Consider the following 72089-nt stretch of genomic DNA (forward strand, 5'->3'; position numbering starts at 1 on the left):
AAAGAAAGTTTTAACTCTTTTGTAGTTTGTAGTCTCATTATAAAGAGTAACAAATAGTGGTTAAAGAGTGACAGGAACTGCTATATTTGATGAGGAAGTCCTCCGGGGGATGTGGTGCTCCAGTGAGCTATGTGGATATGGGAGATAGTCATCATTTTGGGTAGAGTGACAGCAAGTGTGAATGCCCTGAGGAAGGAGCATGTGCCACAGAACAGCCAAGAGGCTGGCATGTGGGAGGAAGGAGTAAGAGCCAAAGCTGGAGTCTAGATGGGGGTAGGGGAGTGGTACAAATGTCTTAACCCATTTAATGCATTCTCTTTCAGAAAACCACTAAGTGGGTGGAATGGTTGGTGTTTTCAGTAAGATAGGGGTGGAGGAACTGCTGGGACAGCAGAGTCTCTGAAAGCAGTCATAACTCACAATCAACGCTACAGTTAGCTCTCTTTCCAGCTGCAAATCCTATGAAAGCAGGAACTATAATCTTTGGTTCTCTGCTGTAGCAGCTAAGGTGTCATGTGTCTGACTCATGCTAGGTACATCATAATTGTGTTGAATTTAATTGGGCTTTAGCAGGTACAGCAGGTACCTGACATTCACTGAGTTAACAACACCTATTTCAGCTGTCTATGAGTAACCCAAAATCAGTGATGTGCAAGTCAATTGCTTGGAATTTTGCTGAGGGTCATATTTGAATATGGAGAGAACTATGACACAAGTGTGAGGGGAGGAGACACTTAGTTTCTGTGGAGCCTACAGTAGGAATTCCCTGGGAAAGCAGCCACCAGGAGAGAATTCAGGAATGAGAGCCAGGCAGTAGATCTGGGGTGGGAGGGTATACACAAGGGAACCCTGACTCCAGGTAAGTATGATACGTGAAAAAAGCCTCCAGGAGGAGTAGAAATTTGCAAAGATCTCAGGATCCATTCTTTTTGAACACCAAGGGTGTATTGAATAAGCTTCTCCTACATGGGAAACTCCTTAGCCACTAAATGAACTAACCCTTACTCTCCTGTGATGACTGTTCTTATACGTAATCATCTAGGATTCTAAGTACTTTATTTAACCTACAGTTTATCTAATTGATTGAATCAGATTGATATGATTTATTTTTTTCTGTATGGTGAGGATGCAGAAAATATTGTTGAGCAAATGAAAACTTGAGCAGAGCCATCAACAGAAATGAAAACAAGCTAACATCATTAAAAATAACTGAAACAAGTAGGGTCAGCAACATTGCAGGCAGAACTGTAAATTTCTTGTTAGAGATGCCCCCTGCCTTTACCTGGCCAGCTCTCCTCCCAGGCCAGCCAAGTAATGAAAGTCAACAGAGTGCCTTCCCCTAGGAGGTTCACACCTCCCTTAGGATATACCCCATGTGAAGAGATAGATAGGCCTGGGCCTCTGAATTTACAAGGCCTAAAGCCCACCAGATTATTATCAAGCCCCTTCTATCAGGTTCTATTTGCCTCTCAATCAGAAAACTTAATTGTAGCTTAGACAGCACCTTTCTTAGCTCCTCTAATAATGACTCTGTCCTTTGTTCTAGGCCCTGTCTAGCACACTTGGGCCTCATTCCTTTGTAATCATAACCTCTACTCTACCACCAATGGCTCTACTCCCAACCTGTGTGTACTGATGGTCCTCTTCCCCACTTAATGCTGTATAATTGTTCAGACTTGGTTAAGGCCACTCTTAGGATCATTGGTTACTATCCTCAACCTGTCTTTTATAACCTTGTCTAAATATGATCAGAGTCGGGGAACTTGGAAGGCTTCCATAGCCTTGGCAACTCATGACGACAGCCTAGGGTGGTTACTGGCGCCATAAACTAGAGTGTCAATTTGTTGGGTCAACAACAGGAGCCACTGTGCGCTTGCTCCTGATGTGGGATCTCTGTCCTTAATGTACTGTACATTTTGATTTAATGCTATAACTAGTACTCAAACAGTATGTTTCACTTTGTGTTTCTATGTGGGTGCAAACTGTTGAAGTATTTATACTAAATTGATCTTCTGTATATAAATAGAATTGAAAATGAATCTTGATATGAATGGAAAGGGAGAGGGAGCGGGAGAGGGGAGGGATGCGGGTGGGAGGGAAATTATGGGAAGGGGAAGCCATTGTAATCCATAAGCTGTATACTGGAAATTTATATTCATTAAATAAAAGTTAAAAAAAAATAACTGAAACAAATAAATTATCCCTACTATGGCATTATTTTTCACATTAATTAATTTTGTTTAAAGATTTATTTATTTATCTGAAAGGCAGAGTTACAGAGAGAGAGGGAGGCAGAGAGAGAGAGATAGAGAGAGAGATCTTCCATTCCCTGGTTCATTTTCCAAATGGCTGCAATAGCCAGGCAGGACTGAGCCAGGCCAAAGCCAGGAGCCAGGAGCTCCCTTTGGGTCTCCTATGTGGATGCAGGGGCCCAAATACTTGGGCCATCTTCCACTGCATTCCCAGGTCCATTAGCAGGGACTTGGATTGGAAGAGGAGCAGCCAGACTTGAGTCAGTGCCCATATGGGATGCCGGTGTCATAAGCAGCAGCTTAACCTGCTATGCCACCACATCTGCCCCACATTAATTAATTTTTAGAATAAGATATCCAATTATAAGCTGGAGGTAACTTGAAAAGATAATTTCAAGAGATAACCTGAAGAATCAGAGGATAAATTCTGTCTCTCATTCCATCAAAAGACTTCCATTCACTCATTCAACAATTATTGCTAAGCACTCTCTCCACACTAGGCACTGTGATAGATGCTAAGAATGGAACGTAATCCAGAGCTTGTAGTCTCCTGGGATGGAAACAAAGACAAGTGATTAGGCAACTTCCCTATGGTACCATATTTTACTAGGAAACCATAGAAATGTACCATCTTGAGGGTGCAGCCAGCTTGGAGTACAAGGCCAGAGTCACAAGAGCTCTCAGAGCCATTTTAGTCCAGCCTTGGGCTCTTTCTTAATCACTTCTTCCCAATTTGGCAATTATTTATGCTTCCCTCCACCCCTGTTTTTCCAAAAGATGTTATTTTTGGTGCTGACTCTGCGGTATAATAGGCTAAGCCTCTCCCTGTGGTGCTGACATCCCATATGGGTGCCGGTTCATGTCCCAGCTACTCCTCTTCCAATCCAGCTCTCTCGTTATGGCCTGGGAAAGCAGTGGAAGATGGCCCAAGTGCTTGGGCCCCTGTACATGGGAGACCAGAAAGAAGCCCCTGGCTCCTGGTGTCAGCCTGGCCCAGCCCTGGCTGTGCGGCCATTTGGGTAGTAAACCAGAGGATGAAAGACCTTTCTCTCTGTTTCTCCCTCTCTTTGTCTGTACCTCCCAAATAAATAAATAAATAAATCTTTAAAAATATATTTTATAGCCGGCGCCGTGGCTCAGTAGGCTAATCCTCCGCCTTGCGGCGCCGGCACACCGGGTTCTAGTCCCGGTTGGGGCACCGATCCTATCCCGGTTGCCCCTCTTCCAGGCCAGCTCTCTGCTGTGGCCAGGGAGTGCAGTGGAGGATGGCCCAAATTCTTGGGCCCTGCACCCCATGGGAGACCAGAAGAAGCACCTGGCTCCTGCCATCGGAACAGCGCGGTACGCTGGCCGCAGTGCGCCTACCGTGGCGGCCATTGGAGGGTGAACCAACGGCAAAGGAAGACCTTTCTCTCTGTCTCCCTCTACTGTCCACTCTGCCTGTCAAAAATTAATATATATATATATATATTTTTTATTTGTATTTGTTTGAAGGGAAGAGAGAAGGACAGAAGAAGGAGAGAGAGAGAGAAAGAGAGAGAGAGGTCTTCCATCCACTGGTTCACTCCCCAAATGCCTGAGCCAAACTGAAGTCAAGAGCCTGGAACTACATCCAGGTTTCTCAGGTGGGTGGCAAGAAGTCAAGCACTGAGGTCATCACCTACTGCCTCTACAAGGCAATAAACGAGAAGCTGGATCAGAAACTGAGCACCCACATCAGAGACTCCATTGAGGTTCCTGCCTCCTGGATTCAGCCTGGCCCAGTGCCATTTGTTGTAGGAATTTGGGGAGTGCATTAGTGGATGGAGGAATCTCTCTTTCTGTCTCTCTCTCACTCTGCCTTTCAAACAAATAAACGGTTTAGAAAGCATAACTTTAGCACACTGTTGGTCAGGGAGAAACATACAACCGAGTGTAACTATTATTGATGTTTTTATTATCATTTTCATAGTAATATTATCATTGCTTTTATTATTTCATGGTACTTTCAGACTTAGAGGTGACAGACCTGCTGTCTTCCCTACTGTGGCCCTTGGAAAGAGACAGAGCATAGAGCTCTAGCGCCTTGTCTCTCAAAGTGTGTCTCAGGCATCCTACAAGCTTGTTAGAAATGCAGGAACTCCAACTCCTGCCCAGATTCATGACTCAGAGTCTAGATCCCAGGTGAGTCATGGGCAAGTTCAAGTCTGAGAAGCACTGCTCTAAGGAGAGCTAGAACTACTTCTAGCACTGTTTCTTAATCCATTGGAATCATATTTGAAACCTCGATGCCTAGTTCCCTACCCTCCATCCCCAGAAATTCCATTGTAATGGGCTAGAGTACAAAGTGTAGAGGCTCCCTAGGTGGCAGTAACATGCACTCAGGGCTTACAAGCCCACTGCCAGCAATTTGTCCTTGGGGAGTTGGGCTGCAGGGCATGATGGGAGTTTAGTTTCTTCAGCCACAGCCAGTGAAAGTTCTGGTTTGTTTTACAAAAGCAAGTATAAGGGGACATTCTTCTCTCCCCACCCCCACCATTCCCCAGTCGTCATTCCAGCCAGCCAGTCACGTGCCAAGGCCCAGTGCCAGCTTCTTGGCCAACGCTTCTGTTTCTCTATGCTGCAGTTTGCACCATCAGGCTGTATTGCCTGGCCCTGTCTCTCTCACTTGATCACTGTGCTGATTGTACTGAGCTTTTCTGCAGTGGGGGTTTGTATTTCTTTGAAATGAGATTCATCTCACTTCCCCCAGAGGCTACTGGGTTGGAGAATACCAGGAAAGATTTCCACCCCCTCTCATGTCAGACCTTAACCTCGGTGGAAAATCCAAATTCCCAGGAAGTTACCTAAGTGAAGGCTGCTGTGAGGATGATGGTGCATGTCTCACCGTAAGGGCTAAATGTTCCCAGAGGGGGCAGCTGACTGTTATGTGGAGATGAGGGTCATGTGGCTGTCATTTACTGACTTTTCATGAGAAGCAGCAAACCTGGAATTTTATGAAAAATCATCCGATTTTTCAATGTTGACAGATAATTCAAGAACTTTAAAAAGTCCTGCAGCCAAAGAAAACATCTCCAGAGGCCAGAGCTGGCTCACGGATCTCGGAGGCATTCCCTATGTTCTAAATAGCTCGTTTGAGCTGCCAACTTTCCCCCCAAGCAACCTAAATGATCTGTCTACTTTGGGCACTGCTGGAAAAGGTAAGAGACACTTGGAATCTTCTGAGTCATGTAGCCAAAGGTTTTTGGTTGAGGTGAGTCGTTCTGGGCATATTAGTTGAATAGACCTGTGCCATAGGCACACCTTCCATATGGCCAGGCCCAAGCAGGACTTGTTCTATCCTCTATGCATCCTTCAGGGTCTCAGTGGACTCCTGCATGATCTGGAATCAAACAGTGTAAGAGTTGTGTAGAACATGCCGTGTCTCCCTGGGACCATAGAACAGAGGGAAAGCCTGCTGTCTTCCCTCTCCTCCCTACCGTATCCTCTCCCCTCCCATGCATAACAGACAACCCCATCTTTGACAGAACTCCTTGTTTGATGCTGCCACATCTCTGCTAGTAACCAAACGCTTCTCCCTCAATATTCTCTTTATACAAGATGATGTGACTTGTGTTTGTTACTAATATTAGATTTGCAACAGATGCCCTCATTGTTGGGCCCTGGGCACACACAGGGCAGATTAATAATCCAAAGACAAAGGCCTCAAATGTCCAGAAGTTGCTGCAAGGCATGGGGGCTCACATTCTGTCGGGCAGGGGGAGGGTCAGACCTGTGAGAGACCCAGGGACTGAGCCCAGAGATCCATGTTCATGAAAATGTAGAGTTCCTGGGGTGAGGGAAGAGTGGGTATAAAGCACCAAGAGGAGGCATCTTCATGTGAACACAAGCAGTGACATCCAAAAACGTGCTGAAAACGGCAGTCACCTATCACATCAGAGGCCAAAATTAGGACCCGGGGTAACCAGATAGCAAGATTAAGGGGTCAGTAGATATTTCTTTCTTTCTCTTTAAAAGTATTTCACAGGAAGTGGTGGGGCAAGGGTAAGAGAGAGAGGGAGAGGCAAAATGAATTTCCATCTTCCAGTTCACTCCCACATGCCCACACTGGCCAAGACTGGACTCAGACAAGGCTGGGAGCTGAGAACTCAAAATCAGGTGCCCAGTTACTTGAACTATCACTTCTGTCCCCCCAGGGTCTACATTAACAGAAAGCTGGATTCAGGAGCCAGAGCCAGAAATTGAACCCAGGTCATCCATGTGGGATGTGGGTGTTTAAACACCTGTCCCAGTCAGTAGATATTTCAGTGGCTGAGGCCAGTGTCATGGTTCTTTCTGCTCCTTTCCACTTTTCTCAATAATGCATTTGAGACAGATCCGAGGAGGGTAGTTACAAACTATGAACATTCTGGCTCTAATAAAAAACCCTAGGATTTTCTTTCCCTCTCCCTTGTCTTTACCATGCCCTCTTTCACTTCTGCAAGATAATCTAAGTGTTTCTCAACAGTCAATGTGTTTTGTTGAGCCCTTGTGAAAGTCAATGTCATACACCGACGGATAGAAGGTGTCTCCTTGTCTCTGTGACCTCCAACACACTGCTACAGGTGAACAGACATTGTTCTTTTTTTTTTTAAGATTTATTTATTTTATTTGAAAGTCAGAGTTACACACAGAGAGAAGGAGAGGCAGAGAGAGAGATAGAGAGAGAGAGGTCTTCCATCCTCTGGTTTACTCCCCAGTTGGCCGCAACGGCCAGAGCTGCACCGATCCACAACCACGAGCCAGGAGCTTCTTCCAGGTCTTCCACACAGGTGCAGGGGCCCAAGGACTTGGGCCATCTTGCACTGCTTTCCCAGGCCATAGCAGAGAGCAGGATCGGAAGAGCAGCCAGGACTAGAACCGGCACCCATATGAGATGCCAGCACTGCAGGCAGTGGCTTTACCCACTACTCCACAGTGCCGACCCCAGACGTTATTTTTAATGAGCATTTTTTCCCCCCGCAGTAGTCCTAGTGCTAGTGCATTGAAAAATTGCCTGGCTGGCGCTTTGGCATCGGGGGTAAAGTTGCAGCCTACAGTGCCGGCATTCCATATGAGCAACAGTTCGAGTCCCAGATTCTGAACCTTTGATCCAGCTCCCTGCTATGGCCTGGGAAAACAGTGGAAGATGCCCCAAGTCCTTGGGCCCCTGCACCCATGTGGGAGATCTGGAAGAAGCTCCTGGTTCCTGATGTCAGTCTGGCCTAGCCCTGGCTGTGCAGCCATTTGGGGAATAAAACAGAGGATGGAAGATCTCCCTCTTCCTCTCCCTCTGTCTCTCTGACTCTGCCTCTCAGTAACTTTCATATAAATAAATAATCTTTTTTTTAAAAAAAAAAAAAAAAAGAAAGAAAAACTGGTCTTGGTCAAAGTCAGTGAATCAAGGTCATTTGGTCTCAGGATTTTGTCAGGAAAGTTCAATGCTTTAAAGCCCTATCTTGGTTTGGAGTTGAATCATCAAGTGAACTCTGCATCTTGCCCATTTATAAATTATTTAATCTTTCTGAAGATGACAAAAAAAAACTAACATACTTCCCTTGAAAGTCCAGAATTTCAAAATAGCATTTTCATAATCCCCAAATCAAAGTCTGGTCATCTACTTGTAGAGATGGAAGAAAGGACTTACGTGTACTAAACTTTGCAATAGGCTGGGTGCTTCACAGGATTATCTCATTTAATGTCATGCAATGACATGAGACAGCTATTACTGCTGCGTTACAGACGGCGGACTTCAGAGTGAGAGAGCTCAGTGGGTAAGTGGCAGAGTTCAGATTTAATCCAAAGATTCCTGCCTCCCAAACCTGTGTTTTCCCATGTGTCTGCACTTGGAGAGTTCTTCTGCAATTCCCCCATGCTGTGGACAGGCACATATAGGCTTAGAAATAGGACTGAATGTTTTTCTTTGTCTTCTAGTGATAAAAATAAACAGCGTTTTTAAACTCATCTGTAATTACAATGAAATGGATACTGAGGCAGATGGCTTTCTGAAGCAAATGTTTACACGTCTGTGTTGAAAATAGACATGACCTGGTAGAAAGCTTAGATTGTAGGTTCTAGAAGGGCTGAGACCATATTTAATTCATTTTGTGTCCCCAGCAATTATCACTGGGCCTGGCCTCCAGGAGTCTACCCCGTATTTACTGAAAGAATGAATGAATGTTTCTGCACCAGAATTTGGAAAGAAGAGACCATCTTCCGAACTTGATCAAGGAGAGCCTCAGGACATGGATGGACTTACTGAGCAGACTGCTGTCTTCAGTGGTACTGGGTAATATTAGCAGGCCCAGTCAAGCAGCTTGTCCACATCTGGAAGACATGGATTTTTGTTGTCTCATTGCCTGGGGCATTACAAGCAGAATGAATAAATGTCTTGGTGATCTATGAAGCACAATGAAAAGGAAGTCCTACTGAGAGTTTTTCTATAGTTGATACCTAACTAAATTTATAGTGGCTTCCAAACTTTAATTTGACATTTGCTTTTTAAAATACAGTATTTTCTTCTTTTCATAAAATTTCTTTATTTAGTTTTAGAAAGGCAGAGAGACAGAGGGATACAAAGATGGACAGAGATCTTCCATTTGCTGATTCATTCCACAATTGCCTGTAATAGCTGAAGCTGAGCCAAGCTGAAACCTGCAGTCCAGGACTCAGTCCAGGTCTCCTTCATGGGAGGCAGTGACCCAACTAGTTAAGCCATCATCTGCAGCTTTGAGCACCGGTCTGAGTCCCAGCTGTCCAACTTCCAGTCTAATTCCCTGTTAATATGCCCAGCAAAGTAGTGCAAGGTGACGCAAGTACTTGGGCCCTTGCCACCCGTGAGGGAGACCCAGATTGAGTTCCAGGATCTTGGCTTTGGCCTGGCCCAGACCCAGCTGTTGCAGCCATTTAGAGAGTGAAACAGCAGACAGAAGATCCCTCTCTTTCTGTCTCTCCCTCTGTTACTCTGCCTTTCAAATAAATGAATAAATCTTTTTAAAAGTTTACCATCTCAATCATTTATTAAAAATTTATTATCTATTTGAAAGGTGGAGTGACAGATAGAGAGGTAGAAAGACAGAGAAAGGAATCTTCTAACCTCTGGTTTAGTCCTCAAATGGCCACAATAGTGGAGGCTAGACCAAGCTGAAGCCAGAAGCCAAGAACTCCCTTCAGGCTTTTCATAACATCCTCTGCTCATTTCCTGGCCACACTAATAGAGTGCCATTTTTTAAACCATTTTTTTTTTTGACAGATAGAGTTAGACAGTGAGAGAGAGAGACAGAGAGAAAGGTCTTCCTTTCCGTTGGTTCACCCCCACAAATGGCCGCTACGGCCGGAGCTGCACCGATCCGAAGTCAGGAGCCAAGTGTTTCCTCTTGGTCTCCCATGTAGGTGCAGGGGCCCAAGGACTTGGGCCATTCTCCACTGCCCTCAAGGGCCACAGCAGAGAGCTGGACTGGAAGAGGAGCTATCGGGACTAGGACCCGGCGCCCATATGGGATGCCAGTACACGGGATTCTGTCCCAGTCACTCCTCTTCCTGTCCAGCTCTCTGCTGTGGCCCGGGAGAGCAGTGGAGGATGGCCCAAGTGCTTGGGCCCTGCACCTGCATGGGAGACCAGGAGAAGCACTTGGCTCATGGTTTCGGATCAGCACGGTGCGCCAGCTGCAGCGGCCATTGGGGGGTGAACCAACAGAAAAGGAAGACCTTTTCTCTCTCTCTCTCTTTCTCACTGTCTACTCTGCCTGTCAAAAAAATAAATAAATAAAATAAATAAAAATTAAAAAAACAGCAACCAATACCACTTTTAAGAATTATCAGAAGTTTAGCTTTGCTAGAAAGAAGACAGCTCTGCAGGATTTCAGGTAAACATGACTCAACCTCCTATGGCTAATGCCTCTACAACCCTCGTGACTCAGTAGACTGTTTTCTGCCACCCACCTGTAGGCTGAGCCAGGCAGTCTCTCTTACATTTAATCATTAATAGGAAAATAAATCAGGCATTCTAACTCACATGGGAGCTACCTCTCAGCTTCCTCACTTCTCCTAATAGGTCATATTACATCAGCTTCCTCATTATTTGATTTCTTGTAAGTACTAGAGCACCTTTGGAGAGGAGAGCCAAAGACATAGCTTCAGGGGTCTAGAATTTCATGATTGCTGTAGTACACAAGCCATGTTTCAACACCTCTCATTATAAAGTCTGATTTTCCATATCCCCTTTTTCTTTGCAGAGCTGCTCCATCCCAGAATAGCCCAGGGATCCATAACACATAGCACTTTCTGTAACAGAGCATTTCTCTTGCTGAATTGTAATTGCATGTCTGTCTGTCTTCCATACTAGATTTCAAGTGCTGTGGTGCAAAGACTGTGTCAGTCTTGTGCTAGACTAGAGTTGGATACAGCTTGGGTTAATGGTACAGAACTCGGCTGCACGAAGGTTCCCCTGTATTGCCTCTCTTTGTCTGAGGCAGAGTAGCCTACAGAAGATCAGTTAACTTCTCTCTGCTCTTCCAGTTACTCACATGGCACAGAGATGCTGGCATGAGTGCCAGTATGGCAGGAACCAGGTTAAATGTCTCTTCCCCTGAATACCCAGCATCTAGCACAATTTCTGGCTTATGGTAGATATTCTAAAAACATCCCGAGAATAAGTGAATGAATTAGAGCAATGAGAACTAAAATAAAGCTTCAAAAACGAGAGGCTTCTTCATTCATTTATTCAGTCACTCACTATATTGAATATTTACTGTATAGGAGCACCATGTGTTTGTCGAACGGGGAAGGTAACAATTATTAAACAAGGGAAAAACTGGCTTTAATAGGCACAAGTGAAAGAAGGCTCTGAACCTCGGGAGGGGGTGATGGATGAAGGCACGCGTGCAGGAAAGTGGGTGACTCGACAGTAGTAGGATCGCAGGAAAAAAAAGATTACATGAAAGGTGAAGGATGCAAAGGGTGGTGAGAATTCCAGGTCAAGGGAAAACACTTATGCTAAAAAGGCTCAATGACAGGAGAGAGCATTGCACTTTCACAGTCTTGGAACAGCAATAAGTTGAATTCTGTGTAGAGCACAGAGACATGGTGAGAATGGCAAGAGGAGAGGCTTGAGAGCATGGATTCAGTCAGAAGGGAGCATGAGAAGAGGTTGTAGGAGTAGGATAATATCATCAGATTTATATCAGGAAGGCAGCTCACCTGGGGAGTGGAGTCAGAGATGACAGGGTAACAGGTGAGTATGAAAGATGAGCATGACTTGATGTGACCATGGGGATGCAACTGTCACCAGAGCACGAGGGCAAGGGGAAGAAATATCTATGGGGCTCATGTGTAAACAGCTTGGGAGAGAACCACCAAACTACAAAGAGCCAGTCAACTATCATTTCACTCCCCATCAACCACGATTGCTCCTCTTCAGGCCACCACCGAAGGCTACTGACAGATGTTAGAATTGACTGTAGAAACCTATGAGAATCTAGTTTGAAATTTGCTCCTCTGTGAAAAAAAAGTCTGTAAAGAAGTAAAGGGGACTAGATGTGGCCAAAAGGACACACACATAAAGACACTTCTCAAAACAGTCTTCCCCTGGAATGAGCAGTTAGCCAACATTTTAATTAAATAAAGGCAGTCCCACCCTGTTGCTTCAGAATCTTGGGGTGATTTGTACTATATATATATATATATATATATATATTTGTACAATATATATATTATTGCAAAAGCAAATATAATATATATTGTACAAATAATATAATTTTATATTTGGAAGACAAATACATGAAAAGAACCTCTGTTGCATTGTATTATAAAGGAAATAACGCAGGTAAAACTGTCCTCACTTCAGGATGTGCAAAGGTTCTGTGTATGTGTGTGTATCAGTCACCGTGGCAGGAAATCTGCCCAGAGGGTAGAAGAGTGGGTATAAAGGTTTTATTTTTATCAAAGGTGGGACAGAAGGCAAGAGTGAATTAAAGTCCTATGCCTTAGTCATAAAGCCCAGTGATTTACTGTGTTGTATTTTCTGCACTTGTTAAAATACAACATAATTATCATATCTGACATCAGTCACTCCTGATTTTGGAAGCCATTGGGATCCAGAGAGTAAGGAGCCACTACCCCGCCCCTGGTAGTACACATTCTAGCAGAAGGGCAGATGTAGGAGTCATTAATACCTGAATACGGGAAGCATCACAATCGATGCATGCGCAAACGGCACAGAAAAGACAGAGGTGACCCCTCGTTGTTCTACTGTGTTTATATGGATTTCTATGATTGGCATCATGAGTCCCACTGGGGGACACCTGTCATCAATCCTAGAGAACAGTATCAGTATTTAACAATATTATAAAACCTATAATCCTCCCAATATCCAAGAGGGGCCTCAAGATCTCATCCGAGAGGACTGAGTTACTGCCTCCAGATGACAAGAGTTATCACCCTAGATCAATCTAGCCTCTTTTTTTTTTTTTTTTTTTTTGACAGGCAGAGTGGACAGTGAGATAGAGACAGAGAGAAAGGTCTTCCTTTTGCCGTTGGCTCACCCTCCAATGGCCGCCACGGTTGGCGCGCTACAGCCGGCGCACCGCGCTGATCCAATGGCAGGAGCCAGGTGCTTCTCCTGGTCTCCCATGGGGTGCAGGGCCCAAGCACTTGGGTCATCCTCCACTGCACTCCCGGGCCACAGCAGAGAGCTGGCCTGGAAGAGGGGCAACCGGGACAGGATCGGTGCCCCGACCGGGACTAGAACCCGGTGTGCCGGCGCCGCAAGGCGGAGGATTAGCCTATTGAGCCATGGCGCCGGCTTAATCTAGCCTCTTCTGGGACATAACACTAACTCTGTGTGTGGTTTCCCTTTAAGATACAAAATTAGTCTTCATTTTAGAGCTCAAACCTTGTCAACCTTTTCAGGCATTGTTTAAGTCCCAAAGTCAGTTCTCCTGAAAATTAGCCTCCTACTCTATAGGCTCACCTCACAGCTTTGCTCTGACTTGGAGGAAAGGCCAGGCCTGGAATTAGAGCGATCTGCTTCAGGTCTGGCTCAGAACTTGCCTGCTGTGCCATGGCAGGCAAGCATCAACATGCTCTGGACCTCGGTGTCCCAAGCGGAACACTGGGAAACAGGATTATGTGAGAAGCCAGCAAGGGCCTCTGGCCCTGAGTGGGTGCCCTGTCTCTCTCTCTGCTGCCATGCTGTCCAAGTCCCCATCTCTCAGTAGGGGTTATTGCTTTCTCGTGTCTTTCCTTCTTGCATTCTGGACTGGTCCAATGCACCAGATTCTGCCCAGAAAGCAAATATGATTGTGTCACCACTGCTGTAAGGTCCAAACCCTCAACATTACCTACTATATTCTTGTAATATTCTTTCTAAAGTACAAGTCAAGAGCCACTGGTGGGACATAGACATGAGTTTATGGGTCTCCATCAGCAGTTTTTTAAAAAGATGGAATAAAGTAGAATAGAACAGAAATGAGAGATGGCGAGGCCAATTGTACACCTGGGTATTATTCCACAAAACTGGTTTTCTCACTGTGGGTCTTGTCAAGCAATATTTGAAGGCCTCTGGCCTATGATTCCCTGGAGGATAGGAGCCCTGCCTCCTTCTTTAGCCCCATTTCCCATAATCTTCCCCCAGTTACCTGCTGCGGATCCCCACCAGAAGTCTTCCTGAATTCCTCCAACACATCACCTTCCTTTCTGCCAGGGGAATCCCATAGCACAGTTCAGTTTCTCTCTGTTATGTAACACATCCTCCAGGTCTCAGCGCAAATGCTACTGCTTGAGGCAAACCTTCCCATACTGTATTCCAAGCCCCACAGGGGCTGAATTCTCACAGCAGCGTGGGCAGTTTGTAATTAGTCCTGTAATCGCGTGCTTCTTGGGTTCACGACAAGCCGTCGAGTAGGGTGCTGTCTTCCTGACCCGGAGGACCTGTTCTTGTTGGTCCCTGCCGTAAGCCAGCACGGAGCCCAGGGTGGCACGTGAGCATTCACGGAGAGCAGTGAGGACGGAATCCCCCAGCCTCTCAGTCCTTGGTGGTGGTCTCCCTTTCTGGGTGTCAGTTTGGCTCCTCATCCTTGCACCAAGCCAACCCCGGCAGGGCTGGGACGGTCGGCCTAGGTATGGAACTTCCGCTAACGGGATCCTAACTGGGATGTCAGGGCTTCTGAGTAGCTTCAAACAAAACAAGCAAGCAAACCAAACATCAGGGTTGTATACGGAGACGGCGGCCGAGCAGTTCAGTGAGGAGGAGAGACTGAGCTTCATCAGCTTTCAGGAGGGACCGCTGCTCTTTAGCTTCGAAGTCCCCACAGCTCCGCGACCCCTCTCGCGGCCCCTCCGCATCCCCGAGGGCCCCTGCGGCGCGCTAGACCAGGGGGTTTCTTGGCGCCCAGCCCCGAGGACCGTCCCCTCCCAGCCGCTCGGACTCGCCCGCTCAGGCTCCGAGCCGCCGCTCCTGCCGGGGACGCGCTAGATGCTGCAGCGCGCAGGGGCGCGGCGGCAGGTGCCCCGCGCTTCCAGGAGAAGCGGCCGCACCGCGGAGCGCGGATCCCTGGCCTCTGCTGCCATCTTCCGCGAGGGAGGCAGGGCGGCAGGGGCGCGGCCTCCGTGCGCGGACCGCCCCCGCCGCCAGGGCCGCCCCGCCCGGCTGGCCGAGCGCCGCGCCTGGGTTCCGACTTCCCCTCAGGCCGAGCCGGGCGGCAGCGCGCGCTCCCCGCCCAGCCCGCAGAGCCCGCGCCGCGGCCGTCCCGCCGCGCTCGCAGAGGCCGCCATGGGCCCCGCGCGCTGGCTGGCTCTGGGCAGCCTCCTCGCCCTGGCCCGGCTGCTGGACGGCCGGCTCGTGGGCGAGGACGAAGGTGGCTTTGGCGAATGCGACAAGTTCTTCTACGCCGCGACCCCGCCCGCGGGGCTGTCGGCCGAGTCCCACGTGAAGATCTGTCAGCGCGCGGAGGGCGCCGAGCGCTTCGCCACCCTGTACAGCACCCGCGACCGCATCCCCGTGTACTCGGCGTTCCGCGCCGCGCGCCCCGCGCAGGGCAGCGCCGAGCCGCGCTGGCTGGTGGAGCCGCAGGTAAGCGAGGTGGCCCCCGAGCCTGGCCGCGCCTCCAACCGGCGCTCCGGGAAAGGCAGCTCCCACGCCCTAGGGGGCCTGGGGAGGCACCCCGCCGCGCCCCGGGCGTTCCAGCCTGCCTCGCCCCCTGCCGAAGCTGCAGGAAGAGCTTGGCGACCTGCGAGCTTTTGGTGAAGCGACTGGGGCGGGAGGAGCCCCGTGGGAGGCGTTCTCCCTCCATTTGGGCGCGGACATCTGCAGTGTCTCACTCGTTTCCTGAGTAGTGAGGAGCTTGAGATAGACCCAGGAGAGCGTTCTGATCCGCAGGAAGCCCAGGCTGGGCACCCACAGGCCTGGGCAGGCGTCACTTGCCGCATTCGTCGGGGGAGGGGAGGTAGGCGGGTGGGCGTTCTTATCCCCACTGTGCAGAAGAGGGAGTGCTGGTGGGTGGGGCGAAGAGCCTCGCAGAAGCCCACCCGGCTGGTAGGTGGGGCAGGTCTTTTGGCTAGAAAGTCGCTGTCCTTTCTCCTGGGGAACGCTCCCCTTCTGCGGAGCCCAGCCTAGCAGGGCAATCCTTCCCTCTACAGCCGGTAAATTAGATGTGAAGCTGTGTTGAGCTAGAACAGCAAAATAAAGGCACAGGTTTGGGGGGAATGTAGTGGGAAAAGTGGTGGGGAAACATTGAGTACCTTCCACTGATGGGAAGACCAAACCAGTTTTTCCTGATGTTTCATATCGATATCTGTACTATCAGATCACTTGCCAAGCCTGTCACCTCTCCTGGTGTTCTGTCCCGTCTGGTGCTGGTGACCAAACACTCAGAGGCGGCCCTGCTGAACCTGCTGGCCTGCTCTTAACACCTTCTGGCTCACCTCTGCCCAGCTGGCCTCTCCTCTGCAACACCCCTGGCCAGGCCCCCTTCAGCCTCTGGCCAGTCTCTCCCCGCCCTCATTCCTCATGGCCACAGCTGCCCAAGACCACACCACACTGGCCTTCAAGGTGCTTCCTCCAGAGCTGCCGGCTATGAGCCCATTCAGATATTTCGAGCTCTGAGATCTTGGCCAGGTCTTCAACAATCCGCACCTGATTGCCTTGCCCTCTCCGCACCCTTCACGTGCCCTGCCTGTCGACATCAGAGGCAGTGAGATCTGGCATGCAAAGCGTACTGTAACTTATGCATACTTCAGATAGTTTTTTTAAAGACTTATTTATTTATTTGAGAGGCAGAGTCACAGAGAGAGAGAGAGAGACAGAGAGAGAGACAGAGAGACAGAGAGAGGTCTTCCATCTGCTGGTTCACTCCCCAGATGGCCACAAGGGCCGGAGCTGGGTGTATTGAAAGCCAGGAGCCAGGAGCTTCTTCCAGGTCTCCCACGTGGGTGCAGGGGCCCAAGGACTTGGGCCATCTTCCACTGCTTTCCCAGGCCATAGCAAGAAGCTGGATTGGAAGAGGAACAGTCAGGACCCAAACTGGCACTCACATGGGATGCCAGCACCACAGTTGGAGGCTTAGCCTACTATGCCACAGTGCAGGCCCCCAGACACATTTTAATCTAAAATTATTCTTCCCCTTGCAGTGCAACCCAGCTCCTCGTGCTATGCCCTGTGATTGTGGGCCTGTGAAGAAAGTGGGTGGCCTGATCCTTTCTCCTTGAGAACCTCACAGGACTGCTCAAGGAGACAGGATAGAAATGTGAAGAAGTCACAAGACCGCAGATTTCAGTTAGATTCAGAGCACATTTAGTAATTACCTGCTGTATGCCAAATATTTAGAAAACTGAGCGTAGCTGCTCATCCCCAGAGCTTCCTAACTTGCACGTAGAGAGGTGCCATAGCACCTGGTTAGAGTTGTGCTGTGTGGGTTCAGATCCCAGATCCTCCACTAACTCTGTACACTAGGGCAGGTTAGTCCAGAGACATCAACAGCGTGGGATGGTTGTTAGAATTAAAAGTGTTAATGTTATGAAATTCTCAGAGAGGCAGCCAACGCAAAAGTGCAAGCTGTTGTGACATAAGCAAAAAACCGTACTTTAATAAAGGTACACAAAGTCTTATTAGATTTCCTTTGTATTGGAAGTGATGGGGGAAATCTTCTGGTCAGGATGATATTTTTGCTGTGCCTGGAAGGATAAGGCCGAGTTCAGAAAGGAGACAGGAGGAGGGAATTTCAAGCAGAGGGAACATCACCTGTGAGAAATGCATGACTGATTCAGGGATGAGTTCGTGGGGTGTGGTTGGGAGAGGTGAGTAGCCTATTAATTATTCCGGACACAGGGCAGTAATGGAAGGGAGGGGCGAATAGGGGAGGCTCAGGGAGGCAGAGCCGTTTATTCAGTTTTTGAAGGGATCATCAAGAAACACTACTTGGCAGAGAGAAGTGGAGAACCAAATCACCAAGCAGTGGAGGCCCTGGGCAGAATAATAAGGAAAAATGGATCAGGACAGGGAGGGAAGTTGTTCCAGATGGTTCCTGGGCAGAGAAGTAGAGCAGTTTTGGCAAGTACAAGAGGCCAGAGTCTCCCCTCCACCTTGCTGGAGAAGCCAGAGTGGCCGCTGATGCTGACCCTGCAGGATGCTTTCCCTGGGAGCTAGATGGGCTCCCGCCCCGCCCCCAGTCGCAGGGAGCCAGGGATGATAAGGAGGGAGGAGCACTGCAGCAACCCTGACCCTCCTCCAGTCTGCTCCCAGAAGCCTGCCTCACAGCCGGGAGCCCCACTGCAGAAGGCTGCTCGGGGCTCAGTGCTTACTTCTGGCTGCTTCCAAACAGTTTGGAATGTTGAGTCGCTTTGCGCCCACATCACCTTTTTATAAGGTCAGCATTACCAAGAGGCGGGGCAGACAGAGGAGGAAGGGCAGGTGACCAAAGCTTGCCAACAATGAGTCAGGCAGGCTGCACCGACACTGGGATTCCCAAGCCCAGCCTGGCAGGGTTGAAGCCATCCTGCAGTTCTCTTTTGAAAAAAGCATCTAATTCTAAGATCACAGAAACTTAGTCACTCTAGTGCTTAGAACCTTTAAGGTGTCAACTGGCCATTGCTTACAGGACCAAGTTCAAATGGCAGAATGCAGTTTATAAGGTTTTTCAGGACCTGGTGCCTGTCTCCACCTCCAGCCTTGTTTCTCACCTTGCCCCCACTGCGTCACTTAAAAAAAAAAAATTGAGAGGTAGAGGGACACACACACGGAGAAAGACAAACAGACAGAGATCCTATCTGCAGAGTCATTCCCCAAATGCCCATATTGGCCCAAAGCTGGGGGTGAAACTGGGGACCAGGAAATTAATCCAGGTCTCCCACGTGGGTGACAGGGACCCAGCTACTTGGGCCGTCACCTGCTGCCTCCCAGGGTCTGCATTAGCAGGAAGCCTGAGTCAGGAGTGAAGCTGAATCTTATACCCGGCTACTCCAGTGTAGAATGTGGGCATCCTAAGGGGAGTCTCAACTGCCTGGCCAAATGTCCACCCTGCCCCTTCATGTTTTATTCTCCAGCTGCCTGGAGTTTCGCTCATGGACTGTAGTTTACGTTTCTTTGCTCATGTTGAGGTACCTGTTTCTCTCTCTCTCTCTCTCCTTCTCCCTTTCTTTTTTCTTTCTTTCTTTCTTTCTTGAATGGGCAATTCTGGAACCAGGAGCTTCTTCCAGGACTCCCACATGGGTGCAGGGGCCCAAGAACTTGGACCATCTTCCACTGCTTTCCCAGGTGCATTAGCAGGGACCTGGATCAGAAATGGAGCAGCCGGCCCTTGAGCTAGTGTGCATATGGGATGCTTTATCCGCTACACCACAGTGCCGGCCCTGTACCTTGTTCTTTCTACACTTCCCCCATCTGGTCCTTCCTTCCTCCCCAGACTGTGAGACTCTCCTGGGTGCCATCAGACTCTACCAAGGTTTCCCTTCTTCCAGAGAATTTTCCTCCTGAGTTAGGTCCACCCCTTCCATGCTCCTATAATTTTTCTTTGTACTTACCATATTGTTTTGTAATTATCTACAGATCTATCTGTCTCCCCAACTTGAGCCCTTGAGTGGCTTCCCACTTACTCTTATACTCCTAGTGCCTGGCACACAGGAAGCACTTGGTAAGCATTGGATAAAATAACTTGACGTTAGGAGAGCCCATTGAGAATCAGGGGTGAAAAGTTCTGCTTGGGTTTTCTTGGTGAGGAGCTTACCCATAGCTGGCCAGCAGTTGCTGTTAAACCATATTCCATGTGTGGAACTGGAACTTTCCAAAGGCCACCCCAGCAGTCCTGGCCCTGGCATCTGGAACTGTATCAGATGATTTGGAGCTCTCCCTCTCTCCTCCACCTAACAGCCCCTTCAGTATTGGACACAGCATGCCAGATCTGCCCACACTGGAGGAATCTACAAGGGATCTCCTGAGATACAGAATGAGCAATTGAAGGCTGCTATGGAAAGTGGCCACCTTTACATTGACAATGGAGGGTAGGCAAGAAAGAGGTGGGAACACCTCCCCATCTGGTGTGGTAGAGGTGGTCTGAGACTACAGAAACCTGAGCACTGCACTCTGGTGTCGTGGAGGGAGCCTCAATCTAGTCTCTCTACCCCTTCCATTCAATGGATGAATTTTTAGACCAGGGCCAATGCCTTTCCAAAGAACATTGCCAACTCAGGCCAGATGGCAGCAGGTAAGACCCTATCTCATTATGAACATGATTAACTGTGTACATTTGCTTAATCTTACAAAGATGCTGTGCACATGTAATGATGGTGTACATTTATTTAATCTTATGGAGATACTGTGAGGTAGATGTTATCCTCTTTATTGTAGACATGAGAAAACTAACTCAGAAAGGTTAATTGAGGTGTCCAAGGTCACACAGCTTGAACTTGAACTCATGACTAATAATTGTTCCTTGTCCACTGCTCTTTCTGTACACTATGCATATTCTTTGACCTGCTGGTAGATCCTCTGCATTAACAGTCTTATGACTTTAATTCTTATCTGTTATATGAAAAAAATCCCAATTTCTATCACTTTTCTGTTTCCCAGCCGTCATGGGAGAACTGGGAGCACACAACTGGCTGTATAACTGTTGCTCAGGTATCAGCGGGTCTGGAGTGAAGGGGATATTCCAGTTAAATGCAAAAGCATTTTCCTAGAAGGCCCCATATTTCAAATCTTAGTAAGTTCGGTTCACAGTTGTCACAAGTTGGAATCTTAAGTCCTTGTAGCTTAGTTTCCATCAATGGCCTCTTGTTTATGCACTCTGAAACAGAAACACTGTTTACTTTTCCCTATCCTTAGCTTTCTTTTCTTTGTCGGAAAGTAAATATATAGGAGATATCAGACAGCTAAATCTCTGTGTAGGGAGTGTAGCAAACAAGGCAATTCTGCTTCTTATTCCTTGTGCAGAGTCTTGATTTGGATCTCTGCTCTGCCATTCATAAGATACATGACCTTCTGGTCTATTCATTATAGGTGTAAGTAGAGTGGCTGCCACAAACTAGGGAAGACATGTAAGCATGCAGTGTAGTACTTGGAAAAGAGTAAGTTCTTAGTAAATATTACCACGTGCACTTTGCTAAGTAAGGTCTTCCTCTAATAGCTGTGAGGCACTCACAAATATGCATAGACAAATGAAATGGTAGATTAGATGAGTGACTCCTCAATTCTAGAAATCTCTCCTGGGATATCTGTGTATCTTCTCAGATGCTTGATATATGTTCTACTTTCACGTTGGTGCTGAGAAAATGCATGGAGAGAGATGGAATGAATGGAACATTAAGTGAATGAATAGATGGATGGAATTAATTATTTTTTTTAAACAAACAGGTACCAGAGATACATCCACCCTTTTTGCCCTGAGCGATGAAGAGGTGTGTTGTCACAAACAGTGAGCAATGGCATTCCAATCTATTGTGCTGAGCCTGGGTAAGGCTGGGAAGCACCTGACTCAAACGGATGGTTCCAGAGTCAGTCACTCACAATTTATTCCTGACTGTGAGGCAGATTGCAAAAACAGAGGCCATACATGCTACCCTTCGTCTCTTTATTCTCTTTCACTGGCTTTCTCTTCATCTTTGAACTCTGCATTTCCATTTGTTTCACAGGAGCAAGGTAAGGAACTTGACCTATGTTTGCAGAATGTTTCAGGGACATTTTGTCCTGAAACAGCCTCATGGTGTCAGCCCTCTATACTATTCTTTCAGTTCAGACAGATTTGGACAATCAGGAAAGGAATTATCATGTATTGATCTCCTACTATCTGCAAAGATCTTCACAGTCTAACTCATTCACCTATGTAACAACTCCAGGTGCTAGAATCCATGTGTATAGTTCAGGAAACAGTGGTTAGTTAACTTATCCAAGCTCACACCGCTCTTAGGTGGTAGAGCCCAGACTGGAGCTGACATCTGCCCAATCCAAAGCTCTCAGCTCTCTGTTCTGTCCTGCTGTTTTCCAATTCAAGTGTCAGTGTTTTCTCTCCAGAATCCAAACTTACTAGATTTGTTATTTTGTTTTCACGTTACTGATTTCCTCAGTTCTTGAGATGCTTTGTGGCTTTTCCACTGATACACTATTCTGAAAATCCCAGCATCAGATTGCTGCTGTCGGCTAAGTTATAAACTCAGCGTGGTGAGCAGGAGCTTTCCTTGAGGGTATGAAGATTTTATTCTTTGGGTCTCAAATTTTTCTTCCTTTTAAATTGTCAGCTCTAACAGTGAAAATAGGAGAAAATAAATCCTCGCACTGCTGGTATTTCTTACTTGCAGTGGTCTTGTCTTGCCCCCAAATTAGTGTTAGTCCAAGAATGTTTTTCCCTTTTCTTCACGAAGCATTTCATTTCTCCTGAGTGGTTACTTACCCTTTTAGTGTTCTTTAGAACTCGACATCCATCCTCACACTGATTCGTTGCCTGCTGCTGTATCTATGTAGTCATTGAAAGGAAGGAGAAATAAAAAAGACACTGATTCATCAGCAGAACCAAGAATAGAAGCTCCATGTCATATTCTAGTCATGTTATTATTGACGCAGTGCCTGACAGAAGTGTGGCTCAATCAAAAGATGTCATGCTGGGAACATTTTATATATTTTCAGTCAAAACTGAAGATACTGGTGTGTTTTGTTTTACAAAATAAATGCGGACAGAATGTTCTTTAAAGGTACATGTTACGTTAAATGTTCCAGTTGACTTACACCTTAACTTTAGGAAAGATTGAGTATCCACTGATTGAGTATCCGCTATGTATCAGACACTTTTCTGGAAATAGAGTAGTGAACCAAACAGACAAAAATATCTACTGTCGCTGGCACCATGGCTCAATAGTCTCATCCTCTGCCTGCGGTGCCGGCACACTGGGTTCTAGTCCTGGTCGGGACGCTGGATCTGTCCTGGTTGCCCCTCTTCCAGTCCAGCTCTCTGCTGAGGCCAAGGAGTGCAGTGGAGGATGGCCCAAGTGCTTGGGTCCCTGCATCCGCATGGGAGACCAGGAGAAGCACCTGGCTCCTGGCTTTGGATCAGTGCGGTGCGCTGGCTGCAGCGCACCAGCCGCAGCGGCCATTGGAGGGTGAACCAACGGTAAAGGAAGACCTTTCTCCCTGTCTCTCTTTCTCACTGTCCACTCTGCCTGTCAAAAAAAAAAATATATCTACTGTCATATCTGACAGATAATACAGATGATAAAATAAATAATGGCAGCATATTAAATAAAATTAAGCATTAAAGAGAAAAATTAAGGAAGGAGAATATGAGATATTAAGGAAAAGGTGAAGTTTAAAATAGTTTCTAGGGATGGGTGCTTAGTTGAGTGACTAAGATGCCAGTTAAGATTCCCATGTTTCACATCAGGGTACTTTGGATCTCTACTCGGCTCTGGCTCCTGACTCCAGCTTCCTGCGAATGCAGACCCTGGGAGGTCATGAGTGGTTCTTGTGTTTGAGGAGGAACTAAGAAACCAGTGTGACTAGAGAAAGGTGAAAGGGAAGAGTTGCAAGAGATGAGGTCAGATAGGTGGCAAGAGGATGAAGATCTTTGGGGTCCTTCTGGACTACTTGTAAGAAATTTGTTTTGTGCTGTTTGGAGCCACCGTGCAGGGTTTGAACTGAGGGTTTTGACATGATCTGAATTGCATTTAAATAGGATCATTTTTGCTGCTGCATTGTGAACAGGCTTATAATACTAAGGAAAGAAGCAGTGAGACCAGTTATGACATTTCAGTTATCTGGCAAGAGACAATGGTGGCTTATACCAAGTTGGTGTGGCAGCGTAATGACAGTGTATTTCTGGAAGAATTTTGAAGAAAGAGTCTTTGAAGTGAGAGAAAGGAAGGATTCACAGGTAACTCCAGGAATTTGGGCCTGAAAAACCAGGAGAATGAAGTTACCATGAGTAGAGTGGGAGATACAAGCTCTCTTTTGGTCACAGGAACAAGAATACAGTAGCCGTGCGCAGGGGCTATTGGCAGGGGGAATGGTAAGCTGCTCTTTCATGGGTGTTATGTTTCAGTTATGCTGGATGAGTGAGTTCTAGAGAGCTGCCATACAATGTAATGCCTACAGTTGACAATGCTGTATTGTGTACTTCAAAATTTGTTAAGAGGGTAATGCTAACTCTTCTTCTCACACACCCACTGAAACATAAGCACAAACAAGGGACACAAAGAAACTTTGAGAGGTCTGGGGTACGTCCACTAGTGTGATAGTTTCATGGATGTTGGCCTACTTCCAAAATAATCACATTGTTCTCATTAAATACATGCGATTATAATTCAGTGGAGCCATGGGGAAAAAGAAGTAGATTTTGGATGTGTTAAGTACAAGGTGCCTTCAGGTATTCACGGGAGCTTCAGATACAGGTCTAGAACCCAATGCATGCTTGTTGTATAACACACTTTTCTGGGATGTTTTTCACAGGTGAGAATACTTAATCCTCACAACAATCATAGAAAATAGATGCTACTATTATCTTTCTTAGAGAAGTAAACTGAGGCACAGGGGGCTTAAATTATTATTCCATGTTCATACAGTTAAGAAGAGTTAGAGTCAGGGGTTGAATTTAAACAGCATGATACCAGAGCACAGCTGGAGCTGCCTCTTAACAAACCTGTTAATGTGGAATGTATGATGTTCCTTTTTTGAGAACGCACAGGTTTATTTACTAAGATTTCACAAAGCAAGCCATGTTCCAACCCCGTAGTCACATGCTGGTGTGCCTCCAGGGATACCTGTGTGCATGCAGTAATAGAGAGTTTACAGACTCAATAAATATTGCATTGAGTTAAGGGTGTGGCTGCTGCCTTGTGCAATCTTATTCTAATCCGTCTTGAGCACTTCCTATGAGTATTATACAAGCAGACATTTTCCAAAAGGTACTAGATTTGGGCTGGGGAAATGTATTATCTAAAAACTATTAATTCTGTTAACCAGCAAGTACTATGTTTGCTATAGTTAAGAGGGTGTGGAATGGGGTTTTGCATGTATGAGAAAATAGAGCTGCTGCTGTCAGAGAGGCTGTTGGGTTCGATGCATGCGTAAGAATAACACAGCTCCTGACAAAATGACAATTGTACTGAGAGGCAAGAGGATGCAAGCAAAGCTCATTCTCTCAGAGCTCAATCACCTGAGCAGGGGCTGAGGACCCATTCCTCCATCTTTCAACCCAAATCAATTCTAGACCCCCACCTATCCTGTCATCTCAGCTCCCCAGCAAAGTAAAACCAGCTGGACATAGCACATTCTGAAAAGCATAACCTGGTAATGCAGGGGACTCTACTTTGGGGTCAGAAGAAGGACTTTGCTCCAACCCAGAACACTTTGCCACCTTGAAGATGCAGAAGTTTCTTTTTCCATCATCACTGTCTAGTAAGCTGAAGTTCTTCATTTGTGAAAGTTCATTCCTTTGTCCTTATATCCTGATTTCAACACAGCTTGGCCAATGTATTTGTGAGATGGCAGTGTTGGTTTCAGGAAATCTGCAGGCCATAATCTTAGTATTTATACCTAAGGAAAGGAATTGGTCCAAATCAGATTTGTATATTGAATGGACCAGCACATGAATGATTGAATAGGGATCACAAAAATAAATGCTCGCTGTTCATGTTTTCTAAAAATGAACATCCACTGTAGTTTGAAAACACATAGAAGTATTGGGAAAGGAAAGCTAAGCTCAGGAACTGTAGAGTTTTTCTTCCTCTTGATTATCTCTGTTGTATCTGGGGCTGTGATACTTATCACTTCATAAATGTGGGCTCTTTGAGATGGTTGACAGCCTTACTTTCAGCATCTCCACTGGATGGACTTCAGTGCTATAATCTTTACTGTCTACTCTGAGGTCCCAGCCCCCATCGCCTCTTATCTAAGTCTCTAACAACGGCTTCCTGACTGATTAACCTATTCCAGCTGGTTCTCTTCCAGTCCTCCCCTCTAACCTAGAGAAACCGTTTGAAATATATCTCGCTGTGTCTTCAGTGACCTCTCTGGAAACCCTCAGTCTTCCTCATTTTTCTTCAGATAAAGGCACAGCTCTTTATCATTATTTCCAGAGTCCTGCCTGCTCTGTCTCCCATCCCTTTCCAGTGTTATCTGGTGTCACACACTTTGCTAGGTCTTTAGCTGTGGACATTTCTTCTTCTTCTTCTTCTTCTTCTTCTTCTTCTTCTTCTTCTTCTTCTTCTTCCTCTTCCTCTTCCTCTTCCTCTTCCTCCTCCTCCTCCTCCTCCTCCTCCTCCTTCTTTTCTTCTTCTTTCTTCTCCTTCTCTTTTGCTTCCTCATTCTCCCCCTTCTATCTCTAAAATGTCTGTGTTGTCTGCCATCACAGGGCCTTTGTACCTGCTAGCTTTTTTTCTTTTTTATCAGCCAGAACAATTGCCCATAATTCTCTAGAAACACCACACATGTTTCTTTGCTAGTGTGTTGCAGTTACATATTCATGTGTATGACTCATTGAGTGCCACCCAACAAGGCTGTAAGTTCAATGTAGGCAGTGCCAGGGCTATTGTTGCTCACCATTGACTCCTCAATTCTTTTAAAATATAGTTAAGGCTTTGTAGGCCATAAAGTCTCTTTTACAACTGTTCAACTATGCTGTTTTCATACATAAAACCTAAATGAAAGAGGGTGAAAGACTGTGTTCCAGGAAAATCTTATTTGTGAAACATGTGGTAGCCAATCCCTGTTCTAATTGGATCCAATGCTTAGTATGTGACTAACAAATGTTGAGTGTCAAGCACTTAGCAAATAAGGATTGAATAGTGGAAATGAAATTTTAAGGCTGTGCAATTCTGTTCCACTTATGGAAATGTAGCCCTAGACCTAGAACTACAGACAATTTACAAACAGTCTTTTCATTGCAGTGGTGATGATGGTTGTTATTTATAATATATACTTTTTATATGCTTATGGAAAAAAATTTTAAGCATTTTAGAGATATATGAAGAAAAGATACCAGTCCTCACAGATTAACACTCTTAATTGTGTGTGTGTGTGTGTCTGTGTGTGTGTAAAACTTTCCAGAAATTCCCATTGTACCTAGAGACAGATGTACCATCTCATACCATTTTTCTAGTCAACAAGGTTCAGCATCTTTTGGCCACTATGAGGCCACATCTAAAAAGCCCCTTACACAACCATCACATCCCTGGAGTGGGAGAGGGTAGAGACTTTTTTGATGGACAAATTTGCACACCAACATGGTATATTTATTTAGGCATTTTAATTTAGAAGTAACAGACCTGACCTGGGGACTTCAAATGCAGTCTTCTTCATCAATTTTTTTCCAAGACTATATACTAAGGACTCACAAGTTGCTTGAAATAATCAGACCTTCTTTCCCCATCCCATGTTCCTACACAGAAGGGTATTATCCTTTCCTAGAGGAGACAAAGGCTGTTCTGCCCAAAGTCACAAGGCCAGTAAGTGGCAGAGCTGACCAGTGTCCACCTTTCTATCCTGGTGTTCTGTTAGTAACCCTGTTGCCATATAGGCCATGTTTAGGATATTGAAGACAGCTGCATTCCCAAAATCCAGGCGAAAGAGCCAAAGAAATGGAAATTATTTGCCTGGGGCAGACTTACCAACCTTAAGTGATATTTATTACAAAACACTGAGAAGCAGATGTTGTCTGTTTTGTACATAAGAAAAGAGGTAGTCAGCTTAAATAGCCCGAGATAGATTTAGATTGATGCAAATAAACCATTTCCTGACAGTGAAAGTTATTACATTATGGAAAACAGCTTAAGGTCTGTCAAGTCTTCTCTAGTGATGTTTAAATGAAGGGCAAATGTTGCCTGTTGGTTTTGGAGAAAGGATATCTGTTATCGTTATATTCTTGTGTGGAGACAGGCTTTAGGTTTTTCCCATTTTCAGATGAGGGTGACTCATAATTGAGTTGGCAGTGGTATTTTTCATGCCGTTCCATGTGCACGTAGCTCATTGACCAGGCTAGTTAGTGCTGGTGCTTTATTGGGTACCACTGTGCTCCTCTATCACTCCACAGCCCAGTGCCTCAGGCCAGCTGTTAAAGAAAGAAGATGCAGGGTGGTTGATTGGAGCAGCAGTTAAGATGCCGCTTGGGATGCCTACATCCCATATTGGAGTGCCTGGTTCAAGTCTAGGCCAATTTACTTGTGATCTTGCTCAATGCTAATGCACACCCTTGGAGGCAGCAAGTGATGGTTCAAATATTTGGGTCCATGCCACCCACATGGAAGACCCAGATTGAGTTCCCAGCTCCTGGCTTCAGCTGGCCCAGACCTGGCTATTGCAGGCATTTGGGGAGTGAACTGGTGGATGGAAGATCTCTCTTCTTCTGTCTGCCTGAGTCACTGCCTTTCAGATAAAATGAAAATGAATCTTGAAAACACTAAAGAGGAAGCTAAGGAACTAGGAAGACTGGTGTGTGCATGGACAAGCACATGGGCCTGGGTGTTGTCTCTCAGCTTATTCATTTATTTATGCAATAAACGTGGACACAGCGAATCAGAAACAAGAGTTTATTACACATTTGTGAATTAGGGCTTAAGAAGCAGGAATGAAATTACAGGTAGCTTTAGTGACAGGTAGAAGCTCACACTATTTGCTTGACCATGTTTGTTCATTTATTCATTCCTAGTTAGCAGGTCTAGCCTCAGCATTGCAAAGAATTACCAGCCATTCAACTGCTGATTTGAAACTTAAATCAGTGTTGTATCATTATCAGTACCAAAACCATTTATTGAAGGCCTGGAGTTGCGGCCCAGTGGTTAAACTGCCCTTTGTGACCCTGACAGTCCATATCTGATGGCCAGTTGGAGTCCCGGCTGCTCTGCTTCCAATCCAGCTCCTTGCCAACGTGTCTGGGAAAGCCAAGTAATTGCACCCCTGCCACCTATGTGGGGGACCTGGATGGGACTCCTGATTTCAGCCTGTCCCAGGCCTGGCTGTTGCGGCTATTTAGAGAGTAAACCAATGGGTAGAGGATCTCTCTGTGTGTTTCTCCCTTCTCTCTGCTTTTCCAGTAAATAAATCTTAAAAGAAAAACATTTATTGGGACCTCAGGATTGACTAAGTCAAGAAATATGAGTCCAAGACAAGTCCTGGAGCAAGGCATAGCCCTTGCGCTCAGATGTCTTACTGCTTGATCAGGAAGGAGGGTCATGAACAAGTGGTTTTCTGAAGTCTCTTTCACTAGGCGCTTAGCCTCTAGCGGGCAAAGGATGAACATACAGAGTGATTAAGAAAATGGGCTTTGTAGTATGACCAAATTGGGATGAGTCCCATCAACTCTGCCATTTGCCAGCCATGTGGCCTTGGAAATGTTACTGGATCTCATGGAGCTCAGTTCTCCATCTGGAGAAGGGGCTAATAAGTTGCCCCTGTCCTACAGAGGAGTTTGGAAGATTTAATGAGATAGTGTGTGCCTAAGTACTCAATATACATGTGTTAGGCATGGTCAGTAGATAAGTAGCCTTTGCTTCCCTGACCATGCCTGCCTTGGAGACAGCAAGGATGAGTGTTGCCATTATCCTAGGTCTGACCCAATATTCTTGCTGAAATTCCCTGTGTTTCACACGCTCCTGTTCTGTTACTACCTTCCCTATGACTGGTTTCAGCTTTTGGTCTCAATTTAGCTGCTCTGAACTAGCATCTATGTTATTGCTGCCCATTGATACTCTTCCCAGGATTTTGGAAGAAATTCCTTCTCTCTGTCCTCTGAGATGCCCCTCTGATCTGCTCTCAGATTTCTGGGACCAAGACAACATACCTCTTCCCCAGTTTTAATCCTGGAGTCTGGAAGTTTCCATGACCTACAAGGTCTCTGTTCCTTTTCCCTCAGAGGGTTACTGGGTTCTCATAAGAATAGGATTTCTGACTGGCACCGCAGCTCACTAAACTAATCCTCCGCCTGTGGCACTGGCACCCCGGGTTCTAGTCCCGGTCGGGGCGCCAGATTATGTCCCGGTTGTTCCTCTTCCAGTCCAGCTCTCTGCTGTGGCACGGGAGTGCAGTGGAGGATGGCCCAAGTACTTGGGTCCTGCACCCGCATGGGAGACCAGGAGAAGCACCTGGCTCCTGGCTTCGGATAGGCATGGTGCGCCGGCCACAGCGGCCATTGGAAGGTGAACCAACAGAAAGGGGAAGACCTTTCTCTCTGTCTCTCTCACTGTCCAAAAAAAAAAAAAAAAAAAAAAAAAAGAATAGGATTTCTGAGATTTCAGGCTCATTGATGTAAAAATCCATAGCCATACCCATGCTCCCATGCTTATTGAAGTGAAAGGCAGGGATGCTGTGAAATATCATGAGTAGATTCATGGGAACAGGAAGAGACACATCAAGGGGTCAAAGAAAAACCAAAGCTTGGAAACTTCTAGAAATCAAATGGACCCACAGGATCTTCAGAGTCTTGTTCCCACCCTCCTTCTTCTCTTAACTGTTCTGCCTTCCCTTTGGTCAACCTGGCTGCCAACTCTGGGAGCCTACATACTGACTGTTGTCAGTCCCTGAGTTTCTTAGATTAGAAATTCAAGAGAGCCATCTGGCTGATTGCTGGCCACACTGGGTGGCCCTTGGTTGTGACTGCCATGGAAGTAGGTAGGAGGGGATCGTGTGTGTTTTCAGAGACAGCATCAGAAATGCTTTGGTTTGGGTGTGAGCTCTCTGGACTGGGTTAGCTGGGAACTTAGGAAAGATTTCACTGAAGTTGTATCAACCAGCATCCTGGCTGGACACAGATGGAACTCAGTTCAAACAACTATGGCCAGGCACCTAGGCTAGCATTAACAGGAAGCTGCGACAATCCCAGTTGGATGGGTGGAGCCTGGTGAGAGCTGTGTATAGAGGAATTCAGCAGAACCGCAGCCATGACAATCAGACAGGCAGGGGACAAGAGGAACATAATCCAATCCCTTTCACTTCCCACCTTCTCATTGGTGGCTTCTGGCAGCAACCAGAGGACAAGAAAGCTCAGATGCTGTGGTCCTCGGAAGTCTGTCTCCTGGGACACAGAGCATTGGTAAAGAAGACTGGCCAGTGGGTCTGGAAGGTAAAGGAGACTGCTTAACACAGGAGTGTGAGATTGGAGCCAGGCCTGGGCACTCAGGTAAGATTCAGGTAGCAGAGAGGAATGGTGAAGTCATCCCTAACCAATAGTGTCAGGAGCAGCTGTACAGAGGGAAGCAGAGCACGTGGGAACATTCACATTTCAACCATGAAAGTGCTATGTGGGGGATGCCGATTGATCAGTTTTGGTTGAATATAAGGAAAGATTTGAGAGAGGAGAGATTACAGGAGTTGTGGTTAGGAACGGGGCATGGAACATGAAGATGCCAGTTTGTCATTAAGCCAGGAAGTAATAGGGTGCTATCGAAGGTGTTGGGTAATGATAGGTCTCAAAAGAGTAGAACTAGACATCTCATTCCATATATGAATAAGGCAGGGAATCCATGTTTACTCATGTTATATTGATCAGAATACTGGCAGGTCCACTAGGTGGAATATCCAGGGGGCCCATAATATTTGATTCTGTACCTTCACATTGTCATCACAGCTCCTGGCATGTGTGGACAATGCCTCTCACAAATGTGACTATCATGTCCATAAGGTAAGCCCAACCCGGGCACTCCCAAAGATGGTTTGCACACTTGTTTTTCACTCTGAGGTCTAGGGGGCCCCTGCAGTCAGCATCCCCTGGGCTGGTGGCAGAAGTGCGTATCCAGGCGCCACCTACACCTGCCTTCTGTTATGAAGCACAGGAGCCTGCTTTGTTAACAAGCGGTAAGGCCCTTTAGTACAAAAATAATTTTGAAAACTATTGATTTAAAGGGACTTTGTCATTTCCCATAGTGGTTGTCTTCATTCTTCCAATGACTAATAAATGAGAATCTGATAAAGATACAATCTAGTGGCTTCTGATTTAAATCATATTACCATCACAAGGGAATTTAAAAACATCCCGATTGGGATAGAGGGTAACTCTTTTTATTATTTATTATTCTGGTTCAGTAGGCTTGGGTGAGACCTGAGGATTTTTTTTTAAAGCTTCCAGGTGATTCTGATGTGCAGCTAGGCTCAAGTTGGAACTCAGAAGGTGGAAAAAATTAGAAACAGAGACTTCTCCATTTAACTGATTTTTCTGCACACAGTGACGGCTAAGAATAATTGCTCTGGAGGAGAAAGCGGAGTCCAGAGTGGAAAACAGGCTTCTGTGAGTAATGAGGAAGGGAACCCAAGAAGACCAGGATGATGTAACCTGAGAAGGTGCCGCTGCCTGCAGAGGCCTTAAAGGAGTCTGCTCCATCTTCGTAGGCTCCCAGAGGGGTGTGAGGAGGAGCTGCTGAGTGCCCTGGGGAAGTTTGCTTGCCCGGGAGACCACCCCCTCAGCCTCCCCTCCTGGCTCTAGGCTCTCTTGCCAGGTTACAGTTGATGCATTTTTTTCATTCCTCCTTTTGTTTTTAGTTGCTCAAGTTTTCAAGAAAAAAGCAAAGTCTGGAAGGAAGTGGGTGGCCTTTCAGGGCGTCCTGCTCCCCCAGTTTCAAGTGTTCAGCCAGTGGCCTTTGCATCCCACAGTCCCTGCCAAGTGGTGCCCTGCACAGGCCAGGGCTGGAGATGCCGCCTCCTTCCTCGCGGCAGGAAGGTGTGTGAGTGGCGAGGGAGCAGGGAGGAAGGGTGAGTCACTGGGAAGAAGGTGGAGAGGATCTGGAAGCCGCCCATCCTTAGTGCCAAGGGGCTGGCCAGGAAATGAAAAACACTGTATCCTAAAAAAGGAGAAAGAAAGGAGCATTAGCATCCTTCTAATTCTTCTAAGGCTGCCTCTATTCCCAAGAGGATCAAGAGTATTTCAGATGCCCAGAAGGGAGGATTTTTTTTTTTTTCTTTCTTAAATGGGTGGGTTGGGAATTTTGTTTATTTCTTTCTTGAGAGCCTTATGGTTTGCTGCTCCTCAAATGTCCTTAATCTGCTGCTGAGGTCCCACCAGCCTCCCCTTCTTTGCTGAAAGGCTGTTCTTTGCCTTGCTGGGTATTTTCCATGGTAAACAAGCTCTCATAAGACTTACCCAGGCCCCAGACCTAGATCCTTCTGTGTGTGACAGTGCAGGGAACCTTTCTGCCCCATCCAGCTCTGATAAGCTTATCTGATGTTCCAATTGTCAGCTGCACTCACGATTGCTTGTAAGGAGGGCCTCTGATCCACCTGGTGATGGGCAGTGGGGTGAAGGCATCTCTTATATCCCAGTGAACTGGTGAGCCCGTGTGCCTGAGTGCGTGTCATGATTCACACAGCAGAAACAAAATTGGAACACCCACTGTGCAGCTCCTCTTTTTATTTCACTGTTGTTAGAGTTCAGTTGGAGCTCACTAGGTTGTCTCCTGGCCACAGGCTTCTCGTCTGAATCACCCCTCCACTTCCCCCACTGTGTGTGCTTATCTAGTCTCAGCTTAAAATTCTCCATGGGAAGGAAACCGCACCCTCTCCATGGTGAGTCATCATGAGGTTTAATAACCGCTTTGACCACCTTTTGTTGTGACCACCTCTTCCACGGGGCAGACGGTGGTGCAGGGCAGGAGGACAGCCAAGGCTCTCCAGAGCCTCATCTGCTAACTGGAGGAAGCCTGTGTGCATCAGAAGGTTGTTGTGGAGGTCAAATGAGATCATTGTTTTAACAAACACCAGTCACTTCCTGCTGCACAGAGGTAATTGGGCACTGGCCCAGACCCTTTAATTCGGAGGGACACACAGATAGATAAGCACCTATTCTCAGTACAGTGGCAGACTACTGTGTCTTTGGTGGTCAGCTTGCCAAATTCATGCACTTGCGCCTCAAGCTGCTGGGTGCTGTCCACACACACACAGCAGCAGCTGCCCTCCATTGGCAGGGCTACACCTTGCCCTCCTCCTGGGAGCTGCTGACACATTGCTCCTTCTCCCCAGCTTTCTCTGCCTTCCCCGTGGCCCCTGAGTGTGCCCGGCTCTTCACTTGCCCCTGTCCCCCCTCAGTCTCTCACATCAGCAGTGCCATTCGCAGTCACCTGCAAGTCTTGGCCCCTGCCCACCAGCAGTCTGAGGTTGGGTACTTCAACCTGTTTGCAGTGACAAGGGTCCCACACTTCATACCCCCTATTGCACCTAGGCCTGTTTCTTTCTTTCTCTCTTCTTGTCCCTGGACTACAGGTGGTTGCTGAGAGTCTAAGAAGTAAAAAAAAAAAAATCCAAACTCTAGACACTGGAGAGCTGGCCCTGCCCGTTAATCCTGGCTAACTTCTGCAGGGTCTTCATTTTCTTTCCTCTTTTACAGATTTGTAGGCACTGGAACCTCAGTAGGCTGAGTGTCTTCCTTATGACTTGGGCAGATAAAAAATGCAAGAGATGACCTTGACTCTTGAAGAGATTCCAGTCTTTAAAAAATGCAAGAGGTGGATGCCCGGCAGCCCACCCTTGGGCATGCTCAGCTCCCCACTCTCTGACGACTCTTCCCTCTTGCCTTTCAAATCCTTTCTATGTACGTGCATGTGCACATGCTCTTTAAAAACCAACCTTGGGAACACATTACAAGCTTCTCTTCTGCGCCCATCCTCTCCACCATCCTCTCTATAGGGCTCCTTGTGCTCCTGTGCGTTCTGGAACATTCTGTCACCTCTGCCTACTCTCAGGGCTATTCCCACTCATTGCCTGCTATGGCTCAGTCCCCCAATGGATCTTGGAGGCCTCTCCTGGGACACCTGACCTCTTCAGCTTCTGGCCTGTGGGGACATCTATTGCATCGAGGCACTTGTGCAAGGATACTTCACAAAGTTTTTGGATATTTGGCCTAGCGGTTGAGTTGCCCATGTTCCGCATTGGAGGACCTGGGTTAGATTCCCAGTACCTGAGTTAGGTCAGGCGTCTGACTCCTGCTTCCCACCAAGGGAGACCGTCGTGGCAGCAGTGACAACACAAGTCATTGGGTTCCTGCACCCACGTGGAAGATCTGGATTGAATTCCCGGCTTCCAGCCTCAGCTTGGTCCAGCCCTGGCTGTGCAGGTATTAGGGAGTGACCAAGCTGATGGGAACGCTGTCTGTGTCTCTGCCTCTCCAATGAAAGCTAAAAAATAAAGTTTTTAAGATAAGTTTAATCTGGTGTGAAAATACGTTAGAATCCTTGAGTAGGTTTTTCATAGTTTGCTCTTTCTATGAAGTTTTTGAAAGCCTTTCATCCAGTTTTGGCTGTGGGAAATGAGTGCAAGGAACTCCTTGTGCCCGCCACATCTCTGAGCTGTCGCCAAGAAAGTGCCCGTGAATGTGGAGAGACTCTAGGCCCAGGGGAGTTGAGAGCAGAGTGGGTGAAAGGAGGACCAGGGGGAGTGGAGGAGGCTGATGTGCAGTGTTGGTGCTGACAAGCCCGAGCCCTGAGTTGGTGCTCCCTGAGGATCGCTCTCAACAGCAGCTCCTCCCTTCTCCACGACAAACTCCCCCTGGCAAGTCCGTGCCAGGTTTGCGTGGGTTTTGCTGCAGAGTCCTCAGGGACTGGGCCCTGCTTGGTGGCTGTCTTCTCCTGTAGCCTGATGCTTTCTGATGGTTCTTGGGCTTTCAGGAACTGGACCTAAGTGCAGAGACTCCTTGTAGCCCCAACCTCCCAGTGCCCCTTTGGCTGTGAGTGGGCCCTCTGTCATGACTATCTCCAGGTGTGAAAGGCCTTGACCTCTCCCCTACCTTCCCTTCTGTCTCTGCGACAGGTGGCACATACTGTTGATTGTCCTCTAGCTGATGCTTTTTTCTTCCTTGACTTTGGATGTGACACTTGACAACTGATGACACTTACATCTCCATCTGTTTCCCGTTTGACTCCTCAGCTTTCCTCTGGCCTCTTTCAATGTCCACACCGTGGCTGTCAGTATTCGCTTCCTCTTTTAGAGGCGGGGCTGCTACTTGTATGTAGTTACTAGATTTGGAACCACAGGAGCCTCGCTTAAGCCTTGCCTCCTTCATACTTGTGTTGGATGACTTGGTACCTGCCACTTATCTGAGTTTCAGTGTTCATGTGTGTGAAATGAATATGGTCATAGTGCCTAACTTGTGAGCTCGTGTGGCAGGTAAATGGGATGCAACAATTTTTTTTTAGATTTTAGTCTGATCCCCTGCTACTCGGTCCAATCAAACCTTGTGCTTTCACTGAGAGTCCTGTTTCACAGGCTGCTTGCTTCTGACCCTCGGCCTTGCACGTAGAAATCTTTTTAAGCCCTTAATGACCTTTCTGTGACACTGAATCTACCAAAGTCTCACACATTTTTCAAGTCCCTCTTCTGGTTTTATTCCCTTCAGCAAGTCTTCTGCCCTGATTGCATTCCATACGCCCTTCCTTCCCCTGCAATTCTGTGGCTCTCTGTCTATTTATTTAGCAGTTGATTAAACTGCCTTACACTATTGTTTTTCTCTCGATTTTCTGTTTAACTTGGTATGCCCTTGTGCTCTGTTCCTATAAATAGGTAATGACTTTCTTGATGTCAAGTTCTGTTTGGAGGCATGGAGACAGTGATTCAGAACACTAGCTGGACATTGTGAGTTCACACCACATACTAACTGTGTGATGTTGGGCAGGTCGTTTAATCTCATGCCTCAGTTTCCCCACTTGTTAAAAAGTGATAATAATAGCATATACTTGTGAGTTTAAATGAGAGAATTGTTAACTCAGCCACTTACTGACAATGTATACAGCTAATAGAATGGTATCTGACATGTAGTACTCAATAAATGTGGGTTGTTGTTGTGGTCATTCTCAGTTCCAATGCCTCCTCCTACAATGCTAACCACACAAAATGCAGGCTTAACAATTAATATTAAGTAGGCAAATATTTCCCCTCCAGCAATGCTTTTCGAGTTTTTACCCTTTTTTTATACATGTATATTACTTTGAAACTTATCTCCCTTCATGTAACTCTGAAGCAAAAATATGAAACCTTGTGGGTTTAAATAACTTTGACTTTATGTTATAAGGAAACAAACCAACTCATTGAGAGAAACAATTTTTTTTCTTGGTACTAAATTTGAAAATGAATTTATTGTAAGACTTTGGGACAAGAGGCTGGTAGAGTGGGGACAACTCATTCTTCTAAAACCTACTTAACATCTTGAGATGTGGAAAAGTTTCCATTAAGCATTGAAACTATATCAAATTACATCAGCAGCCCTGGGAGACTAGGGCAGCCCAGAGGTGAATTAGACAGAAAGAGCTTTGTATGTTCACCTACATCCAAAGATCCCATGTGAAGGCCAAAGAGTAAGATTGGTGGTGAGTGCAAAAGGGCAGGTGTACTCTAGAAATGATCATCTGAATTACTTCTTACATCATAGATATACTTCTGTCTTTAGGGAGCAGTATTGTCAGTAATTTACTGTAATTGCAATAACCAGATCATTAAACTATGTTTGCAGATAGCATGGAAAAACACATCTGCCCTTTAAGTGACAATGTTCAAAGAATCTAAGACTCTTAATCAGATAGTAGTCCTATTTTTAATGCATTTCCCATGTGTTAGGTATTTTAGTTACACACACAAGCATTCATGCGTGTATGTGAGTGTGTGCACATGTGTGTGCATGCATACTTTGACATCTCTTCAGAAAATGAGAGCCTACCAAAGCATTCTTGGTTGTTTTCTAGAGTTAAGTGAGCATGGTAGCTAGCATATTGATTTTATTTAGATTTTTTAGATGATTCTTCAACACAGGCTATTAAGTCATTGGATATCTAGGAGCCAGAAGAAAGCTTTGTCATAGGTTAAAAAGAATTGGTCTTAAACCAGGAGCAAGTTACCATAATGTGCATTTTTCTCAGTGGAGATCACTGAGATCGGTAGGGTATTACAAAATTCTAAGATTTAACATTTTTTATATATGATATGGTAAGGTGATCTCGTAATGTCCGTTGTCTAGGGTGCTTCTAAGTTACAAAATAATAATCAACAGAAATAAGTTTCAGGAAGGCAGAAATACCTCATGAACAGATTCAGAAGGGGTCTGAGTAACAGATAATACAAAGGAATTAATGAGAAAACAGAATCACATTGCTTACAACCTGGTCAGTATGATCTAGGAAAGGTATGAGAGTGCTAGTACCTTGTTCTTTTTTTTATTTTTACTTATTTTTTTTTTAAACAAGCAGAGTTAGACAGTGAGAGAGAGACAGAGAGAAAGGTCTTCCTTTTTTCCATTGGTTCACCCCCTAAGTGGCCGCTACAGCCAGTGTGTTATGGCCGGCGCGCTGCGCCAATCCAAAGCCACGAGCCAGGTGCTTCCTCCTGGTCTCCCATGCGGGTGCAGGGCCCAAACACTTGGGCCATCCTCCACTGCACTCCCTGGCCACAGCAGAGAGCTGGACTGGAAGAGGAGCAACCGGGACAGAATCTGGCGCCCCAACCTGGACAAGAACCCGAGGTGCTGGTGCCACAGGCAGAGGATTAGCCTAGTGAGCCGCAGCGCCAGCCAGTACCTTATTCATAGGGAATTGTTTTAGCCTATAAATAATAAATCCATATTGAGTAATAAAAGGGCACAAGGCATACCTCAAGAGCAGCTTTTTAAGCCTGAGACAATGAAGAAACATCTGATCAAGTGCCTGCATGCATGTGAAATTCCTCTCTTTGCACTATAAACACATAGAAACATTGGAAAAAATAATTTTTAAAAAATTAAATTAATATTTGAGAAAAAAGTAAGAAAGTGAAATTTTCAGGTGCCAGAAATACATAAGCAATCAATATCCAAAGTATACGTGGGAAGCCACTAGAACCTTCTGGACTTAGGCTATGGGTAGGAGTGAAAGCCACATACCATGTTTGTGACATGGAACTACAACTAGACTCACTGAGTAGAGCTGGGAGCTGCCGCTGCTGCAGCCCTGGTGAGCCAGTGAGGGAAACTCTACCTGCAAGTTGTTAGAGGAAGCAGCTGCCCACACTACATAATGAGTAGGAATACTCACCCTCCAGAAGTTAGCCTGAAACCAGCACCTTTTTGTGTGTGGCCCTAATTTGTACTGCTTTTTCCATGTGGAAACCCTGAAACTGAGAAAATAACTCAGAAGCTGGTCCAGAAGCACTGAACTCTGTGGGGCTCTGGCAGAGGCAACCACAAAAACAATCCCATTGTTCTGGTTTTTTCCTGACAAAACTCCATGGGCTCTTAAGAAAGTGAGCTCACCAGCAATCATTACAAAACATTTAAGTATACCCACTACTTTGAAGTCAACCAGTAGACTTCAAAGTAAACTAAATAAACCAAATAAACTACAAAAATACCATAGAAATATTTTAAAGGAAACTTAAAATAAGCGTATCTTGGTTTTTGAAACAAAAAAGTGAATTCCACAAGAGAAACAGGAGAATTTGAAATAGAAATTCTGGGAAGGGATGAAAAGTCATTGAAATAAAAAAATCAGCAAACACATTAGACAACTAGACATAGCTAAAGAGATATTCAGTAGATTGAAAGTTAGATCTGAGGAACTCAGATCTGTTAGAGATATAATGAGATATAAAACATGAGAAAGAAGACACAGAAAGCATAGAGAAAGCAGCTTTGGTATATGTCTAACTTAGATCTCCAAAGAGAAGAAAAGGTTTATGAAATATCAGTATGTCTTCTTACAAACAAGGGTAGACAGTATAGTACAGTAGATTAAGCCACTGCTTGAGACTTTTAACATCCAATATCACTAGTACTTAGGATCAAGTCTCACCTTTGCTTCCAATTCAGCTTCCTGCTAATACACACCCTGAGAGACAGCAGATGATGTCTCAAGTGCTTGAGTCCCTGCCACCTACCTGGGAGGCATGGATGGAGGTTCTGGTCCCTGGCTTCAGCTTGGCTTGACTTGACATGGTCTGATTAGAAAAGATGAGCGCTGGAAGTAGGAAATCAGGTAACAAAGATGGTAAAATTGAAGGTTAATGAGGACAGGTGCCTAGAGAGTCCATGATGGCCCAAGTCCAAGTCCAAGTCATGATGGAACAAAGATCATGAGTTAGAGAAAGCCAAGAGGTAGAAGCTATGCAGAGAGAAATGGGTGAAGAATCCAGTGGGGGAAATGGAGAAAAATCTGACAGGTCAGTGTGTTTGTGTCTCATTAATGGTAACCATGATTGACTGTTTAGTGTCATCCACAGACAATTCCTGCCAAAACTCCTTAGGACTTTGAATCCATTTCTAGTCCCAGCAATGCCAACCTATGCCACAAATCCTGGGTCTTTATGTCTATTTGTTCAACTTTTCTTGGGTTTCCAAACCGTTTATCTTTGTAAAAGAGTGTGTCATTGCAAGAAGCAAATGAATGAGTCTTAGGAACACAGACCAGATTCATTTAAGCTGTACAGATGATCTAGGTCACTTTGGCTATGTAGCATCCCTTTCCTAAGTGTTTAACTGCAACCCATGGAGTGGAAGCCAAGGAAGTTGTAGGGAGAGGACTGATTTTATGGCTTTTTGTTTGGATGCCTCCTGTTCTCTGCTACCATTGCTGGTGTAGAGAAAAATAGAGTAGCCAAGTGAGGTGCTGATGGGATCAGGGCCTTGGGTGGACCAGCCCACTGACCATTGCTAAGGGTGACTGCACATGGAAGCTGCCTCTGCTGCCACCTCTTCGGACTGTGAAGCTGGTGGCTCAGCTGCTGTCTGCTTAGCATTCAGGCAGAAAGGAGTCCTGAGGGTCAGCTGGTGCATGCACTCTTCAGCCGCCTTTCCTCTCCTTCCCACCCCCTTTAGGTCTGGGGACAGTAACACAAGGGCTCGGGCATCGCCTTCACTCCCTATGACCTTAAGGAGTTTCACTTACTCCATACCACAGAGAATAAAGGAGATTACAGATGGGGCCATATTTCTTTTTTTCTACTCAGAGAAAACTGCCACAGCAGTGTCCATTAGTAGTAAAGATTCTACGCTTTAGAGAGAAAAAGACTGAGTTCAAGCCTTGGTTTGGCTACCAATTATTGAATGATTGGAAAAGTTGCCTTATCTTTCTGAATCTTAGTTTCCCCATCTGCAAGATAAGGTAAAAATATCTTCTGTGTAATGCTATATTGAAAATATTTAATATATATTCTTTAATAATGTTAATGATATTTATAACATTTATTAATAGATAAAATATTAGTCTCTGTTCCACCATCACTATATAGTTATAGTTTCCTTGCATTCTCTCTTGATTTCAAATACAGTTTTCTACCTTGTCATCAAACTATAGGGTCTAATTTGGGGTTCCTAAGAGTAAGTGATGCAGGGTATGGGATTCAGAAGAAAGAAGGGGCAGGGGAGGGAAGATATGATACCCAGAGCACATAGTTTAGTTACTGCTTTGCCTAGGAAGGTCTAGGCTAGGGGAGGGCACAGAGCCCAATGTGGAATTCATCCCTGACCCCAGCCTCCTCAGTTCCATCCTGACCCATTTTCCATGTAAAATACATGCCCCATTTTCTTGTGAAGTATGGGCAGGGAATGCTTACCCTGGTTTCCAAGTGCATGACCATGGCCAAAATCTGGAGTCCTGTGAACCCAGTTGGCCCGGGAGAATGCAGAAACACTCAGCTCAGCCTCCTCTGACTGTGGCCCTGGGAGACTATGCCCTGCAGTTTGGGAGTGAAACAACCCACAGTCTTGGCTTCTGCCTATTTGGTTTCTGTTTATTTTTTTTTTTCTGTTTATTTTTTTATACCACACAAACACTCTCTCATTCAGTTCTCTCCTTTTCTTCCTGTTTTACCCTTACCTTGTCTCCTCTTGTGTCTCTCTCTTTTACCCTTTTACCCAACCTGTCCAAGATTCCTCCTTCTCTGATTGGGTTGCAGGCCTGCTATCTGGCTCTGCAGGTGCTGATTCACCTCTGTGTGGTCTGTTGGCTGAAGACACACCGGCATGCTTCTCTATGTTCTGCCACAGAGCTGTTAATTTAAAAAAATACCTCCATATTTATTATGAGTAGCCTTGGACAAACATGCATCCCTGACCTTACACCCAAGACTCCATGGGTTCTTGGCTCTGCCATATCTTGATCTCATGATTCAGGAATGAGGCTGATATTTCCTTGGGGTATATCTTTCAGTTATAAGAAAGCAGAGATAGAAGCTTTGCAAAATGAATGAGCATCTTATCTCTATCCTAAAGAAGATGTAGTGGGAGTAGAGAACATCTAGGATCATTGTTCCTAAGTCTGGGGGAAGGGGTGGAATGACAAGTAGGGCCAGCCTATAGAATACTCCATTAGGTTTCAGCAAATGTTCCTGCCTTCATACCAAATTCTCATTGATTGCCCTCACTACTGCTACACGGCCATGCATGAGGGAGCCTGCATTTGCTATTGCAGAGCTGGAGAAATGCCCAAGCAGGTTGCCCTTAGACAAGACATACAGCAATCCCCATGGTCTTGACTCCCCTGGGGATTTATTAAGTAGATTAGTGAGTAGCACTAATTCTAGGAACTCAGGAAAAATTAACTCATTTAAAATAGTTTTTATTTGCTTTTGAAAGTAATACATATTATAAATAATTTACAGTTAATATGGGTAGGGACAATACAGTAAAAGAAACAAGAAAGTAGAGGAAAATGTCACTTGCATTGCCAGGAAATCAACCACTGCTGACATTTCATCTGTTTCCCTCCAAAGTTTTTCTTGCATATTTTTAGGCTTTTCACTTTAAATATGATCATTTAATTTTATGTCCCACCTTTTACTTCAAACATAATGGCCTATATTTCCTCATTATCACAAGCCCTCTGTAATTGTAAGCATTTTAATGGATATAATACTAAGTTACATAATCTACTCCCACATCGTTTTGTCGTTGTCATTGTTGTTGCTGTTTAATATGGATTTGTTCAGCTGCCTGTTGTTGTAAATGTGGCCATGATGACCCTCTCAGGGCATAACGATTAACAAGAGGCTTTCAGATTCTAATCTGTGTCAGCTCTTTGGGCCCATGGGGAATGTACATAGTTCCTGGTGTCAAGGAATTTACAACCTAGTTTGGGAAATAAACACACAGTCTTTGGTTTATTCTGGGCTCTTTCCTTTTGTCCTTTCAGATTTGTAAAGTGAAAAAATATGTTAAACTAACTTTTAAAGAAAAAGAAAAGGAAACGGATCCAGAAATGTGTGTGTGCGTGTGTGTGTGTGTGTGTATGTGTAAAGTGGCATACAGCTCGTATTTAGATTAATCAAGACAGAAAATAAATTGTTAATAACAACAAATGTCATGAGGAAATTTAAATTTGAACACAGGCTGCTATTTTAACTTTGCTGCCTGATATCTAATAACTGACACCAAAATACACATGATTTAATTACTATGATAATAGTTTGTTGTTTTTCATATATTCCTCAAATGTATAAGCATTCATTAAAAATATATACATCTAATTTCATCTAGTATTGTTGGCTGATAATCTGAATTGCAGTTCCTATTTTGTTTCCATTTTTACCATTACAGGAGCAGTAGCCCTTATAGAAAATGCTTGGGATTTCAGAACTTTTCAGGTTCAGGAATAATTGGGTAGATTTTCCTGATTGAATGTCTCTAATCTGAAAATCCCAAATCCAAAATGTTCCAAAGTCCAAAACTTTTTGAGCACTTGGACTTTCTTAATGGGGATGTTCAATCTGTACTTTGAATTTCATTTGAAAATATTATAAAAAGGAGCTAGGAATTTGATAAAGCCACAAGATTTTTTTTTAAAATGACTTTATGGTGTGTATGTGAGTGACAGGGTGTCACCAAAGAGTAGAGGTGGGATAACAGAGGGAGCACAATAAGAAACAGTCTATTTGAAGATACTTTCAAACTCAGGATTGTGGGATAAATAAGTGTGTGTGAACCAGAGAGCCAAGTCCTCCTAAACTCAAGCATTATAAATGTTAGAGTAACAGGGATTCCTCAAGAGTGTTGGCAGAATAATTCCGACTCAGAATGAGTCTTAGCACCCTCTCTTCTGTGAGCAAGGATACATCTCAACACTTGTTCGTTTCTTTCAGATTGATGACCCCAACAGCAACCTTGAAGAGGTGATTAATGAGGCTGAGGCCATCACCTCTTTGAAAAATCTGGGAGGCAAGCAAGCCTTGAATACGGATTATCTTGACTCTGATTACCAAAGAGGACAGCTGTATCCATTCTCCCTGAGCAGTGATGGACAGATGGCCACATTCACTCTCACAAATTCAGTTCCCATGACTCAGTCCTTCCAGGAACGATGGTACATGAATCTCAACAGCCTGATGGACCAGGCATTGGCCCCGCAGTGTGGCAATGGGGAAGACCTATTTATCATCACGGGCGCGGTGCCCTCCAACCACAAAGTTAAAGACAGAGTGACAGTCCCTGAGTTTGTTTGGCTGGCAGCCTGTTGTGCTGTCCCTGGAGGAGGCTGGGCCATGGGTTTTGTCAAGCACACCCAGGACGACGACATCATAGAAGACGTGATGGTGAAAGATCTTGAGAAACTTCTTCCATTTAACCCTCAGCTTTTCCAGAACAACTGTGGCGAAAGTGAGCAAGACACAGAGAAAATGAAAAAAATCCTGGAAATGGTAAATCAAGTGCAGGATGAAGAGCGAATGGTGCAGTCTCGAGGGAACTCTGTTCCTCTCTCCAGCACGAGGAGCAAGAGGTCTGCTCTGTTGCCTCCAGAGGCATCTGAAGGAAGGAGTAGCTTTTTAGGGAAACTCATGGGCTTCATTGCTACCCCATTCATCAAGCTTTTCCAGTTAATTTATTACCTGGTGGTAGCAATCCTGAAGAACATTTTCTATTTCCTGTGGTATGTTACCAAGCAGGTGATGAATGGCATAGAAAGTTGCCTGTACCGCCTGGGCTCAGCCACCGTCTCATACTTTGTGGCCATTGGGGAAGAGTTGGTAAGCATACCCTGGAAGGTGCTCAAGGTCCTGGCCAAAATCATCAGGGCTGTTCTCCGGATCCTTTGTTGTCTGCTGAAGGCTGTTTGCCGTGTTCTGGGCATCCCTGTCCGGGTCCTTGTAGATGTGGCCAGTTTCCCTGTGTACACAATGGGCGCAATTCCAGTTGTGTGCAAGGACATCGCCATGGGCCTTGGTGGCACTGTCTCCCTGCTGTTTGATACTGCTTTTGGCACCATGGGTGGCCTTTTCCAGGCCATTTTTAGTGTCTTCAAGAGAATTGGCTACAAGGTTACTTTTGACAATTCTGGAGAGTTATAGAACTCAAAAAACTCATAGTGTCCGGTCACAGTGAATTTGATTTTTTTTTTATAGTGAAAGCTGGAATATTTTGTCTTTGATGGGTTTCTCTTACTGTCAATAATCATTATGTGTTAGCTTTTGGTGGGGCTGTCTGCTTGGTTTGCAAAGGAAAAAGACTTCAGAGAAATGCTTGGGGTGGGATTAGGTATAGAAATCTGCTGTGGACCTCCAGTTACATGTGCAAGTTTCCAAGCCACTAATAACTTCATTTATGCACTGATACAGATGGTAAGCTTAAATGATCTGGTGTTCATTTTTCATAATTAAAAATTTCAGAGAAGAAAAGAATTCGAAAAAGGACAATTTTAAACCAGAGGGTATCTGAGAAAAAGAGAATCTTGTGCCCCCCATTACTCTTTGAGACTTCAAGTGAACAGATATAAATATCCTTGGCCAACTTCTTAGCAATTGCATTTCTTTCTTCCCAACTTATCTGACCTTGGGGAAGTGCAGACGATGCTTCTCTGTGGACGGAACAGTGTAAAGTCTTGTATACCTCTTAGTTTTCTATGGTTCCAAAGGACCTGTAAGGTTTTATTTTTCTCCAGAGTTGAATTCTACTGCATTTTCTTTTGAGTAATGATAACCATTTTTTGCAAAATTGGCATAACAAAGTTTGAATGTAAGGGCAAAATTGTTGCCCCTTGAATTGTGTCATATGGTCTCCTCAGGTGTAAAGAGGATACAAGGTGACAAGCCTGCTCTTAGTAGATTCAAGGGGTTCCTTAGCTGAGCTTGGATTAACTTAACATATATTAAATCTCTGGCTGATAAGAATGAACTCAAGGATCTACATGTTAAGTAAGCTATTAGGAAAATTCATATTCTACAACATACTAGATCTTTCTAATGTATCAAGTAAGTACTCAATACAGTAAAACACTGACTTCTGTCCATAAATGATTGCTTTGCTATAGCTCTATAGAAAAAAAGCCACAAAATAAAAAAATCATTTTGGTCATCTTGGGATATATATATATATATAAAGAGTAATTATTGCTTAGGAAATTTTTTACAGTATGTTTGAGGCTGGGATGCAAGTCAAAACTGAGAGCTCATTCTCAATTTTTCGGTCAAGCACTTGTAATTTTAAATCATGGATTAAAATTGTAACAAGAGGAACCAAGCTTTGCTATGTCTTCCACAGCTAAGATGGAATCATCTGGACTTATTTGAGTGTCTTGTGAGAGTAGAAATGACCAAGTGTGAAATCCTGATCTTGAGGGCACAGCCTATGATTCATCAGAAAGTCTGATACAAAAATCCATGGTGCAGAAAAAGAAATCAGGGAACAGCAAGACAACCATCTGTTTGGGATTTGTGGATGAGAAATGTGATTGTATCAAGTGTAGCATTTTTTCCCAGAAAATGGTTGAATTGCACCCAGAATAAAACAGCAGCCACCAAGTTGCTGTCCTGATCAATTTATGATGCAAGTTTGGAAGTGTGAACACCAGACCAGTCCATAAAACAGAGAGATGCACTAGATTTTCCTAAGAACCTTAGAGGAGTATTTTACCAATACTTCTATTTCTGAGCATAAAAATTTGTAGTGAGACTTCCCTTCACTTAAGCAGTGTGAAGGTAGATGGAAGGGTGAGGGACGGCTTTGGAACTGTTGGGTCAATAATCCTGCTGGATGAAAGAAAGAACTGGAATCTTGGAAGTAACCAGAGAGATCATCTGGCCAAATCTTCATTTGATAAGAAAACTAAGACACAGGGAGGCAATTGGCTTGCCCTTGGTTTCATGACCAGCAATGAGCAGATCAGGGGCCAAGGTTGTTTGCATATGTTCTATCACATATGGAATTTCAGGTCCATGGAGTGTGTACTATTTAGCCTCCTCCTTGGGACATGGCAGGTTTTTCACACCCATCTTACAGACTGCAGGCTCTGACTAATCATTTGGCTTGTGTACTGAAAATGATTATCCCATCCATGTACAACCTCATGCTCACTGCATCCCATCGAAACTATCTCCTCTCTAGTAGGCAGCTTCACACTAAAAGGCCCCAAGAGGGCCCCCTTGGCAGCTTGAGTCTCAGCACCATGCAAGGAACAGGACATCCAAACTGCTTCTTGAGAACTATTTGGAAATGTCTTCTTTTTCATGTCAAGTTATTTAGTGTCTATTTATTTATTCTTGCATGTATTTAAATGTGGAAAGTGACAATAAAACAGCAACAATAAAATAACCTTAATGTAAGGTGCTGATTGTCTACTCTGGGCCAATACTGTTGGCTATTTTGGGCCTGAAGCCTTAGCAGGTGGCTGAACTCCTGGCCTCTTCCCAAGGAGTTGCTTTGGGCTCTAATGGTGGGAGTCTGGGTTAATGAACAACCATTCTGGCTTGAAGATATTATGTGTCTCTGTTATGTTCTCAGACCCTTGGGGCAGCCAGCCAACTCTTTCTCGTTATGGAGCTAATTTTGTAGTCTGTGAATCAGCCATGCATCTAGACACTCCTCCTTTCCGTTGTGCCTTTTGAATGTTGACTTCCTGGTCAACATCAGCACTTCCACCTAAATGCAGATTAGGCAGTTGGGAGAATGAATCAAAGTGAAGCACTCTTCATCCAATTATTCATTCAGCTAGCAAACATGCATTTATTCATCAGGGTTACAGAGATGTACAATTGCATAGATTCCATCTTTGAAGAGCTCAAAATCTGGTGGAGAGATCAGGTGGTATAACTGATACTTGTAATGTTTCATGGTAAGCACTATGATAAAGATAGTAGCAGCATGCACCCTGGAGCACAGGAGGAAGAACCACAACCCTGTGGAAATGAGGGAAGCCTTTACAAAGGGTGTGACTAAAATGTTTTTGATGTTTTGAAGCCATGTACAATGCTGTGCACCTTGTTGATACTCAATAAAGTAATTCTTGACAATTTGTTAGCCGTTTCATGCAATACCTAAAAGGGGAGAATCCTAATACTTGAAGTTTGGGGAGTATGATTTTTTTTTTCCCATTTTCTTGATGCACAGTAACTCACACAATTTCTAGTCACATCTGCCTTTTTTTTTTAAACAGAAATGAGTCATGCCTGAGAAAGGGGAGAAATTTGGATTAGTGAAACAGACCTTAGAACTACTTTGAAAAGGTATTTGGGACATCAAATATTTTTGATATGTCCTTCACTCACAACCACCACAGGCTTATTGCTTCACTGAATTCTAATTACATAGAAAATTATAGAAACATTCTCATGTGTGTTTTCATTGGTAAACCCACAGTATGAGAAATAACGAGCATTCTCTGAAGGGAGCTGACCTCTCTGTGGCCTGTAGGAGGGCACCAGGGAGTGGTGGTGGCAGTGTGGGCGGGATCTTATGTGTGTGAGTCTGTGAGTTTCAGCATTTTGTCTAAGCTCAACACACAATGTGGAGTTTTATGTTACACTATAAGCAATGTAATGTGGCCTGCTTGACTTTCATAGATGGGTTCTCAGAGTTCTCACTGTCTCTTCCTGCAGATATTTTCCCCCAGGTCATGGATTGATTCCTAACAACCACAATCCAAACTAATTTTTGAGTGTAAATTTCAACAAAGAAAGTGATCATGATCACTCATCATCATTTGTTGGGTTCTGTGTAGGGGTTCCACAATGAGATGTTTAGAGGAGGCATGTGTGATGTTGCTCATGGAAGGATACTTACCCAGCACCCACCCAATGACTAAGAGTCCAGGCTTTAGGGTATAAATGACGTGGGCTCAAATCCTAGCTTCCCGTTTACTAACTGCATGGTTTGGGACAAGTTACTTGCCTCAGCTTCCCTCATCTGTAACATGGTGTTAAGTATTAGTACCTACTTCAGAGGGTTGCTGTGAACATTCAGTGAGTTAACTACACCTTGCTCATGGTAAATGCTCAGCAAATGTTGATTGATGTCATTGTGGCTATTATTGATAATAATATCCATTCATATTGGGTGATATTGACTGGAAGTTGTCTTGTAAGTCAGGATGTTTATAGATCAAAGCTGGAAAGACTAGGATCAAAGTACAGTAGAAGAGCCAAAGTCTTGGCTGAAAATGAAGAAATCCAGGGCCTCATCAGTGGTGTCAGCAAATATGAAAAAACAGGTGACATTTGGAATTAGAGTCTCTAAGGAGAGTCAGAAACGAGAAACTTCACATATACCCAGCGCTCTCCAGGGAAGGAGGGAGATGTGACCATTTCTGGTCTCTGGAGTAGAGAAGCATTGCCCTCCGTGTCCCCACCTCACTGGGTCCATGATCTTACAACAAATGCAGCATCCCAAGGACACTATTACTTAGGAGTGAATGAACTAGAAGAGAATATGTGCATTTCAGCTGCTGAAACAGATGGGCGCCCTCACTCTAAATAGTCATTCTCCTTTAATCTTCATCCTCTTAGGAGTTAAGGAATTGTGCATTAGATCCCAAGAGATGAATTGATCCTGGAGTACTGATAAGGTAGAATTTGGGGGCTCCCACAGGTGACCCCTGGGCCCTATGCTTGAATGATCATCCACCACCTTCCCCTCTCACCAACCCACACTTACTAGGAACAGTCTTCAGGAAGCTCTGCCTTTTCCCCAGTGCCACTTTTAAGTAGTCTTACACCACCTGTAACACCTACTTCCAAAGCACATGCTGACAGTAAATGTGGATTTTGCAGGCTTGAGCATGATGTAAAACTGCATAGCATCTCCGTAGATTGCGTAATAATATACCATTTAAAATGAGATGATTTTTATAAAAAAATCCATGATAACCAGATTAACCAAAATATAATTTTAACATTTAAGAAATTATAAACACTGTGTAACTAGACTTCTTGACTTAATGAACCACCCTAGGACAAACATTAAATAAAAAGGGTCACACAGCCCAGTGCTCAGAGCGCATATGGCCTTAGCTCCTGAAGCACTCTCTTGGCAAGTTTTGTTCTTTCCTCCTGGTCTCCTCACTGAGCATCCTCTCATCTTTCTACCTCTCACTCCAGTGTACTAGGTACCTTCTGAATGTCTAAGGGTTGACTCCTCCAGGACAAGTTTGCTTTTTTTATCTTCTGTGGACAGATGCTCAGGCCACCCCAGCCAAGGGGTGCCTCAAAGGCACCCTAAACACAACTAAATATTTTCTGGCTAAGGGATAGAAGCTTTGGAGCATAACAAGGGAGCTTTGGCCTATGCAACCACTCAAAGTTAAGTTACATGATTTTGAAAGTATAGAAAAATGCAATTCATGCTTAATGGGAAGGGCTTTGAGAATAAATATAATAATTTGGATTAATGGATAATGTCTAAAGGTGTCAAGAATGAGCTCTCATTAAGATTCTCATAAATTTCTGTAAATCCTTCCTAAACGCAAGTATGTTTTGGACACTCTTTGCCCATCTGGAAAAGTTTATTGAGTTCCTTTTTGTCTGATGATGGCAAACTCATGCATATAGAGCCCTAGGATTTGAAGAGGTACTGTCACCAGGGATCCATCTGCTCTTTCTAGACCTTTTGTTCATTACAATATTGGCAGGTACACCCATAGTCCTCCAGACTGTGGCAGTGGGAGTTTAGGGCTGCTTTTCTCTTTCCTTAGGGAGCATTCGATTTCTTTTGCATAGGAAAAGTGTACACTCCCTTAGATGGACCAATATTCAGTAACAAAATTTTTTTTTTAGTTTGCAGGTGCAAAGAGAATCTCTACTTAGTACTTTATTGAGCAATACTTTCCTAATTTGGAACATCATTCTCTAGAATCTTCTTGAAGAGTCACTGTTACAGGAGATGCTATGTCTCAACAAGAACTTCCACAATTTGTGATAGCTTTGATAGGAAAAAGGAGTTTAAGATAAAATTTTGCACAAAAATACAGAATAAATGCATATATGCAAGAGCTATGGTATAGAGTTTGAGTGTTTTGCCCATCAGTTTTGTCGTAAGCCTTCACTTTGGATTCTGTAGGCTTGGGCTCCCGTTTTAACATTCTTTTTGACACCTTTGGGAAAGCCGCCAAACCTGTGTTGAGCTCTTTCCTTATCTACAGAATGTAGGTAATAAAAATACTGACTCACTGAGTTTTTGAAATGAGATACTCTGCTTTGTAATCTATAAAGTGCCATGAAAATATAAAGATGTATTTTTCTAGGAGGCTCCAGAATTAGTCCTATTTCTTTCAAAATTGGTCCACCAAAAACAACTGAAAAAATAGTTATTCAAAAGTCGTTAAGTGTCTTAGCTAATAATTGGATCTGATTATAAATGTTGAACATGATGTCTTGGGAAGGCTCTGAACTTAAGGGCTTGAGAATTCTTATGCTTATCTGTCTTCTCTTCTTAAAACCCCATAAATCCTCTGTTTGGTGGACCCCTCCACACACCTCAGGCCCATTTGCTTTCTTACTCTGGGTCCCTGGAATAATAGACATTGAAATGAAAGACACCGTGTGAGTCATATAACAGAAAGAACTGGACAAGAAGCAAGAACCAGAAAGTGAAAAGTCACAGGTGAGTCCCTACCCAGACTTCCCTGGCAGTCTGCAAACTGAAGGCCAGCCCAGGCAAGACCCTTACCCATCCATCTTGACAACACCTGCAGCAGCTCCCAGAATTCTGTTTCTGGAGGTTGTGCCAAGTATGTGTTTCCCCAAGGAACTTGCTGAAGAGACATGTCCAGTGTCTCTTGTTTATTGTGTGTGGGAAATGGACATTCCAGAAGTGAGGAATCAGCAGGCTTGTGGAAAGGGGAGGAGGACTTCAGGGACTTGGGAGACCTGAGTTCCTGCCTCTTTCCTTGATGTCCTCATTGTTACATTTGCAAAATATGAAGAGAGGGATGAGCAAGATGATTAGGGTCTGAGCAACTTGCAAGTAAGAAATTGCTTTTCAGCAGGTGCTTTGATATTATTGGGCCACAGAGTTTATAAATGAGTTTTCTTAACTTAGCTCCAATCTAAGGGTTACCAAAAACTGGAGAAATCTCCTGAGATATTATTGAAAAGGACAGTGTCGTCGTCGTCATCGTCGTCGTCATCATCATCATGATCATCATCAGTACTTCTCCTTCCCAGACTTGCAGAATTAATTAGTGGGCTTACCCTGAGGTGGTGGCCAGCCTGAAAGAATTTAAGACACGTTGCTTAGGCTTCTTGCTCCCAAATAACTCCCCCAGCAGCCTTTAGTATTGCCAGAAATCTCACCACTTGGCACTCTTTCTGTAAGCTGTGAAAATACACATAGTACGAGGACAGTAAATAAACACATTATGTCTGGCCGGCGCCATGGCTCAACAGGCTAATCCTCCGCCTGCGGCATTGGCACACCAGGTTCTAGTCCCAGTCGGGGCACCGATCCTGTCCCGGTTGCCCCTCTTCCAGGCCAGCTCTCTGCTATGGCCAGGGAGTGCAGTGGAGGATGGCCCAAGTGCTTGGGCCCTGCACCCCATGGGAGACCAGGATAAGCACCTGGCTCCTGCCTTCAGATCAGCGTGGTGCGCTGGCTGCAGTGTGCCGTCTGCAGTGGCCATTGGAGGGTGAACCAACGGCAAAGGAAGACCTTTCTCTCTGTCTCTCTCTCTCACTGTCCACTCTGCCTGTCAAAAATTAAAAAAAAAAAAAACACATTATGTCTATATTAGCAACTCCCCCCTAGCCAGGAGCAACTCCTACACACAATTGCTTAGGTAGGTAAGAGATGTGGTGAGAACACTACACACAACGAACAGGAGACACTGGACATGTCTAATTAGCGAATATCTTGGGGAAACACATTCTTGGCACAGTTGGGAAGTACTTGCTTTAGACCAGCATTCTGTGGATCCCAAGGATTTTGAGAACTGTATTTTGAGAACTCACGCAATGTGAAAGGCCCTCTAGGATAGATCTATCTATCTACCTATTTATCATCTATCATCTGACCATCTTAGGCACTATAAGAAATAAGGCAAACAAATTGCTTCCTAAATGTCTAATATAAGATCAACCCATAGCATACAGTCCTAAAAGAAATAATCTGCTGTCAGACCTACTGCACCCATAACCAGTGATGTGCTGGTAAACATTGAACAACCAGGTTTCACGGCAGAGGATGGGGTGGTGTATGCATACTGATTTGTAATTTTTGCCAATTTCTGTGGTGTAAATACTTTCACCATGGATGTGTTGAAGTTACAAATGTGACCTGACAGAAGGCAGAGTTGGGAAGAGAAGCCTATAATCTGTACTCCTGAGCTGAAATGAGTCATTGCAAGGCAGATCCCCAACACCATTACTTACAAATCCAATTGAGAGCATTAAGATAGATATAATATATGCATAATTTGTATATTATATATGAAGTATAATAGTTCCAACAGGAAAGAAATTGATAAGCCATGGTATGGCAGAGAAAGGAAAGTCACTGAAACCCGCATTGCCCTTGCCCATAAGAATATTATTCAGGAGTTGGGAGGACTGGTAATTTTAATATTTCCAAATCCAAAGGTTACATAACTGGTTCTGTAAAATGCATGCATCAAGTTATTTTAGCACAAAGCCTTTAAACCTTAATTAATTTAATACCTCTATTTCAGTCCATTCCAACCACACAAGTTCTGAACATGACTTGGCTTACTTCATTGCTTTGCCTCTGTAGAGTGAGTACTCTGAACACGCAGATTTCAAATCCTGACAATGCTTTTTCACAGTAAATTTGAATGAACTGTATTTTGATTTTGTTTTGGCTTCCTATGTAGCTTAAACACATAATGTACTTAAGATGCTAATGGAAGTGTTCTCATCCATACATCAGCTCTATTTGTCAATGGATATTAATAAAAGGTCATTGTTGTGCTGTCCTCCATCTCTCATGTGTCCTAGTGTGAATCATTTTCCTAGAGAAGTCTCATCACTTCTAGAAGCTTATTAGAACCTGCATCTGGGGGCATGGTGTCCACAGCAGCAGAGTTCTTCACACTGCTGGCTTTCCCTGAAATACCACGTTTCCATCTCCTGTGTTGGGACTCCCTTCCTAGATCTGCAACCCCTATCAAATACCATGAGGATATGTTGAAAATTGATGAAAACCCTGCTGCTGATGCACTTCGTGATGGCAAGATGTATTAGTCAGGATTCCTTTAGATGCAACAACAGAAACCCCACTCAAGCTAGCCTAGTCCAAAATTTACTGGATCCTGTAATAAAAACTTGAAAGGATCTGTGGATATCAGGGATTCTAACGATGCCAGAACATTCTCTCCCTCTCCCTCTCCCTCTCTCTCTCTCTCTCTCTCTCTCTCTCTCTCTCTCTCTCTCTCATTGTGTGTGTGTGTAGACTTTCTTCATGCATCATAGAGCATGTCATACACAGCTCTAGCTTCATATCCAGAGAGAGAGGGAAGCTTCTTTGTTAGTTCTGGCTAGGAAAATCTTCAGAAATTGTTGGTATGTTTGTTTTTCTAGTTGAGTACATGCAACTTTGATTCAACATTGTGGCTAAGAAGGTGCTGTAAGACAATTGGCCAGACTGGGTTATGAACCCATGAGATGGTGGTAAAAGTGGTCGTAAGAAGGACAGAAGAGGAGGTGCTCAATGACATCCACACCGTCTCTTGTAGACCCAACTCACAGCCTTATTTAAGAAATGTAGTGATGCCCTGTGAATACACAAGAAACCTTAGGATTTACAAAGCCTTTTCACATTTATCAGTGGACAACATCTGAACCACAGATATGTCTGCTTTCTGGCTTCTCTTAAAAAAAAAAAAAAAAAAAAAAAAAAAAAAAAAAAAAAAAGCTCTGGCACATCTGAGCCAACTTCTCTACCAAGCCATAATCAGCTGGAGTTTAGTAGACAGGGAGAACTCTCTACATTTCTCTGTTTCCTCTCCTGTAGCTATTTGAACTTCTTCATCCCCGACAGGACCTCATTTCTTTCACATCTATCCGGTAAACACTTATCTCTATTTTATATTGTAAACTAAGATTCAGAGATTCAACTGGATTCCTGGGACTAACAGTTAAAATTTTGTTTTGTTTTCAATAGAAAGACAGACAGAGATCTCCCATCTACTAGTTCGTCTCCTAAAGCTCACAATAGCCAAGATGGGAGGAATCCAGCTATTTGAGCCATCACTTGCATCCCAGGATATGGATTAGCAGGAAGTTTGAATCAGAGGCAGAGCTGGGACTCACACTCGGGCACTCCAGTATGGAATGTGGGCATCCCAAGAGGCATCTTTTTTTTTTTCATGAAATTTTTTTAAATTTTTTTAATCTTTTATTTAATGAATATAAATTTCCAAAGTACAGCTTATGGATTACAATGGCTTCCCCCCCCCCATAACTTCCCTCCCACCCGCAACCCTCCCCTTTCCCGCTCCCTCTCCCCTTACATTCACATCAAGATTCATTTTCAATTCTCTTTATATACAGAAAATCAGTTTAGTATATATAAAGATTTCAATAGTTTGCCCTCACATAGCAACACAAAGTGAAAAAATACTGTTGGAGTACTAGTTATAGCATTAAATAACAGTGTACAGCACATTAATGACAGAGATCCTACATGATATTTTTTTAAAAAATTGATTAATTTTCTATGTAATTTCCAATTTAACACCAAGTTTTTTTTTTTCATTTTCAATTATCTTTATATACAGAAGATCGATTCAGTATATACTAAGTAAAAATTTCATCAGTTTGCACCCACACATAAACACGAAGTGTAAAAATACTGTTTCAGTACTAGCTATATCATTACTTCACATTGGACAACCCATTAAGGACAGATCCCACATGGGATGTAAGTACACAGTGACTCTTGATGTTGATTTAACAATTTAACACTCTTGTTTATGGTGTCAGTAATCTCCCTAGGCTCTAGTCATGGGTTGCCGAGGCTATGGAAGCCTTTAGGGTTCGCCGACTTAGATCTTATTCCGACAGGGTCATAGTCAAAGTGGAAGTTCTCTCCTCCCTTCAGAGAAAGGTACCTCCTACCTTGATGGCCCCGTTCTTTCCACTGGGATCACACTCGCTGAGATCCTTCATTTAGGTCTTCTTCTTCTTCTTCTTTTTTTTCTTTTTCATGGTATCTTGGCTTTCCATGCCTACAATACTCTCATGGGCTCTTCAGCCAGATCCAAATGCCTTAAGGGCTGATTCTGAGGCCAGGGTGCTATTTAGGACATCTGCCATTCTATGAGTCTGCTGTGTCTCCCCCTTCCCATGTTGGATCCTTCTCTCCAAGTGGCATCTTAACCACTGCTCCCAACACCCATTCCAGAAGACAGTTCAAAGGTGAGACCCAGAATCCGGATCTTGGAAACTGTAGTTGGTCAGTTCCACCGCACAAAGCTGTGACAGTTGTGCACAGAATCATGCCGTCTTCTGTATAATGACAGAGTTGTGTCCTCAACACTGTATGTGGGAGCCCCGAGGCTATTTGCCCTTCCATTTCACCAGAGTCACAATAGTGTCACAAATTTGGTGGAAATAGCACAGTTCCATAAAATTTATTGTAGAAAAAATAATTGTCACTAAGTATATGTGATGAAATATCAGATTGGAACAAATGCCTGAGTTAGTTATATCAGAAAGTTGTACTTCAGAGCTAGATACGGTGTCTGACTTATGGAAAAGATGTTGTTAGGTCTACAATGAAGAACTCACTTCCTAACAGCCACAGTTCTCTTAGGTGTGATTTCATTGTGTTTAAATTTTCCTTGATTTACAAGTAACCCCAACCTCTCAGTTGTCATATGATTACAATGAGAGGTTTATGCTGAATTTTCTGATAAGACAAATGTTATTTAATCTTCATTGCATATTAGATTTGCCAGGTAGATTTTAATTAATTTTTTAGCTGATATTTAGGTCTCATCGCTCATGTGTTGAGCAGAAACTTCACCAAAGAAGATATATATGCAACAAAAACAGTACACAAGAAAATGCCTGATCAGTAGTCTTTAGGGAAATGCTACAAATACAGTTTTAATGATCTGTGACTATTTTTAAATTTACTGTATATATGTGAAATAAGCATCTTTTCATTTGATCATTGTTGGTTAAAAAATCACTGAGTTAGGGTATATTGCCCCACACACAAGAATCATAAGGATGTGGAGCAATGGGGTCTCTCATTTACTATTGTGACAAATTTTAAATGGCATAAGTTCTTTGGAAAACTGGCAGTTTGTGAAAGTGTTAAAACATATGTCCTCTGTATGATTCAGGCATTCCAATCCTAAGTGTCTGTCCAAGAGGGAAAAAAAGGCATACATGAATACCAGCGCTTGTATATGCACATCCAGAGCAGTTTTATGGGAACAACTCTAATGTCAAGCAGCAAGGGCATGGCTAAACCAACTGTGGTGTATCACACAATGGAATGCTGCTTAACAATCAAAAGGAATTGATATAGAGTCACACAGATAAATCTCAAAATAAGTTTGCTGAGTTTAAAAAGCCTGACAAAATAAAAAGAATATACAATCTCATATTTCTGTAAATTATAGAAAATATAAATTAATCTATAGTGACAGAAAGTAGATCAGTGTTTGCCTGGTGATGGGTGATGGGGATGGGAGGGTAGGGAAGGATTTCAAAGAGTGTAAGGAAACTTGCAATATTGTATATGCTCATTAACTTGACTGTAATGATGGGTCAGGATGCATGCTTATGTCAGCGCTCATTAAATTGATCGTTAAAGATGTACAGATTGTTGTCTACCATTATAATTTAATATGGCTATGAGAAATACTGATGCCTGGATCTCAGCCTCTAAGGTTTTGACTTAACTGGTCTGAGTATGATCCTGACATCATTATTCATTGAAAATTTGAGATATGACTCTGTTGTACCATTTGGATTGGTTCTATGATTTTAGATCATTATAGCTGCCTTGGAGCAGGAAGGTTGGGAAAACTATCCCCAGTATGTGGACTAGAGCAGAAGGGGTTGGTGCCACAGTTGCTGTTGCTCATGAGGAAGGACAGTGACCAGAGATCAGGTCTGGCTGGCTGCAGTTAGAGCAACTTGGACGTTTTCCAGACAGACACACCCTGCACTCCCACCATCTCTCCCTCTGCTCCAGTTGGCTAGATGCCTCCTTGGGACTTCACTTTCCTTTCCTAGTTGCCTTTGGTGAACATGTGAATGATATTTAAACTATACAAAGATGTTAGTTGAATGGTTTGTTTGTGTAGAAACATATGGCTTCCTTCAACCAGGCACATTTTAGAAAAAGCTATGGGTATACTCTTGGATATGATCAAAAGCTGACACCAGATGCTTAGGGTTCAGTACTAAGGCAGTCCATCCAGAATCCTTGGAAGTAGAGAAGAAATACCCTTCATCCCAATGCTACCAGTGATGGCAGCAAAAGTAAACAAATGGCAATGACCAAGGATCACAGCAGTCAGAAACTCCAGCTGGGGGCTGCTCTCTTCTGCCTAAGCTGTTCCTACTCAGCCCAGAGAAACAATGAGAAAGAATTTGTGTCAGCTTTCACTCTGCCTCATTAAGCTGGGTAAATCACAGAACTCTTTCCCTTTATTTCCTCACTTGTAAAACGAAGATGAGAAGATCTTCCTTGTTTGCTTCAATAAGATTATTGTGGGGATGAAATGAGACGTGATCATGCCTTATAAACACCAGTGCATTATTATTTACTTTGATTATCCCAGGGTTATAGAAAGGAGAAGTAAAAACATGACTTAGTTGGTAGAAAGCCGGTGTGAGTGAAGGATGACGACTGCACTCTCTAGAAACTGGGCTTGCTGCTTATAAGACTTGGGTCGTATCACAGCCATGATGATAATGACAGTAGCAAGAATAGCAGCTACAATGTATTGAGCACTTGTGCTCCAGATACTGTACTAAAGTGTGCATGTATTTTATTCTGAGTTATAAATAAGGGCCCTGTGCTTGGGGAGGTTAATGACCTTGTCCATGGCCATACAGCCAGTAAATGAACTTGAGTCTTGATGCACCACAGTCTCACTCCAGAGCCCACAGTTATAAGCAGCCAAGATTTCTCCTACCAATATTTTAATACATAACTTGGGTGTTCTTTGCAGATATTCCCAATGCCAAAGCAAACAGCTTTCTGCTAAGAATCAGGAGACATAAATAGTTGTTTTAGAATTTTTTGTGCTGGGGCCAGCGCTGTGGCACAGCAGGTTAAAGCCCTGGCCTGAAGCACCGGCATCTTATATGGGCACCGGTTCTAGTATCAGCTGCTCCTCTTCCCATCCAGCTCTCTGCTATGGCCTGGGAAAGCAGTGGAGGATGGCCCAAGTGCTTGGGCCCCTGCAACCATGTGGGAGACCCGAAGAAGCTCCTGGCTCCTGGCTTCAGATCGTCACAGCTCTGGCTATTGAGGCCATCTGGGGAGTGAACCAGCGGATGCAAGAACTCTCTCTCTGTCTCTACCTTTTTCTGTAACTCTATCTTTCAAATAAATAAAATAAATCTTTAAAAAAAAAGAATTTTCTGCACTATCTGGGGATAAGAGAAAGTATTTGTGATTGAGTTTTCCATGTAAATATTTTTTCTTGGCTTCTAAAACTAAACCTAATGAAATAAAATTAGGATTATCAGACACGTTGCAAAACATGGGGTGTTTTGCACTCCCTGGTGGAGTTCCTGGTTTAGTGCTTATTGAAACTTTATGTCTATCAAGCTGTTTATTGGGCAGACAGGGTAGATCAAAAGTACAGTTTTTATAACATGGTGTTATGGTGATGACAACTTATACCTTAGAGGCTGCAGTTGGGGAGGTGGAGAGAAGACTGATAAGCATACAAAATAGCAGACAAAGAGCTAATGACCTTAATATATGCATATCTCACATAAATGCCTAAGAAGAGCACTATCACCAGTTTTGTTGTTAAATAAGGTCAGTTTATCTTTTCAGAAAGGAACAGTTTACAAAAAAGTAGATTAGACATGCAATCTTTTCCATATGATATATTTCACTTATATTTTTTACTTTTTTTTTTTTTTTTGACAGGCAGAGTGGACAGTGAGAGAGAGAGATAGAGAGAAAGGTCTTCCTTTACCGTTGGTTCACCCTCCAATGGCCGCTGCGGCCGGCGCACCGTGCTGATCCGAAGCCAGGAGCCAGGTGCTTCTCCTGGTCTCCCATGCGGGTGCAGGGCCCACGGACTTGGGTCATCCTCCACTGCCTTCCCGCGCCACAGCAGAGAGCTGGCCTGGAAGAGGGGCAACCGGGACAGAATCTGGTGCCCCGACCGGGACTAGAACCCAGTGTGCCGGCGCCGCAAGGCGGAGGATTAGCCTATTGAGCCGCGGCGCCGGCCTATATTTTTTATTTTTTATTTTCTCTTTATTTGGGGAAGAGAGAGAGAGAGAGAGAGCGAGAGAGCATGCTCCTGTGTGCTGCTTCACTATCTGAATGCCCACAACAGCTGGGCTGTACCAGGATGGAATCAGGTGCTGGAACGCAATCTGAGTCTCCCAAACAGGTGGTCAGAACCCAATTCTTGAACCATCACTGTTACACGAGAGAGTCTGAATTGTTGGGAAACTGGAGCCAGGAACCAGTGCTGGGAGTTGAACCTGGGTACTCTGATGGGGACCGTGGGTGTTTTAACTGATCAACCAAATACCCACTCCTTATATATATATTTGCTGTCAATAAAAAGTTTATATAATTTTTAATGGGCAAAGCATTTCAGAATTTTTTCCCATTTTGAGAAGGGAAAATGCAAAATCATCATAAAAATATTTTTAAGAATTCGAGGGGTTGGCACTGTGGTGTAGTGGGTTAAGCTACTGCCTGTGATGCCAGCATCGCATTTGGGTGCCTGTTCAAGTCCCAACTGCTCCACTTCAATCCTGCTCCCTGCTGATATTCCTGGGAAAGCAGCGGAGGATGGCCCAAGTTCTCATAGGAGACCCGGAAGAAGCTCCTGGTTCCTTTGTGGCCATTTGGGGAATGAAGCAACGAATGGAAGATCTTTCTCTGTCTCCCCCTCTGTCCCTCTGTAACTCTGAGTTTCAAAAAAAATAAAAAAATAAAAAAATCTTTTGCAAAAAAGAAAGGATTGAATTCACAAATGCATTCACCCACTGTGACTGGCATGCGTGAAACCCACAGAATTGCAGAACGCGGCTCAGTTCCTGGCTTCTCTGAGTAATCTGGCCCCCACTTGAGTTGTTTGATTTCAAAGAGTCACTTCCAGGAAAATAAAGGTTGAGTAACATTGACAACCGACATTATGGGGGTTCTGAAAATTCTAGAACTGGATTTTCTTTAAGAGGATTTTCTTCGTGAGTCTCACAGCCCTGTCAGTTTGAGAGCAAAATGCCCTTTTTTTTTCCCCTCTGGGAAAACTGTACAGTCTTTTTCCCAAACAGGTCTTGGTGCGAATCCAAGAACTTTGGCTCCATCAACAGCCTCTGCTGGTGCCACGGCTCACTAGGCTAATCCTCCGAATGTGGTGCCAGCACCCTGGGTTCTAGTCCCAGTTGGGGCGCCGGTTCTGTCCCGGTTGCTCCTCTTCCAGTCCAGCCTTTGCTGTGGCACGGGAGTGCTTGGGCCCTGAACCCACATGGGAGACCAGGAGAAGCACCTGGCTCCTGCCATCGGATCAGTGCAGCACATTGGCCGCAGCACGCCAGCCTGTGGTGGCCATTTGGGGGGTGAACCAACAGCAAAGGAAGACCTTTCTCTCTGCCTCTCTCTCTCTCTCACTGTCTAACTCTGCCTGTCAAAAAAAAAAAAAAAAAAAAAATCAGCAGCCTCAACAGTGCCCTCTTGCTCCTGTCAGCCTTGAGCTCTGTTTAACCAACAGCCCAGAAACCGCAGTTGAGTCTTCCCATACCTTGGCCTACAGAGAGAATAAAACTGAGTCAGATGAGGAGCCCATCCTCGAGGAACACATGAACAATCTGGTTAGCTCGTCAGTGTCCCAGCCCCCTAGCTGCTTAGTTGCACGCTCCCTGAACAATGTGACCTGAAGCAGTTGCCTATAACCAACTGCTGCATTGTGTGGTGAGAAGCGAGAGGAGGTGTGAGAAGTGCTCAGCCCGTTTCTCTGAACACTGAAGTGAGCTGTGTCATCCAGGAGTGTTCACGGTCGTGGCTCTGCTTCCTTGTGGATGCAGGGAGTGCAGGTTAGCTGTCGTCTCGGATGCTGTCAGAGTGCGCACACGGCACAGCCCTTGGAGCCATGTCCTTCCTTGGAGGAGAGTTTCACACCGCTCCACCCAAGGCCCCAACTCCAAGCCACTGCGTTTACAAAGACACGGAAGGTAATTTGATCATCAATACACATCGCTCTCTCCCTTTCTCTCTCTCTCTCCCTCTCTCATACAACCACACAGAAAATCCCAGAATTATTCACTCTGAGAAATTAGATATTTCTAGGCATTGTCTCCAAATGCTAAAAATTATGCAAGGAAACGATACTGCTTTATTCACAAGGCAGAGGAAAACAGTCTCCTTGTTTGACTTAAATTGAGTCATGTGAAAAGAGCACAGAAAAAATCAACTATTGAATCATGGGAAACTATACCCATTTCTGCTGAGGAAGATAGTATTCGGAATATAATGAAAATGTAACTATTAATAAAGAAACTTTTAGATTTATCTATATATCTTTAATTACTGGAAAAGATAAGCAGAACATATCCCTGAGAATAATTTGATCGCTAATCTTCATCACACAAAGATCTTTTCCCTTGAGTGAGTAGGATAACCAATCACTTGGACAATGCCTAGGTATCTAGTGTTAACTCGATGTAGGTGAAAACTGTGAACACGGCTAAGCTTAATTCCAGTAGTTGCATCGCTTTGAAAATACTACAGCCATCTCCTTAGGGCCTGAATAGGAATTTTGCAAAGCTGTGAGGCCCCAAGTGGCCCTTCACCCTGCCACATTCCCGTAAGAGTCCCAACTCGGGATCTGAGAAACTGGGTGGACTTTTGATGTGGTTTCTCCTGCCTGCTTGTTAAGGCACAGAGGCCTGACAGGCTGCTGCCATGGCAGCTACTCTGCCACTCTCGGCGTCACACATCTGAAGTGTCACTTGTCAGTAATGGTGATAAGTGCTTTGAATTCAGTGGCAAGTGTTTCACAAGGCAACAGAGGCTTGGCAGGTCCAGTGACAAGGAGAGGAAGGTTTGAACTATGCTGAGAACTGGCCATGGTGTGGGCTGACTCCACCCCTAAACTGGAAAAGGGGGAGGAGGAAGACGATGGAGATTTTTCTGCATGGGATGAGATGGGTGGGGAAACAGATGGAGTCCTTTCACACTGAGGCCAGTGGAAGCAAAATGAAGGTTTGTCTGTCCACAGACATTTTCCCATGACATCACAGACTCATCTGTTCCAAGGAAGGCTCCTTCCAGTCCTGGGAGTACTCACAAAACACCTCTGGGGAGCGCCAAGGATGGTCCTCAAGACACACGTCAATCCAGGAGGGCTCCTGCCTGCTCAGATGCAGTGCAAAGTAGAAAAGGGCTTCCCTGATGCCGGTCTTCCTCAGAGAGCAGATCGTGGCTTCCCACAGCCGATGCCTCACAGGAGGACCCAGCTTAGCTCTTCAGATACGTCTGTGTCTAGGACGACCCCTGAAGCCTTGCAACAGGGGGGCCCTGCCATGGCTCCCTGCTATGACTGCTAATGTCTGTCACTTTCTGCCCAGAACCAAAGCAACAGACACGAGGAAGAACCTCCAGTGAGTCTTCTGCACGTTGGAAAGGCACAGGACCCTCTTATCAATCATTCCCAAAGGACAGAATACCATTCAGACTTCTCTCCACCATGAAAAAAGTGAGCAAAGCTTCATTCTGCAAATAATCAGTAGCATAACTTCCGAGGCCCTTTGCCCAGCCATGGGAAATTCGAGGTAAGTTCCTTGTCCAGAAGTCACACTCCAGACTCCACTTCCCAACAGAGGCAGAGCAGGAAGACCTCTGAACCTGATCCATCTCTGTGGGATATATTTTGACCATGGAGCTCAGATTCTGGAAACAGAAGACCAACTCTTCTGATTCCAAACAGACCCCACTCAACAGGACAAGCTCCTGGAAATACGATTGGACATACTCCTTCTGTGGCCCAAACTGGATCTGCATTAATTGTCAGGCAGTGAGAATCACAGAAGAAACAGTGGAGGCTGAACCTGAATTCCAAAGCTGTATATAAGTTCAGCCAAATAAGGAATTATTTGGAGCCAAGGAGAAAAGCAGAGAAGAGGAGTTTGCCCAGCGGGGAAAGGGCCTGGCCCAGAGCCATCCAGAACGACAGCCTATGGAGATGCAGAAGCTACTGGGCTGTTGCATTGAAAAGCACTTAGACCAGATGTTCAGGGAACAAGAGGGAGGATCTCATGACCAAGTTAGCTGAGAATAATAAGCCTAAGGAAAACAGGGATAAGAAAGGGAAGACTTGCTGGAGTGGCCTGGACTTACTTCCATCAGGTTCAATATCTGGTTAGGGTATCTCAAGGATGGAGCGGAAAGAGGCAGGGTTTGTGGGGTTTGTGTTTGTTTTGGTTTTTCTTTATATGAAAGACAGACAGTGGGCTGGCGCTGTGGCATAGCAGGGAAAGTGGCCACCTGCAGTGCCAGCATCCCATATGGGTGCCGGTTCAAGTCCCAGCTGCTCCACTTCTGATTCAGTTCTCTGCTATTGCCTGGGAAAGCAGTGAAAGATGTCCCAAGTCCTTGGGCCCCTGCACCCACGTGAGAGACCCAGAAGAAGCTCCTGGCTCCTGACTTCAGAACAGCACAGCTCCAGCCGCTGCGGTCAGTTGGGGAGTGAGCCAGCAGATGGAAGTCCTCTCTTTCTCTCTCTCTCTCTCTCTCTCTCTCTCTCTCTCTCTCTCTCTCCCTGCCTCTCTTTCTCTCCGTGTGTAACTGTGACTTTCAAGTAAAATAAATAAATCTTTAAAAAAAGACACACACACACACACACACAGTGGGAGGGAGAACAGCATTCCCATCCACTGGCTCACTCTCCAAATGCCCACAATGGCCAGGGAGGTGCTGGAGCCAGAGCCAGGAGCAAGAATATAATCCATGTCTCCCATGTGGATGACAGGAGTTCCATTACCGAGTCATCACTGCTGTTCCCAAGGATCTGCTCCGATGGGAAGCTGGAGTTAGAGTCTGGAGCTGGGAATCAAACCCAGGTACTCCAATGTGGGATGTAAGGCCTATTGACTTCCAGGCTACATGCCTGTTCCTTAGATACAAGTTATTTAAGCCAAACAATTTTTGCAAGCTTTCCAATAAAAAGGCAGTAGGGAAAAGTGCCTACAAGTAGAGTGTTGAGGAGATGTAATTGTTGTGACTGAGCATATGGGCATGGGATGCTGACATTTTGCTGTTATAGCTGCCTTGGCTACCAATCAGAGCTCACCAAACCACCAACAACTTGTTGAGCACCAGCTTTGACCTTGAAAGGATTACGGTCTAGGAGTTCTAATGAGAGACACCCTGAACTTCTCAACTACTGCAGATTAGAGAAAACACTGATGTTTTAGTGCCCTAAGGGTATCTAGAATTTGTTCTGGTTAATATTTTCTTTCTTTTATTTTTTAATTTAAACATATCCACTTTTTTTTAGCAAAAGAAAAAAATTCAAAGTCCCTGAACTTACACTAGCATTAATAAGAGGTAGAGGTAAAACCAGAGTTGGTGGTATTCTCCTCCAGAGGAAACAACTAACAGCGCTGAGAGCACCTCTGGCAGTTGGCTGGAAGACCACTGACACTCAGAGCGGGCATCTGCCCAGTGGCCTAAGTCACCACATCCCATCTGGGAGTGCCTGCCTTGAGTTCTATCCAGCTTCCTGGTTAATGCACCTCCTGGGAAGCATCAGATCATGACTCAAGTATTTGAGTCCCCGATACCCATGTGGAGACCCTGATGGAGTTCTGTCTCCTGGTTTCAGCACGGTGCAACCCTGGCTCTTGGAGGCATTCGGGGAGTGAACCAGCAGATGGGAGATCTCTTTCTGTCTTTCCTTCTCTCTGTCTTTCAAATAAAATGAAGATAAATAAACACACATTTTAAAAAGAACACTGATATCAGCAAGAGTCCACATTTTATGAATAAAAACGTGGGTTCATATAAACGCAAGTTAAAACACTCTAATGTGTTTCTGACACATGTGCAAGGGAAAATGCAAACCAAACCGTTAGCAGTTTGTAGCTCAGCCAGTGCTGGACAAGTTCAAGATGGAGATGAAGAAAAGAATGAAAATCACTCTTTGGGCTATAAAACAGCCAGGCAGAGAAATCAGGAGGTTGACTGTAGAGCCTCCCCCTCTTGTAGATGGGGCCATTTAGAGATTGCCAAAGGCATCAAGCTTTACTATTTATTTCTGCTTAAGAAAAGAGGCGCGAATCCCTGGACAGGTGCTAAAAGTGCCCACTGATCGCCACCGAATATCTTGGCCTTCAGACCATCACCTTCAGGCTGTCAAGCAGAGGGCTGGCCAGGCAAGCTGCACCTGGAACAACGTCCGTCCACTTTCACTTTAAAGGAGTGCAGCTGCACTCCTGCTGATAACAGTTCCTCCCATGGTCTTCACTACCCTGACGTTTTGGCCTCACCTTCGCAGGTGGTCCTACATCCTCAGAGCCCCCTAGACTACTCTCTTGCCCCTGCAGCTCTTTGGGGCTAATCCTGGCAGCAGGGATCCATCACCACGGTTGAGGTCTGCTCCCAGTGCCTGATGTGCACACCCGTATCCAGAAGTCCATCCTCGGACCGCTGCCGTTCTCTCCCAGATCCCAGCCTGGAGGCCCCCTCCACTTCCACCCCAGCTTCTGGGCTTTAGCCTCCAGCTTCCCGGCTGTACCTCAGGCTCCTGGAGGACATCACACCGACTCAAGAATACACACTGATTCTCAGCTCCCCAGTGCTGAATTCAAGGAACTCCAGAGACTGCATTCACCCCAGAAATTCCTGAAGACGTCCCTCCTCCTCTCCCATATTTTCCTTCTTTTTCCAACTTCCTATATTCTCCTCCATAGGGATGTTTCAGTGATTCTGTATAGGAGGCTTCCCTGTAGCTCCAGGGTGGATTTCAACGACATTGACAGTTCTGTCCCCCCGCCCCCAGTATGAATACATCATAGCGATGGAATCCTGGTAAGTGGCTAGATGGAAGAGCCCTGTGTTCCCTTTTGTACAATCTATAATTACAGTGATACAGAAAGACAGCAATACAAACTAGTGATAACATTTCAAACAAGAGGGAGGAGAGAGGATATGAGGGGTGATGGGAAAGAAGCCATGGACCCTGAAGCAGATAGTAGTCTATTCGTGCAGACTGCGCCTCCTCCCCATCTCTTGGGGGCTACGGCTGGAGCTCCTGAGCAGGACAGCTGGGCTGAGAGTTAGGCCTGGTTCAGGTGGCTCTCTCCACTCGGTGGTCACAGCACGTGCCTCTCAAAAGAAGAAAACAAGGGCTTTCTCGGAAGTGACACATAACATCATTTAAAATGAAAATTCTACTCCCCCGTGTTTGTGTCAAACTCCTGATTTGTGAAACAAGTTTAAAGATGTTTTTAAGAAGCCATAAAACTCGGCTGTGTGGGAAACAGTGCTAGGTCATAAACTACAGCAGCTGTTCCTGGTTGGCTGTTATGAACTCCGGGTGAACTCTTCAGGGTTTGCTAAAACACTGGTTTCACCTGCCCATTAAAACCCAGCCTATTAAACACTTAGTGTCACTTGTGGAGCTTGAGAAAACAACTTATACTGTTAATTTTCCCTGATTAGTTGTTTGAGATAAACTGGAATTAAAGGAGTCTCTGACATTTTTCTGAACCCACATAAAACAGGAGGCAGTTTCTGATAGTTTCTGGTTTTCCTTTCTTTCTCTCTGTCTCCTTTGCTTCTCTCTCTCTCTCTCTCTCTCTCTCTCTCTCTCTTTCCTTCATCTGCTCTATGAGCCGGCTCCTCAATAATGAAGCTGACTCACACACTACCCTCCAAGAGCCCCTAGGCTGGTGTCCAAGGGCCAGGCAAACCCCTCCTTCCTTGATAAGCATCAGCTTGTACAGAGAGGGATAAGTGGATGTGTAAACAGCCAACTTCAGGGTACGGAGCAAGAAGGGAAAGACTACAGGAAGTGCCACTCAAAGTACAAGTTGGTACACAGAAAATATCAGTAGGATCCAGAGCCCAGGTAAACTAAATGAGCAGCAAAGGCCAATGGTGACCAGATTCGTGTCATTCAACACTGGGGAAAATGCTCTGCTCTGCCTTCCTCCTCAGTGCACAAATTAGCAATGTAGAAGCGCTCCACGTGTTGCCTTTGGCACAGGACTGGGCCCCCATCCTCTTTACCTTCTCCTTCCCAGTGCTGCATCCACCCCATTTCCTGGCATACAGCAGGAGGGAATAAATAATTGTTGGATTAAACAAACATTCCAGAAGTAATGTCCTCACTGCAAGGGAGATTGAACTAGAAGAGCTCCAGGATTCCTTTTTACTCAGCTATTCTATGATTATAGAGACAGCCTGGAAGGGGCCTACAAAATATTATATTAGGTGATGCTAGCTTAGCATTGAGGGTTTTTTTTTAATCTATGGTATCTATTTCCTCATATAATTAGCTTGCTTTTTTTTTTATAAGTGCAGAGATAATTTACTGAGCATGCTGTTAATCAATTTGCATACTTTATCTCATTCAGTTTTCACAACATCCCCAGGAGGTTGGGTTTCAGTTGCCATTTAACAAACCAATCCATTACTTGTGGTTGAAAATACATGTCTTATTATGTCTTGATTTGGATTTGTGGGTTAAGTGACCTCAGCTGGGACATTCTTTTTGGGCATAGGGTTGCTAGACGTCCAGGAGGGCTCACTTCTGCAGCTGGCAATTGATACTGGCTCTTGACTGGCACTGTCAACCATAGCACCTCCAAAGCACTTGGGTTTCTTATAACATAGTGGCTGGAGCCCGAGGGAGAATGTCCTAAGATTGTGTGACCCAGTTTTGGAAACCCCAGAACATCCATTCTGCTGCAGACCAATGGTCAAACAAGTCACTGGAGCCATCCCGGAGGCAAGGCTGGCTTGCTTCCATCTATTGAAGGAATGGTGAGGTCGTTTCTGAAAAGCAGCTGGGATGGGAAGTGTTCTGAAGGTATTTTTGAAACTACTATCTGTCATAGTATGTCTTATTAATCTCTGTTTCTACAGATGAAGAAATTTCGCAATGACCCAGGTTAGATTGTTAACTTGATTGTTAAAGGTCAACCAAATCTAGATACCTGATGCTGTAACACTTAATACTTAAGATAATATTCTAAAACTTGAGTAATGAAGAAGTCACCTCTTTCAAATATGCATTAGTTTAAAGAATATGAAAATGCAATATAAATTTTAGTAAAATTTCTAAGTTAGGAATATAAATTCTAGGAGGATGTGGGATGCTGTGTTGGAGGAATATGATTGATAGAAGGACTATAACTTGTTGAACTGTGGTCCAGGTACTTATACACAATATGTAAACTCATTTAATCCTCACAATAATCATTTTATCCTGGATTAAAATGAAATTAAATATTTTAATTGTATTAACTATTTTTCCCCAAATTACATAGCCATGAAGTGGTAGAGCCAGTGTCTCAGTCCATATTCTTTGTATTTTCCATGTATCAGATTGGGCTCTCCAGGAACCAGATTGTATGAAGTTAATGGGAGCAAGTTCAGGGTCAACATTGATGAGGGAGGGACAGGTGCAGAGCAGGGCAAAGGAGCAGGTGCACTGTGCAATGGTCATCACAAAGAACTCAGCAGATCCCTGGAGAGCTCAGAAGCTGGGAACATCCTTTACAGTTGTCCCAGTAGGGGGAAAGGGATCTGTATGTACCTTTATGACTACCCAGATTCCCCATAAACGGCAATGCAGGAAATGACTGCTCAATAAACAAATTCACCATGATCAAGACTGACTATAAAGGGAGGCAATGTTACACGGGGGGTGGACGCCTGGTGTGAAAGGTCCTGGTGCTGGTTACAGAGAGTCTTTCTCGTAGAAGACTGGACTATCCAGGCCCTAACTCCTTCACAATCCTCAAAAGGTGAATTCAGGTCTCTTCATCCGAAGTCCCAAGATGCATGCCACAAGGCCCTCTATATCATCTGCCCAAGGAGTCCTCAGAGCAGGCTGGTACATTTTTAATGTTGTTGAGTTCCGACATGGCCCCAAATTGACTCAACTTACAGTATTGAATTTGTTTACTCGAAGATTCCAAATTGTGACTATACACCCAATGAGGAGCTCCAAAAAGTAAATAATTCAGGAGCTGTTCACTCATGGAGACTGGCGTTGGGAGGCTGTTAGCTAATGAGACACTGACAGCCAATCACAGTGATAGTTACTGGCAAAGCATAGAATCCATAGTGGGTGGAATGGAATAAAAGAGCCACACATTTTCCAGACCCCATCCTCCTGTGTGTCTGATCCAGCCTCTCCTCCAGTGTCTGTGGATAGCAGAAAGAAGAGAAGCAGAGAACTAGAAGTCAACAGGGAAGAGGGCAAGATGAAAAAATTTAGGAAAGTGGGACTAATTTACTGAATGTATTCTGTTGCTTAATCCTTATTACAACAATACATATATTGGTATGATTACAAATTTTGCAGACAAGGAAATTGAGATTCAAAATGCCAAGCTGAGAGCCCACACAGGTGGGAGAAACAAGAAAGACAAGGAAAGCATGAAGAAGCAGGTGGAGGACAAGCTGGGTGCATTTAGCAGAAAAGGAGGCAATACTTCTTAACATGTTTAATAACACCCCACATACTTCTGGGATCTGTGCTCCCCTTCGGCATCCAAGTTGGGCAAAACCAAGAGGGAAGCCAGTCTCCAGACCCTCAGTCTCCATTCTCCCTTCCCAGTCTCCTTTCTCAATAACTCCAGATCCATCATGGGATACCCTACAGCCTCTGACAGACTGTCTTTCCAGAAGTTTTTAGATATGTGATCACAGAGATCAGTCTTGGCTTCATTTCTAACAGAATTATTAGCCGTAAAATGAACAATGAATGACTATTTTCTGTACTTTATGGACTTTTACATTTATTATTTCATCTATCCTTCAAAACAAGCTTGACAACATAAAATAAGTATTTTGTGTGTGTGGAAGAGGAATTTGAAGCTCCAAGAAGCTAAGTAATTGGTCTAAGATCACACAATATCAGAACAAGGAATGGTGGCCAGGTAAGAGGCCAGGTTGTGGCTCGCACATTTTCCACTTGCTTCTCCCTCATCAAAGTTATAGAGGTCCGTGAGCCCCACACGCATTGCCCTGGACTCACTTTCGTTTGACACAAACACTCAGGAATCACCAAGGATTGCAATTTCTGCATGGACTGCTAAGTTTCCCAGTGACAGGAAGTGTGTGTGTGTGTGTGTGTGTGTGTGAGAGAGAGAGGGGGGGGGGAGAGAGAGAGAGAGAGAGAGAGAGACTACTTTTGGTATTCACATAGCACGCAGGCTCCCTCAAGGCAAACAGTGGTATTCGGACAAAGGGAAGAGTGAGAGAATTGTGTAAATGAGTACAAGAACCTCATCCCCTCCCCTCTCCCAATAACCAACACCTCCATGCTGATATTCCCTCAAGGAGTAATTCAGTCTACACCTTTGGTCTATGTCCTCTTAGTGACCTTGCTGCCAGCAGCCACTGCCCTGTCCCGGAACTGGGACTAGCTCTAGCCTTTGTGGATGCCTGTGTATGCTACCAAAAGTCCTCAAGGGGAGATTCCAGCACCCCTAACTTTCTGCTGTTCTGTAGAGCAGATGGGAAGGGCCACATCTTCTTAAGACCCAGCAGTAGGGCTGGAAGACTGGCTGATGAACTAGAGCCCTAGGGGGAGGAACATTCTAGAAACAAACCCACACAGAACATGAAGTAACACCTTGACAGTAGCGACTCCATTTTGGAGCACCTGAGACTCCATCTTGAGAAAGCACTCCCTCCTCCCCAGGAGACTCTGGTCTGAAACTATGATCTAAAACTCGAACAATAGCAGTCTACTACATCACACCTGGCAAAGCATAGAAACCCTCTAGCATGATCGCTCAAGCTTGGAAGAGGATAGGCTGCACCTGGGTTAATGATAAAAATATAATTTGTCTATGTCCTACATATGATTTAAGCCAATACCTGG

The 72089-nt window shown here is 44.7% G+C and overlaps 1 protein-coding gene across 1 annotated transcript; it reads left to right on the forward strand.

The window, feature by feature from the left end:
• The first annotated feature begins 15012 nt into the window (after window positions 1-15012).
• On the forward strand, window positions 15013-53814 carry ENDOD1 (endonuclease domain containing 1). Its single transcript, XM_062196897.1, has 2 exons — window positions 15013-15318; window positions 43726-53814. The coding sequence occupies exons 1-2, from the start codon at window positions 15019-15021 to the stop codon at window positions 44926-44928; spliced, it is 1503 nt and encodes a 500-aa protein (XP_062052881.1). The 5' UTR covers window positions 15013-15018; the 3' UTR covers window positions 44929-53814.
• The last annotated feature ends 18275 nt before the right edge of the window (window positions 53815-72089 follow it).

Source organism: Lepus europaeus, chromosome 7 (assembly GCF_033115175.1).
Source record: "Lepus europaeus isolate LE1 chromosome 7, mLepTim1.pri, whole genome shotgun sequence".
NCBI lineage: Eukaryota > Metazoa > Chordata > Mammalia > Lagomorpha > Leporidae > Lepus > Lepus europaeus.

Bases quoted from the DNA above. Each gene is read 5' to 3' on its own strand.
- ENDOD1 (XM_062196897.1), top strand. From the start codon at position 15,019: ATGGGCCCCGCGCGCTGGCTGGCTCTGGGCAGCCTCCTCGCCCTGGCC. The intron at 15,319-43,725 runs GTAAGCGAGGTG...CGTTTCTTTCAG, and splicing joins GCTGGCTGGTGGAGCCGCAG to ATTGATGACCCCAACAGCAA.